At 42.6% G+C, this 72,089-nt stretch overlaps 2 protein-coding genes across 2 annotated transcripts in view; one reads left to right on the top strand and one right to left on the bottom strand.

Moving 5' to 3' along the window:
* The first annotated feature begins 1,025 nt into the window (after positions 1-1,025).
* MTTP (microsomal triglyceride transfer protein) lies at positions 1,026-51,913 on the top strand. Its single transcript, XM_090034783.1, has 18 exons — positions 1,026-1,192; positions 8,523-8,710; positions 9,807-9,950; positions 12,939-13,046; positions 15,438-15,554; positions 19,126-19,265; positions 21,419-21,569; positions 28,537-28,694; positions 29,487-29,655; positions 30,217-30,324; positions 31,743-31,955; positions 32,882-33,093; positions 35,934-36,031; positions 36,121-36,242; positions 37,308-37,535; positions 45,127-45,251; positions 47,278-47,448; positions 50,271-51,913. The coding sequence occupies exons 1-18, from the start codon at positions 1,132-1,134 to the stop codon at positions 50,437-50,439; spliced, it is 2,682 nt and encodes an 893-aa protein (XP_089890909.1). The 5' UTR covers positions 1,026-1,131; the 3' UTR covers positions 50,440-51,913.
* Positions 51,914-67,974: 16,061 nt separating this feature from the next.
* C2H4orf54 (chromosome 2 C4orf54 homolog) overlaps positions 67,975-72,089 on the bottom strand; it is a 19,882-nt gene continuing 15,767 nt past the window's right edge. The window contains exon 2 of the mRNA XM_090031858.1: positions 67,975-72,089. This exon is cut by the window's right edge and continues 3,698 nt beyond it. The gene's annotated coding sequence lies outside the window, so the exon portion shown is untranslated.

Consider the following 72,089-nt stretch of genomic DNA (forward strand, 5'->3'; position numbering starts at 1 on the left):
TTTACACAGACCCTTTAGAAATGTGTCTCATTCCACTGTAGGGATGAAAGTCTTGTAGAAGCTCCTCTAGCTCTGAGACTGGCTTAGTGGCTGAGGAGTGGTCATGCTGCCACTTCATTACCAAGTTGTGGGGTGGGGAGGATTCTGTTCATCACCCCTGAGAAACTCAGACTTGGCACAAGCCTGAGGGAGATTTATCCTCAAGGAAGGAGTGGCAACACTTAGGGCCATACCAGGGCATTTAGTAATAAGATGTGATGGAATGCATCTGAGAACAGGGACAGTTCACATTTGTATAGTGCATACAGTGGGGAACTATTTTTTAGACTGTGGAAGTTTCCCAAAGGTGTTTAAGACATTTAAAGCTAGATTTGATAAAACACTAGAAAATTTAAATCAGAGAACAGTCCTCACTGGCAGGGGAACAGTGTGAACAGCCAAATAGACCTTTCTATCTCCATCTTCTCTCATTCTAATGACAGGCTAATGTCTACCTGAACTGGAAATATAATAGAAACTCCTTGCTTAAATACTCTAATTAGCAATCAACATTTTGTCCAAATCTGTGTGGTAAAATTCCAGTGTTTTTATTCAGAGGCAGATATAATATGTAGAATATATCTGCTTCCAGTGAAGCCCTCAGACTGTCTTGTACTTACTCACACTATCAGTACCTGACTGTCAGCAATCCTCAGGAAGCTGAAGGGGATACTTAGATTACCAGGCAGTGTGAAGAGGGTAGCAGACTCTTTTCCCTTACAAAATGGGCTCAAAACAACTCCCAGTAAAGGCAGTGGGAGAAATTCCCATCGATTCCTTTTGGAACTGGATTGGGCCCCATTCAGGAACCTGACTACATTAGATTAATATTTAAAAAAAAAACAAAAATGAAAGCTGGGCTGAACAATAAAATGGATAAAAGACACCAATTACCCCAGTCCTTAATAATTAACTGTGGGACCTTCAATGAACTTAGTACCTGAGTGTGGAATTTGGAGTCTGACCTTTACTACATCTAGATAAACAGTGTTGCAGATTCAGAGGTGCTCTCTGCCACTTCCGTCCAGTTTAAGGAGTTCTCTCCTGGGCAGCTCTAACATTCCCAGGTTCAGTCACTAAGGAGAGTAGAGCATGATTCTTCTAACTGTGCTTTTCCTCTGCATCATTTCCACATACTCAGCCTCTGTTAAAGGTAGGTCTATTCCATGTGTGATTAATCTTTTGGTGATTATATTGGTGAATGTATGCTTATATCTTTTTACAACAGAAAGGAAGCCCTTATGTCAAGTGTTTCTCCTGCAACATGGTTTCTAATTGCATGCACTAAATAATAATAACTATGCAGCTTAAATAAGTGTAATGATCCTTCTTTTCCTTTCTGTGTCCTTGTGACAAGGTATTTAACAGAATTTGCTGCTTCATTGGAATTTGACAGGGCTGCACCGTAAGCGCTTCTGCTATGGCCTTACATTTATGACTTCTGGGCTATCAACATGTGCCTTGGCGCCCATCCCCTAGTGTAATGATTATTGCAGCAGAATTTGGGGAAGAAGCAAAGTGATCAAGTGCACAGCTCATGGGGCTGGCAGGAATCAGGAAACCTGGGTTCCCTTCTTTGCTCTACCACTGACATACTGCATGACCACTGACATCAAAGAAACTATTTACATGCTTAGAGTTAAACATATGTTGAAGTGCTTTGGTGGATTGGAGCCAGACAACTCTGTACTTTGAGACTCAGTCTCTATGCACTTGATCCAGTTCCCATTAAAGTAATGCAAAAGACCCCCACTTAGCTTACTGGGAGCTGGATGGTGGTGCAGTCACCCACCCTGGCAATCTTCAAAAAGCGTCCTGACGCCCATCTTGCTAGGGTCGTCGGATCCCAGCGGTTTTTCCTGCCCAAGTGCAGGGGGGCTGGACCTGATGATCTGTAAGGTCCCTTCCAGCCCCTAACAACTATGAAACTATGGATCTGCTCTAAAGAGTGAAGTTCTGGACACCCACATTTGCTCTAAATAAAAGGGCTTTGTGTAGGTATTCTGCACAAGGTCAAGGGTACAAAATCCACACATAGGGACTAGATTCTTCAGGGTCATGCTGTCAGGTCATGGAACAGGGGAAACTGTCCTTCCACAAAGGCTGTGTGTGCCTACTTTGCCACTGTTTGTAAAAGATGGGCTAAATTTGTAAGAGTTGTAAGCCAAATCAGTTTGCATTTTGAGTGAAAGGGAACTAAGAGTGTTTTGCAGCACCAGTCAGTGCACTGAACATGCCATTCCTAAAACCCAGACAAACCTTCATTCATACAGTTTAATGAAGGTGTCCTGAATGAGAATGTAAAGGTGTGAGTGTCATCCCTCCAATCTTGGGCTAAACTGTGGGGCAGTCTGTGGGACGGGTTAACAGTTGCTGTCCCTTGAGTAGAAGATCTGATTCACTGGATCTGTTTAAGCACAGACCAGTAGTTTCTCCCCCATCTCACTGCCACCTGAACCCTGTTACTCCTTTTTATACTAGCATAGCTGGAGCTAAAATGGAGCCCAACTCCCTCAGTTTTGGGGGAGCTATGTTCCTTCTGGTCATCTACTGGGCCCACCTTCCCCCACAGGAGTTGCAAAGTGTAGTGGTATACAGCACCTCTGAGTACCTGAATTTAACTGGACTGCCAATAAAGTTCTTATTCTACAGCTACTCATGTCAAAATGTCAAAATTCTTGTATCTGCTCTTTCTGGATTCAATGTAAAATTAATTTAGCAAAATTGTTCCTTGATATAAAAAGACATATAGCATTATACATCTCTAGTGCAGTACATCAACAGTAACTGATTAGCAGATCTTCAAAAGAGCCCTGTTAGGTCTCATTGTCTCGATTGTAGAGATGGGGGAACAAGACTTAGAAATTAAGCAACTTGTCCATGGCCAAACAATGTAGTTAGTGGCAGAGCTGGGATTGGGATATGTTTGTGTCTCAATCCAGCCAAAAAATACTTAAGTAGTATTCTTTACATTTAATCAACCAGCTAATTGCACACATTACATTTCTTGTAGTTGCATCTTAAAATATTTTCAAACAAACATAGGTTTTGGTTTTTAAAGCTATCCAGTGTCACCAGAACTGGCAAATGTAAATTTATGGCCTTAGAGCCAGCTAGTGGTTAGAGACGCACGTTGTGCATGCCAAATGTATTAATAAAAGGCACAGGACTTGACAGCTGTCTCAGCTCATACAGCTTAACCTTCTGTATTATACAGTATCACAATTTAATTATAGAATTGGCATCTTACCCCTAATGACAGACACTTAACATTACTAGTCAAACTATGTGTTATGCACTCCACCTTGAATACTACATAGTTCATGCAGGCATTTCTGACTCTAGGACAGCATGGCAGAATGAAATCTGGGTGTCCCATCTTTCCGCTCATTAAGCCAGGAGGAGTTTTGCCCCTCACAGCAGTGGAAAAAGGATAAGGGGTTAAAAGAATCCCAACTCATTGTGTAGGATACATAGACCAGAGCTCCTAAGGGCAGCATAATACCAGTGTTTAACAAGACACACACACTCTCTCACAAATAATAGAAATATTCCTCCTTAAACAGCTCTGTAATTTTTCTTGTGAAGGAAATGATAAGTGTATTTATTAAAGGTATTTTCAGTAATGGTTCTATTTGTAGCATCAACCTCTCTACAAATATACAGCCTTTAATCCCTTTGGTGGCTTTCTCTTTTCTATTGCAATATGTTTGCTTTTACTTCTTGTGCCTTCAAAACTCTGCTCTGTTCCCTACTTATCCTCCCTAGGCTCTTAACACATCTCCCACCACAACCCCTTTCTCCCTTGATGATATCAGTTTTGTAAGCCAGTTTACCCGTTTCCTCAAAAACAATCTCTCTTCCATGCTACTTCCTACACATGGGATATCTTTTCTGAGGGGCTATACAAAGTTACTAACTTCTTCATATTTATGTCCCTCCTACCCACCTCATTTCCTCCATGATGCTCACAAGAAACTAGGCCCCCAAATAATCCATTTATCTATTTCCTGCATGAGCTAACTGCTTTTACGTGAAGAGGGGAAGAAATATTGAAAGGGAGATACAGGAAGGGTATATTACCTGAGAATTACTATAGAGAAAAATAACCATGGGCTTAATGGTGGAGAAAGAATGGAAAAAGAAGTCAATTTAATTTAACATAAAAAAGAGAATCAATGTAGCCAATAAGACATGTCCATCACCACCTTAATTGTTTTCCATGCACGTGCTCTCCTTGCCCTTTCTGTCTCTTTTTAGGTTTCAAGAATATTGCGGGAAGGGCTGTAGAAAGAATGTGACATGTTACAGTACTGCAATTTCACTTGATACTACATAACTACATAATAAATAATTAAAAACAGAGGTTGTGCTGAAATACAGCATGCTTAAAATGAGAAACAAAACTTCAGCAAGCATTTACTTCAAGGAACTGGGGTCTGTTCTTGAAAGGTGTTGGCACGTTCACAAGAAGGTGATCCTTTCATCTCCCAGTAAGGCCAAATTCAGTTGCCAAGTCAGTAGAGTGGAGAGTGCACTTTATAGGTAGCAGTCACACATTTTCTAGGAGCAGACCCTCTATTTGTTAAAGATTTCAGTGAGTGCTTACCAGCATTATTACCTTAGCAAGGAATGAGATCACAGCTCTAAACTTCAGCTCTATTATGGTACTAGTTCTCTTGACCTGAACAAATGGTCCACTTCCCAGGAATGGCAAGATCCTGAACTGATGCAAATCCATCAAGTTTTACTGAATGTCTATGGAACTAAAACAGTTTACACCAGCTGACTCTTTCTGGTTGCAGTTTCCCACATAGCAGTATGTCTCAGTTGTTTTGATTCCTATCTTAGCATACTACTGGCCTAAAATCTTGTATAAAAATCTCCATGAACAATAAAGTTGATCCAATAAATGATATTTCCAAATAAATCTTGCTCCTTACCCCATTTGAAAACATGTGCCCAAAAACTAGGACAGTGTCTTAAGAGATTTTTATTATTTATGAACACTTCAGTTCTTAAAAAAATCCATGCTATTGTGATGGATCTCAAATGTGTTTTTAATAAAAATAAGATTTTCCATTTTGTTAATACCTGCCAATTGGATAAAGAAATACCTTGCATTTTTCCATGACCCAGTTAACTGAAATATTTATTTAGCAGAATCAGATCAAATGGGAAACAATGGCATGCCAAGAGACAGATTCATCCCTCCTGTCAAAGATAATATTATGTTTTCTGGCTTAACTCTGCTGTACAGTTTTGAATGAAGCTTCTGCAGTAAAGGTTTGATTCTGCACCCATTAATGTCTAGATGGAATAGAATTAGCCCACTATAGTTACAAACAGCATTAATATCACTACAAAACTAAAAACAGATTGTGGGCGGACAAAAATCTCAGTTTTTCCAGTGAAATCCTGTGGATTTGATAGCAATTTGTGTATAGTTAGTTTCACAGCCTCCATTCCTTCCAACTATTTTGTGACCCAGGTAATTCTCTCTGTGGAAAAGTACTTTACAGCCAGCAACAGGAGAGGAGGAAAACCTTGTAAACGCAATAAAGAGCATTTATGTATAAACTAGCCAACTGCCCATCAGGAATGATGGGGGGGCGCGGAGGGGAGAGTGGGGGAGACAGAGCTCTACCACTGCCTCTCAGGAGCAGGGGGCAGGAAGCTTGCCCCACTGTCCCCTCTGCTGCCTTTGGCCAACACCCTGCCCTGCCCCCTCTGTCATGGCGCTGCGCCGCCACCACTGCCTCCTGCCTGGAACACTTTTGGAGCATTCTGATTGGTTGTTTCAGTAACCAATCAGTGCTCCAACAGCGTTATGGACAGGCAGACAGATGGACTAAGCCTTTTATTATATTAGAATTTACAGTGTTCCTTTAGCAACAAACCTCTCTTTTCATACAATTTAAGGGGCAAACATAATATAAAAGTCAATGGTAACACCACACAGAATGAACAACACATCCAGGCCATCGGGGGAAACTCTAGCTTTTCCTGAGGCTGTGAGGAGCCCTGAACAATGGCACTGTGGTATGATGTGTGATCTGTACATAGGGTTGTACCTGAGAATAGAGGAGGAACGGGCATGGAGTAGAGCATAGGTGGAGGGAAATGCCTGGGTTTTTCCCTTTTACTGCTTTCACCTACATTTGCAAAAGAGGGACTTCATTCTTTGCGTCCCATTTTTGTCACTGCAGATGAGAGTGGAGAATTTAATGTAAGTGCCCAAGCTTGAAACATAGATCTATGATACATGGTTTTGTGTCTTTTAAAATGTATTGTATAAATGTAATAACAGTGAGTCAGAATGCCAAGAAAAATTAATTTTATTTGAAGAAAATGGGTTTAATGCTCTGAACTGAAAACAATGTTTTCACCTCTTCATTGCTTTTTTTTGTGACTCCACTTGAAGGAGGTTCTAAGTACAGTGACCAAAGAGAAGATACTGAATGAAGGTGTGGAGAGCTTCCTAATATACTGTATTTTCTTACCTACAACATGCACCTTTGCCCCTCATCCCCCGCAACCAATCAGCCTCCCAAAATTAGGGTGTGTGGATTAAATGGGGAAACTGATTTTTAGTCCAGGACAGAAACACCCTGCTTTGATTCCTGCTCCACAGTGATTCCTGCCCCACGTTATTATCCTGGCATCTCAGGAAGTCAGTTGACTTAATAGCTCATTGTTCTTCACTCTACAGGTGTTAATGACCATGTCTCCTTTTTAACCGACTTGAAATGTTGGCTTGATTATTGGAACATCTTAAAGCTATTTTATGTCTGCTAGCAGTTCCTGGTCTCTTTTTTTCCAATTTCACAGCCCTGGAGATGTTAGCTCTTTTCGCCCAAAGTTATCAATCCACCCATGGACACCAGTCTTTAGTAGTATCTAGGGTTTCAGCTTTAGTTAAGCAGGGAAGGGAGAGTGAGTCAGCTGATCATTAGGCTCTGTCTCTGCTCTATACAGCCACAATTCTGGAAAGATCTTTTTTTCTTCATTTTGCTTTTCAAAAACAAGGTGTGTATTATATCCCCCGGGCTTGGTACTTGGGCCGGTGCTGTTCAACATCTTCATTAGTGACCTGGATGAGGATGTGGAGAGCACCCTGTTCAAGTTCACTGATGACACCAAGCTGTGGGGTAGAGTGAATACACCGGCAGGCAGGGACCACATCCAGGCAGACCTGGCTAGGTTAGAGAAGTGGGCGGATCTGAACAGGATGCAGTTCAACAAGGACAAGTGCAAGGCGCTGCACCTGGGGAGAGGGAACCAGCATTATGGTTATAGGTTAGGGGCTGACCCTCTCGACAGCACACAGGCAGAGAGGGATTTTGGAGTCAGGATTGACTCCAGGATGAATATCAGTCGCCAATGCGACAAAACAATAGGCAGAGCCAACTGCACCCTCATGCTTCAACAGGGGCATCACTAACAGGTAAAGAGAGGTCTTGCTCCCCCCTATGCGGTGCTGGTCAGGCCGCAGCTGGAGTACTGTGTCCAGTTCTGGGCGCTGCACCTCAGGAAGGACGTGGAGGACCTGGAGAGGGTCCAGAGGAGGCCACTCGTATGGTTGGGGGCCTCCATGGCCAGCCCTGTGAGGAGAGGCTGAGGGACCTGAATCTCTTCAGTCTCCGCAAGAGGAGACTGAGGGGGGATCTTGTGGCTGCCTTCAACCTTATCAGGGGCCAGCAGCAGGGACTCAGGGAAAGTCTGTTCACCAGGGCCCCCCTTGGAGTCACCAGGAACAGTGGCCACAAGCTGAGGGAGGATAGGTTTAGGTTAGATATTAGGAAGAACTACTTCACTGTAAGGGTGGCCAGAGCCTGGAACAGGCTTCCCAGAGAGGTGGTGCTCTCACCTTCCCTGGAGATCTTCAAGAGGAGACTGGGTAGGCACCTGGCTGGGGTCTTATAACCTCCCCCCCCCGTGCTCCTTCCTGCCCGTGGCAAGGGGTCGGACTCAATGATCTGTCCAGGTCCCTCCCGACTCAGTGATTCTATGAGTCTCTGATTCCAAGCCATGCTGGATGTGAGGGATATGATACTGCAAGTGCCCCACACTCTCTCCTGTGGGAGAGCAGGGTACTTTGCACCTTTCCATTAGCAGTTTTACAGATTGAGAAATCTTTGGATTCGCAATTCACTCTGCATTATTTTTTTACTACATCCAAAGGGCAAAGTCTGGCCCCAAGTATTTCTTCTATCTCTGGGTACAATCAAAATGGGTTAAGGGCATTCTAGTCCTACAGACTAAGGTCAGATCCTCATTACCTTTCGTACAAAACTAGCTCCATCAAAATCAATGGGTCTGTATGCTTCAAGATCTGGTCTCAAATAGTTCATTAGATAGAAAAGCCCTAGTCATTCTAAACTGAATTTGCATGGCTCTTGGAGAAAAGCACAGATTATTTGTGTCTGTGGTGATTTCTAAAATGATGCCATATACATTCTTGTCTCCCTCTTTCCAAACAGGGCATACTACTGGACCAAGATTAAATAATGACAAGTTATACAAATTCACCTATTCAACTGAAGTGTTTATCAATAGGGTAAAAGCATCACTGCAGGATAGCGCAGGCTACCGTATTTTGTCTAGTGTGGATGTCAACTTAGTATGGAGAAACCCCAACAATGATGATGATCAGCTGATCAAAATTATGGTAAGCATTTTTTAAGCTAAAGCATATAAACAGACAAATTACTTAACGTTTTACACAGCAGTCTGATTCCACGGTGTGACACACATGGTAGAGAGAGCGTTTACCAAAAGTGTGCTATAACAAAACGTTTGAAGCGATGGGGTGGCCAACTTAGAGCATGGGGCTATGAGGGGCATGGGCAGCTTCTGTGTGTGGCATAGGGTAGCTTGGGGATGAGGCAGACTGCACAGTGGCAGATAGAGAGGGAAGAAGAAAGCAAAGTGGCAATCAGGCAAGGAGCATAGGGGAGGGAACAGAAAGTGAAGAGTACATCCATCAGGGGAAGGGGATTGAAGCAGCACTTGGGGAGGGTGTGGGGGCTAATCTTCAGCACACCTGCTAAAAAGACTGGCCTCACTGATTTAAGTAGTCCCTTGCTATTTTTGAATCCATGATATGTCTTCCATTGTGCTTCTGCAGGCATGTCGACACGCGACACTTAAAGCGCAGTAGACCAATTCTACTTCTTTTTCCAAGATCTGTCTTTAAGAAGATCTAGCAGCTTTACTGAACAGTTATTTACATCTGACCAATATTAAAAGTGCCCAGATGACACCAACAAATATATTTTAGCAAGTTCCGTTTAATTCATTGGATAGGCAGATAGAGCTTGAGAAATGTTTCTTGTTGGCATGCGCTTCATTATAGAGAATGAGTTTCACACACCAGTGAGGTCTGCCATTTTACCTGAGTCTCACCAGCTAAAAGTGGTTGCCTCAGTTGAGCTGTGGGTGAGTGACTATAACTTCACCAGGACAGGACTGCAACATCACAGACCAGAATTACAAAAGAACTCAGCAACTAACAGCTCCCATGTAGGCACCCAAATAAATCAGCCAAACTTTTCAAATGTGCTCAGTCTACAAAGGCTCCAATGCGAACAAACTAATCAGTTCTCCCAGTGGTGGGTCCTGGCAGGCCTAAAGCTGTGTCCTGGGTCCTGTCTTTCCCAACCATTCAAATTGGTCCATATAAAAAAAACGAGGTGATTTTGTCCATCCAATGCCAGATTGCTCCCTATGTTATCTGTTCATTTACTTTGCTTTTACTTTTCTAGATCAGAGATGTTAAAGTTGAAAATGTGAATGAACGTCCAGCAGCCAAAGACATTTTTAAAAGAAAAAACACAGAGAATATCATTGGAAAAGACTATCTGGCAGCTTTACAAAGGCCAGTAGTTCTTCAGCTGCTCCGTGGAAAGGTAAGGCCTTGTCTTTAAAGTTCATCCATATTGCTTGAGGAAACCTAAATCAAGTAATTTCTTGTAGGCTTCAAAATTTGATGATTCAATCTGTTTAGAGTTGTCTTATTTTTCCACACAAAATACACTTATTTAGGGCATGACTGATTTGTCCTTACTTGGGGTCCCTGTGGGGAGGATGTATAGAGCCTCCTCAGCCCCTGTTTTCTTGTGTTAAGGGAATGTGCTACAGCTGTATGTAGGTAAACAGTTCATTAGGAAATGTGCCAAAATAATGAATTCCAGACTATGTAACAAAGCACTTAGCACGCTCTGTATTTAGATCGTAGTATGCATTAATGTGATTTGGAAAGTTTTCTGAGAAGTCGCATATTATTGCACACTACAGTCTACATATAGATTGCAATACTACACCAGAGCCTAAAACCAGCACCAGTGTGGTGCAGGGGCTGGGACTGGCTCCCATATCGTGCCAGTGTTGCTTACAGGCCCCCTACTGCACCAGAGGTTTGAACTGGCAAGGGAGCCTGACAAAGCTGTTCGTCTGGCTCTCAGCCTGCTTACTATACTGGAGACTTGAACTGGCAAGGCTCTGGTATAGTTGCAGGGAGCAGGGAAGGGAGCCCAACAAAGCTGTTTGTCAGGCTCCCACTGCCCCAACCCAGCCACACTGGAGCCTTGCTGGTTCAAGTCTTCAGTGTGATAAGGAGGCTGGCAGCACAATATACAGCTTTGCCAGGCTCCCCTGCCCCCACCACAACACTGGAGTCCTCTAATCATATTACCTCCATGGAGCAGTTCAATCATCACATAATAGGTAAGATGATCTGGAAATACTTCTCACTAGAAAAGGCCTAATTTTATTATACTATAATGGCACTTAGCACATGCTTCACTGCTCCAATGCTTGTGTTATGTGTTATAAGTCCAACTAGCATGTGCTAAGTGTCACATGCAACAATACTCAAAGTTCCCAGGTAGGACCAATGAAACATACTTTTTTGCATTGTGCATGGCATCTTCTGTATGACTCTATACCTGTTATTAGAGCCAACCAAACTCTATCTCTTGCTCTCTCAGACAACTACTTTCTTTGATGACTTTACATTAGCACCTACCATCTCCATTGGTTACCAAAAGAGTTAGAAAATGTATCTTGATGTGGGAAAAACTAAAATCTTTTGTTCGGTTTCTATAACCACCAAATTTTACCAGGAATCAGGGGGAAAAAAACCTGAAACCAAGTAATGTGTGAGTTAATATGCCTCACATTTCTCTTCCCCCTTGCCCAGACCTGGATCATCCTTTTACAATCTGTCCTACTTATAGGGTAGCTCCACTGCCACAGGAGCACCCAGAGGACAAAGTACAACCAAGAGAGCATGACTGTACTGTGCACATACGGTACCTGGCAGCACCATACTGAAAACCACCACACCCACTCCTTGCACACCGAGCCCCAAACTGGAAGTTGTGTAAGCCCTATGGTGGCCTTGACCCAATATACTTTGAGCATTAAGCCAGCCACGCTACTTCCGGTCTAGAAGGTACCATGTGTGAGATGTGGTGTATTGAAGTACAGCATTGCTTGGTAGCATAACTGAGTGTTACAGATATTTCCAGAATGCCACTGAGGAGTACTCCTCTTCCACTTCTGTGGAACAACTTGCTTTCCCGTGTGTGCCTATTCAGCTCCCCTGGCCAATGAGCAGGGAGGGCAGAGCCAGGGCTACCATCACTTCCTTCCTCACCATTCTCTCCCCAACCACTTCCTTACTGTAGAAAGTATCAAGTGAGCAGGCCCTTCTCTCCAATCTGCAGCCTTAAGTAGTGCTCATCAGGGGAAAATATGTGGGGAAGCTGTATGCAGCAGTAGGAAAGGAAGAGAAATAGGAGTCACTCCCTTTTACTCTCCAATACAGTTGAGTAAAGGGTGTGACCATCTGTCCCAATAGGATACCTAAAGCTGTAAATAGGGACCAGCCACACACACTGGTTGTCAGTCTGGCACACCCAGTTACAGATGCCTGCTCAAGAAATTTCAAACCGAGCCCTGTCATCAGATTAACTATGCATAAAAAGAAACAGGACAACACTGGCTCTCAGCTGTACACATCCCCAAACTAAGATTAAAGTATCAATATAACACAGTTTAAATACATCTGTGCCCAATATTCTGCCAATGTGTTGGCAGATACTATTGCGATATAGTATTAAAGATGTTTTTTCATACAGTGTGCGGAACTTCTCCATTGCCAACCTGCATGCTGCTTTATTCCCTGTCACAATGATAGTGCCTCCTCACTCATGCCTATTCCAATGCTGCAAGGCTACCACAGAGATAACATACTGATTACACTTACAGTATCTAGGGAAAAGTACAGTTTTACAGCTCCTTAAATCAAGACTGGAGGTGCAAAGTCTTTTGTTCCCAGAAAAAGGCTCCATGGCGGTTCAAAGGTTGCAGCATTCCTGACACGTTATAACAATCTCTCCTACCTGACTTCCCTATGATTAATTCTGCCTTATTGTGACCTGTAGCTAAAGTACAGTATCTAGTGGATGTATAACAGAATGGAGTATGGAGGGAATAATTACTATGACATGTGAAGCCACAAGGCATTTTACTCCTCATCTTCATAAAGAAGAGTTCTTTAATTTGATCCACTTCTGATGATATATTTAGTTTCCTATTTCCCTTCTAGGTTTTCTCTCACTAATGCACAGGAAGGATATTCATTAAAGCAAGGCTTTAGTTAGCTATTGCCAGAGCTCAAGACATCATTATCCTCTTGTGTTATGGACTGGATCATGTAGTCAGTGGCATTTTGCTTATGGGAGGATACAGAATCAGGTCTGATAATAGGCACAAAGCTGTTTTTTTCAGCTGAACTCTGGAAACTAGAAGACAATTTGCAAGGGATATTACACACAGCTTCTCTGAAAACCAGCTACAAGTTTATGATATCTTTGCTTTTTTCTCTACAGGTTAAAAACTTCTACTCATATCAAAATGAACCTCCAGTAATTCAAAATCTCAAGAGAGGTCTGGCTAGCTTGTTTCAGATGCAGCTGCATTCAGGTGCTGTCCGTGAGGTATGGTACTGCCTCCAGCAAAATACTGGTAATCAAATTTATAGGCAGGGACACTGGTGTCCTAGAATGCATGCATGACTACCACTGATTTCAAAAGTAGTGAAGACCATGGCAGAGGCTGGTCCTTTGTTCACATTTGACCTTGTGGCTGAGAGGTTTATCTGGAGAGGTTTTGCTGACACAGTCTTTGTCTATGTTCCAGGTTGCACCAGTTTAACCTTATCTGCAATCTTTGTGTGGAAAATCTTTCCTTGATTTAAAACTCATTTACAAATTTGACTCTTTACTAAGCTAAATTAATGTAAGTGACGTTATACTGATATAATTTAAGTTATTCTGATTCAGCTGATTCTTGACAAAACTATATTAAATTGATAAGATAATTTTAAATAAAATTAAGAGGTTACATACAACATTAGTGGTGGTTTAACTACATCTACTTAAAATAATACGTTTAGCTATACCAATGATTCTCATTAGACTCAAGAAACCCTTCATTTGACTCAAGTCACTCCTTGGACAAAACAGCTCTGAGCTTTCACTTTTTTTTTGATTATGGAAAAATAATATAGCAATTTCTTTTTGTTGCAAAGAATGCAGAAAGACCACAAGTTAGAATGTTTTTGATTCTTTATGGGTTGTCAACTGGGGGCATGGCTACCCCTGGGGGTACTTGGGAAGGCCCTAGGGGGTATGCACAGGCAGGCAGAGACCGAGCACTGCCACCGCCTCCCAGGAACAGGGCTGAGGTTGGGGGCGAGGGCAGCCGCTCCCCTCTGGCTGGACAGTGTGGGGGAGGTTAGGAGAGCTCATAAACAGCAGCCACCACTGCCATCCACCACCCCGCACCGCCACTGCTCTGTGTGTGCCACCTTCCTCCCCACTCCGCTCTGTGTCCGGGTGCCACCCTGTCTCCTCCCCCCCTGCTCCAGGTCTGGCCACCAGGGGTACACTTATTTAAAAAGGGTTGAAAACCCCTGCTTTAGAGTGCAGAAAGAAGTGACAATTTTTGCTTGATCTGGGCCCAGAATGTAGTCTACAGCTGTGACCAAACAAAAGTGCACAGCTGCAGAGGGTTCAGATGAACATGCTGCAGAAAAGAGCACATTCTGTTACTTGTGTCTGTGGAGCTCCCAGGCTGTCACTGTTTTCAAAATGGAAGGGGGAAAGGGAGTGGAGGGAGTTTGGTCTGGGGTTTTTTCAGCTGGTACTTGGGGGTGGGGCGGGTGGATTGGAGACCCCCTGAGGTGGGGGAGCTCCAATCAACTCACCCCACTCTTCAGTGCCAGCTAAGGAACCCCAGGAATGAGGTCCCTCTGCTCCCTTCCCCCCTCCCATTCTGAAAACAGTGTCCTGGCTGGGATGGGGGAGTGGTGTTGCTACAAAGACAAGGCAGCATACTCCCAACAAGCAGCTGGAATCCCCACCTCCCAGATCCATCAGGGAACTTCTGTTGGGTCTGGGGAATCATTGCAACTCGTAGTGCTCTCTGCATAGTGCTGTGAGTTGTAGCAGAAAGCTGGTGTTCTGGATAAGAATCAGTTGAGCTACATTCATGCCATTTTGAACACAGACAGTGCCAGAGTCTTGCCCATATACACACCTGCACAAGCCAGCACAGTGCCATTTGAGTCCATTGGGTGCCTATACATGTGCTTGGAGGGGGAGGGGAGGATTTTAATTGGAGTGGTTCCCAAGGAGCTGCTCTAATGATAATGCTGTAGTATCACATGCATTAAGCCCCTAAACATTTAAAGATGGCTGCCAGACACTTTAACTAAAGATCATTTAATAAGCTTTGGTTAAAGTGCCCCAGCAACCATTTGTAAACCCATGGAAGCTTATACACATGATGCTGTGGCAAAGCTACTGCATTCATATAGAATGTGGAGCAGACTCGATTAATCAAGTCTGCTCTGATGCATTCTAATTAGAACATGATGAAGTATTTGTATAGGTACCCCATTGTTTCTACACTCCTCTTTGTTTTATATTTTCATGTGTGCCTCAGCACAAATAAACCTTGCCCATCCAAGACTCTCAGTTAAAACAATGTGTACAAATAAAGATAAAACCAGCAGCTAGCTGCCTTATCTCCAAAACAGTAAATAATCAACTCCAAATGAAAGTCAAGCAGTTCACCCTTTCACAAAAGCACCAAAAAGAGGGAATACCAATGACCTTTGGAGTTTGCCCTACAAGTTAATAGATTCTTTCAGGTAATTGTCCCTTTAGACGTTTTTCAGTATCCCATATATATATATATGCCATTTCAGAATCCTACAAGTCTGTTAGTAACCTAAGCAAGAGAGAGAAACAAATGTCAAAAACAGTATTAGAGCAAAAGAGAAATGGGTGACATTCAAAATACTTTTTTTTCCATTTTCTAAGGTGGATGTCTCTGGGAAATGCAATGTTACTTACCAGGCTCGACAGGATCAGGTGACTAAGATTAAAGCCGTGGACACCTGTGAAATAGAGAAGACAGGATTTACCAGCTACCACCAGGTATAATATGGCTACTTAAAAAAATACAGGTAGCAGGTTTCAGACAGAGATCTAAAAATTAAGAGTCAGTCATCACTAGTCTTTTATTTGATGTTTGTCTAAATGTTTTGATAGACAGAGGTGAACAATGGAAGGCATTTTAATATACATTATTTTACCTCATCTAAAAGCTGCTCTCATTATACCTTTCCTCAAACAGCATACTTTACAGGAAGACACTGTTACTAGACTGTGTTACCTCACAATACCATATGCATTACTCCAAAAATATAAAACAGGAGGTATATCTCCCAGTTGTGTTACCTATCCTAGCTCAGTGGAAGGCAAAGGCACCATGAGAATTTACTTGAAGACCTGACTCTTAGGCTTGGGACAGAAGTTATACATAAACCAATTTAACTGATCAGAATCTGGTTTAAACCTGTAACAGAACAGAAGCTCAGTGCACATAAAGTGGTTTCAAAATGGCTGAAACTGGTTTAAAATAAACCTGGTTGAATGTAGTATGAGACTTAACTCATTTGGGTCAAACCAGTTTATGAAACTTTTGTTCAAGACCCCTTCCTGATTCAAGTTAAATCACAGTCCCCTGGCACCCCAGAATTTTGCAGCCCTGGATTGGGCTGTGCTGTCTTTTCCAGAGAGCAGGGCTGGCCTTGTCCCTCTGCTTCCTAGCCGGAGCAGTGAGGGCTGGCTGACAAGGGAGTAGGAGGGGACAAGCCCAGTCTGCAAAGGGAGACTGCCCCCCCCAGGCAAACCCTGGCTGGGGGCTGGGGCTAGGAAAGGGAATTAAACACCCTTCCCTTCGCTCAAGCTTACTGCTGGCTGTGACTGTGGACCACAAATCTCAGAGGCACCTGGAAGCAGGAAAAAAGTGATAAGCAACCCTGCAGCGTCCCACTGCTGTGATTGTGGACTACAAATCCCGGAGACCTCAGGGCCAGCAGGAAGAGGAAGTGAACACACAGCCCATACTGGCTATGTGCCAGAGAGCCGTGCTTTAGCACCACCCCCCCGCCCCCGCCAGCTTCTGGCCTGAGCCACTGCAGGCGTGTGGCTGCATTTTCTGAATCAAAGGTAAATGTCTGTTCACTTCTGTTTCAATTTAATGTGTGCAGCTTAGACCAACCTGCAAAGACTGAATCAATTCAATGTCAGGCTTTTTGACTATCTGTACTTAGGCTTAGAGAGTATTTTACTTGCAGAAGACTTGTAGAATGTTGCCCTTTCTTCTTTGTGGTTTCATTTACTTGCTGTTTTTTTCTGTGTTGGTAATGTTTTTATAAATTCTGAGCATTAGTCATAACTGTAAACCCATCTCCAACTATTTAATGGCATTGTTTAGGACAAACTCCAGATGAAAGGCCAAAGCCTGACCCCTGATTTTGACCCTTTTGCTGCATCACTTTGGTGATTTAAATTTAAGACAGGCAAGGATAGCACGTTATAGATCAATAGCAGCCAACCCATGGCATGTGTGTCAAAAGTTGCATTAGGGTGGCACATGGCAGACTGGGGAAGAAGCAGGGAACACAGAGACAGGTACGACAGGGAGCACAAGAGCACAGGACTGGCAGGGGAAGGGGACTGGAGTGGCACTCAGGGAAGGCGTGAGGCTTCCTCTGTGGCATGCCTACCAAAAAGGCTGCCCCCATGCTCCCCTCCCTTATTGGTCATGCAACTAAGGTTCCCCCTGGCATGACATAGGTTTCTTGTAGATGTAGAGAGAAGAGGAGCACTGCTGCACTCCAGTGATCCCTAGCTAACATAACAGCCCTTTTGAGTGATCAAGAGCAGGTTAGAGGTGCGCTGAGGGCACTATAGCTTAACCAGGGAGTGCAACTGATCCTTTCCAAATCCAGATATCAGAGAAATACAAGGGTGCTTCTGGCTCATGGTCAAAGTTCCTAATTTTCAAGTTTAGCACAAAGACTTCAAGTTATCTACAAACAGTTTACTAGAAAAGATCAGTAGTGGACTACGTTTGCCTTTCACCATATGTTCAGGATATGGGAATATGACAATATTAGAACAGGTCCTGAAGCATTTAAAGGAATAAATCTCACTCATAGGTGTTACTCTGTGATTTTCTGGGGAAGCTTCTTTCCTGTTGGCTGACTTTTTTAAGCTACATCTTCACATCACTGGGGGGACTTTTCAGCTTTAATCTTTCCTCTAGCCCCCTTTTCCCAGTACCTCTGTCATCACTAGAAACAGTTAAAGATTATCCAGTTTGCCAACAAGGAATTTTGAAGCAACTGTTTAGTGGTCACAGAGGGAGTTCACACAAGAGAGGAGACTAGGGCTCAATACAGGTAGTCAAAAAAAAAAGCCTGTGGCTAAACCAATTCAGTGTTCACAGGTTAGACAAAGATGCATTGATTGAACGTATAAGCAAGAAAACACACTCATTTTTTATTCTAGAAATGAAGTCACATGACTAGAGTAGCCCAGGTCAGAAGCATTAAAGCATGCCTCCCTGCTCAGCTAGAGCAGCAGACAGACTGGGCCAAGGCTTTCCTGTCCACCATATGAAGGAGGTGCAAAGCATTTTGGGGATGCTGGGGGACTGTGAGTTAACTTGAATCTGGAGGGGATCTAGGACTGAAGTGCAATAAACCAGTTTAACCTAAATCAGTTAAGAGTGCAGACAGAAGTGACAATTTTTGCCTGATCTGGCCAGAGAAAGCAGTTTATAGCTGTGAACAAACACAAGTGTATGGCTGTAGACAGCTTAAAAAATAGCAGATTGGGTGAGAATCTAACCCCTCATTGCATGAGGTATCAAATGAAGATGTTTCAAAATGTAGCATCTTCTGTGACTTGTGTCTGCAGAGCTTCCAGTCCATCACTGTTTTCAGAATGGGAGGTGAGAAAGGGAGTGGAGGGGATTTTGATCTGGGTTTTTTTTCAGCCCCTGCTGGAGGGTGAGGCAGGTGTATTGGGGTCTCCACCCCAAGGTGGTGGGGGGGCTCCAATTCACCCACCCCATCCTTCAGTACCGACTGGGGAGCCCCAAGAATGAGCTCCCTCTGCTGCCTTTTCCCCCTCCCATTCTGAAAACAGCAAGCACTGGCAGACAGCCATGGCCCTTGCTATAGGAACCTGGCTGTAAGCTCCCAGTTGGCATCTAGATTCCCCTCCCCCCTGGAACTAACAATGAACTTTTGTTTGGTTCAGGATAATGTTGTAACTCAGAACGCTTTGCAGAAAGTGTTCTGAGTTACAGCTGGGAACTGCACTTCTGTCTGCACCTTAAGTTTGACACAACATCTGTCCAGGTTTACCTTACACCGGTTTCGGCCATTCTGAAAGCAGTTTATGTGCATTGAACTTCTGTTGCGTTACGGATTTGAATTGCTTTACTATTGCTTATACTGTTTATGTATAATTTCTGTCCCTTGCTTAGAAGCCTGGAGATTCTGGCTCCTGATCCTGGTTTTAGAGTACTATAGCAGGGCATAAGCCCAGCCCCAACATCCATCACCAGGGCTTGTTCCACGTTGAGTTTTGCCCATACAGTGTGTGGATTGCCAGATCTGTCAATCAGAACTTTTCCATTCTTTTCCAGATTTTAGATGTCAGTGCAAAAACCACCTCAGCTACAATCTATGTGATAGAAGACAGTTTTATTAAATCCGTGTGGTCAGAGGAGAATCATGTCTTGTCTCTGAATTTCCGACAAACAACCAATGCCAAAATAGTTTCAAAGTAAGTTGACAAGTTAAATTCAACTACTAATGGGAAAAGGTTAACGTGTCTATTTCATTCAAAACCATGGTTTGGTGCGGAGAAGTCCTCTATAGTACTGTACAAGTCTTGATGATTTAAATCATTCTCCCTCCCTTGTTTTTTTACCCTATTAGTTATTCCACTTTTGTTGTCTCACATTAGGGTTTGTTCCTACAAACCTACATGAACCTTTACTCATGCTAAATGAACCACTACAATGGGGCTGCTGCTGGCTCCAACACATAAGCTCTTCAGGCAAAATCTATGTCTACCTGTACATTTATTAATTATTGCATCTCCTTGTTTCAATGTCTGCACATTTTCTGAGTTCGATGTTTATTTCTTAAATTTAAAAAAGGCACATTCACATGGCTACAACCTCTATTGTGTGTGTAAAAGCTTTGTACTTTTACTAACTTTAGGTAAATTTAGGTTGGAGATTAGGAGGAACTTTCTGATTATGAGGATGGTCAAGCATTGGACAGGCTACGTTTTCAAGAGCAAATTAGACTGACACTTGGGTAGGGATGATCTTGCAGGGATGATCTTGCCTTGAGCAGCAGACTTAACTAGATTATCTTGTGAGATCCCCTCCAGTCCCACTTTCCTATTATCCTACGACTCCTCAGGCCACATTATATATATAAAATTATAAATAAGTATATAAAATATAAATATATACATTTTATTATATACACATGCACATGTACACACACTTTTATATATATAAGATGTGCATGTGCATGTTCATATAATAAAGTTATATATAGGTGGGTTTACACGAGACGCTACTGTGCAGTGGTTACCACACATTTATTTGGTTCAGGCAACCCCCACTTAGCGCTCTTAATTGGTGCTGGAAAAACTGAGCATTAAGTGAAACTCATTTCCCCATTGGATTTAATGTAAATAAAGATAATCGGTTTTGCACCACCTGCTGGCCCAGACCCTGCGCTCCTACAGCCCCACCCTGGGCCCTGCCGGCCTGGGCCCTATGCTTCTGCTGGCATTGGGGGACCCACCTGCCCAGGGATTTATGGTGAGAAGGCAGCAGGGCTCTGGCATGGGGTAAGCAGTGGGGCTGCTCACCCACCCATGCCCCACTTCGCCTAGTGCAAACTCCTTTCAGGATAACCAGCACAGATCACTGCAGGGGGTGGAGGTGCTCTGTGGGTTTGGCTTGCATTGGCCTGGGCCCTGCGCTCCTGCCACCCTGGGCCCCGCACTACTGATGCCCACCCTCCCTGGGCTCTGCACTCCTGCCGCCCACACAACCCTTCTTGCTGCTGCCGCTGCTCCTCCCTGCCCGCTAGCTGCTCCAGCACCACGTGCCAGAGCAGACCCTGTGCTCCTTCCACCTCACCCTGGGTCCCAGCAGCCTGGGCTCCAAGCTCACACTGCCCCCCGCTTCTCTCTGCTACTGCTCCTCCCCACCCGCTCCAGCCCTATGTGCCAAAGTGGACCCTGGGCTCCTGCCACCCGTCCCTGGGCTCCCACCAGCTGCTACTCACCACTTCCCTCGACACTGACGCTGATGCCACTGCTCCTCCCCAAGTCCGTGCTGCGCACTATAACAAAATACACGCAGCGCTAAGTGAAACCAGGTAGGTGTTTTAAATTAGCGCTATAACGAAACCGCCCTAAGTGAAACCACATTAAGGGGGGGTTGCCTGTACTTGTATAATCAAGTACCAGATGAATGCACAGTAATAGTTACTGCACAGCAGCACTGGCTTTTTAGTGATGCTACTGTCTAGTATCCGAATTATACTGTGCGGTAGCATATTAGCACTGCTGATGCTGTGATGCGCTACTGTGCAGTATTATTCAGCCACTGCATAGTTAGTGTCTGATGTAGATGCACCATATATATGTGTTTGTTTTATTTAAACATGTCATATTTGAAGAAACACGGTAGATTTCCTTCAATTCTCTCTAGTGTTAGAACCTCCTTATATTTTAAAATGGATAAAGATTTCCAGTATCCTGTAAATACTCAAATGAGGACGGCATACTCCTCAAGAGTTACATGCTATGGTTCAGGCAAGTGTAATAACATCTTTTGTATGATTCTGGTATTATTTCAAAGTGCTCACAGCCTTAACAGTGATTTTCAATATGCACATGCACAGGCAGAAGCTGGAACTGAAGTCAACAGAAGCTGGCCCTAGAGAGATTGCTGGGAAGCAGGCTGCCAGCGTTATCAAGAAATTGGACTCAAGTTATGTAGCTGTTCCACTAGTAGCAGAGCCCATCAAGGCTGAGTGCAAAAACTGCCCCTCAGTAAGTAAACATACTGTTAATACTCCTTTACCTGCAGTTCAGGAAAGTGTGTAAAGCAAGTTTGAAAAAAAATATTTCTGTGCAATTTCATGCATCTGAGAGATTCCCAACATACCAATATAAAATGCAGCATCTCACAAGAACTTTTGAGCATTACAGTGGTGCTGCAGTGGCCCAACAATTGAGGCAGAGTTAAGATTTGCATTTAACATGAAATCAAACTTTTTTTTACTCTCAAAAAATATAGCACATTCCCTCCAATGTACAGGGCACACTTTTAAAGAGTAGAGAACAACATTTCTGAGAACTTATAGGTAAATCCATAAATGTATGCCTTGTAATTCTATCAATTAAAATGGGGTCTTTCCTATTTTTGATGAGTTTAACTCCTACCCCCCAACAATTTTTTTTTGAGATTGTATTTGTTTATATACTAACATAATTTAATGTAAAAGCTACCCTTTAACTAACTCTCATTCCTAAACATTTATACTGTTGTCATAATGTTTGCCAATGGATATGTTAATCATATATTTACTCAGATCTAAGATGATCCTGAATTTAAGCTGACCCCCTCAATTATTACATTGTAGACATGGAAAATTATTAATTTAATTTTCCATCAGGTCTAGAATCTAGTTATTGGAAGGTCCTTTTAAATTCATCCCTCCCACCACTGCTACAGGGAAAGTAGTGGCAGATGAAGCAGCAGGTAGACTGCCTCATATCCCCCACCTTACCACTTGCCCTCTGTGCCTGCTCCCTGCCTGCCAGCCGTCTTCCTCCAGTACCTTCCCCCACCTACCGATTGTCCCCCTCATCTTTGCAGCTCATGCTGTGTCTGCTGGGGGCATGAAGCATCTAGCTAGCTCAGGCAACAGTGACTGCTTTGGCTTCAGCCTCCAGCACTAGTTGGGGTTGGGGCTCCACATACCCCTTCCCCATGTCCTTTTCCCTGCACTCCTCCTGCACTGCATGCCCCTTCTATGTGCTCTTCTCGCTCCACACTCCACTTCCACCTCATTGTTCCCCACACTCACCCTCCTGCGCGTGTCCCTTCCCTGTGCTCCCCCCAGCACCATGTACCCTTTCCCCATGCATCCTCCCCATGCCTCTTTCCTGCACTCCCCCACAAGCCCTTTGCTTGTGCTCCATGTCCCTTTCCCTGTGCTCCCTCTGCATTCTATAACCCTTCCCCATGTTTCCCCCACACTCCCCTTCCTTTTGCTCTCTTGTTCTAGATGTTGTTTCCCCCACAAACCTTCCCACTGCCCTTTCCCTCTGTGTTCCCACCCCACACAGAGTCCCTTCTCCATGGTTCTACACCACACTCTCTTTCCTCTGTGCTCTCCCCTGAACTGCACTCCTCTCATGCTACATGTCCCTTCCCCTGTGCCATTTCCCCATGTTCCATGTGCCCCTTTCCCCACCTCACCTTGCTCCCTTCCTCCATACCCCCTGCTGCCTTTTCCCCCCATGCTCCCACCATACTGTGCATGCCTTTCCCATGCTCTCCCTACTTTCCACATGAGCCACACTGACCCCATCCAGAGCCACAGCATCTCCCTGCCTTGTCCATACTCATTTGTAAGATGAGAGGTCTTTTCCCCCATGCTGAACCCTCATCTTAAATTCAAGCACCGAATGCAGTTGCTGGTGAATGGATACTTCAGAATTTAAATGTTATGGTTCAAACTTTTTTTTTTTTAACGTGAGAGATGTGGCTCCAATTCAGGGGTTGGCAACTGTTGGTTCACAGTTCAAATCTGGGCTGCAGACCTTGACTCCAGCCCACAAAGGCCTGATCTAGTGGGGATTGGAGATGCACAGAAGCTGTTCTCAAGCCTCCTGCTACCATCCTAACTCCCTCTGTTTTGTGCTGAATGCTGGTTGCTTGTACTTCCTTCATCTTTGCTCACTCTTGCTGCTGAGTTACTTGATCTGTTGGCCACACTTCGGTGCAGTGCTTGGTAAGTGAAGGCTGCAGTGGAGAGACACAGTACACCAGCCCTTGCCACGGTGGGGCACTGTGGAGGTGATAGGCAGCCCATGACAGTGGCTGGGTCATAAGCACCGGCTCGCCATTCCAAAAAGTTGCCAAGCCCTGCTCAATTTAATTAAAGACTTCCAAAGGAAGTACCTGTGCACTGTATTGGAGACTGCATTAGTTATCTGGCAGTAAAAATGCACTGTACTATCATATCTTGCCTGGCATTTATATAATTATAAAAAAGATTTTTTTAAAAGTCAGGAAAGTGAAACAGAAGTGATGTTTTATGCATGCTGAAGTAGTCCTGAGTGGGGAACTTCAGATCAAGCAGATTGGGAATAGATGCCCTCAAAGGGTTATGCCTCTAAAGTGTTTGCACCAAACAATTTGTCACTTCCAATTGTTAGAGCTGAGATCAAATCATTTGGATTCAAATTTGTCATAATAGTTGTGAAGATAATTTGCAAGCCAAAATAAAAACCAAAGGGTGTATTTACAGAGCAATTTGTGTGGAATGAGACATGACATTCTCATTATAAATCCAATGGAACGCTGAGAATGAAGTCCTGCTTCCCTACTGTATTTTACTGTAACTGCTTTGAAAAAAGACTAATCTATAAACAGAACACTGTATCCAAAGCAGCAACATAATATTTGGTACTTATATATCATTGTATACATTAATACCACACTGATATGATATACCACACAGCTTTCCATTTTCAAAATCCTTTACAAACATTAACAAGACCTACTGACACCCATGTAATATAGGAAAAGTAACCATTATTATGCCCATTCAAAGGTTGGAAATCAAGGTACTGAGGTTAAGTCAACAAACTTGGTTGTCTAAAGTTAAGCCTACAAGTCTGTATTTAGGCATCTTAAGAAATTATTTGATTTTCAGCAATTGTAAGCAATCATAATTAGGGTCAGAGAAGAGAGTGACAAAAGCAATGTCATGGTAGGTGTCTGCTGTAGACTACCAGAACAGGAAGATGTTGTGGATGAGGCGTTCTTCAAACAGCTAACAGAAGTTTCCAGATCACAGGTCCTGGTTCTCATTTGAGACTTCAAAATCACCACGATTCATTATCTTTGAAAACTCGTGGCAATCAGGAGAGGTCCCAGACAAGTGGGAAAAGGGCAAATCTAGGGCCCATTTTTAAGAAAGGAAAGAAGAAGGACCTGGGGAACTACAAACCAGTTAGTTTCACCTCAATCCTTGGAAAAATCATGGAGCAGGTCCTCAAGGAATCCATTTCTAAGCACTTGGAGGGCAAGAAGGTGATTATTAATCACTGTTTAGGAACAGTTAACATGGATTCACCAAGGGCAAGTCATGCCTGACCAACCTGATTGCCTTCTATGATGAACTGACTGGTTCTGTGGATGCAGGAAGAGCAGTGGATGTGGTGTACCTTGACTTTAGTAAAACTTTTGATATGGTCTTCCATAACATTCTCACAAGCAAGCTAAGGAAGTATGGCTTGGATGAATGGACTGTAAAGTGAATAGAAACTAGCTGGATCAGTGGACTCAAAGGGTAGTAATCAACGGCTCCTTGTCTAGTTGGCAGTCAGTATCAAGTGGAGTACTCCAGGGGTTGGTCCTGGGGCTGTTTTGTTTCAATGTCTTCATCAACGATTTGGAAAATGGGATGGAGGGCACCCCCACCAAGTTTGCAGATGAAACCAGCCTGGGTGGAGTAGTGGATATGCTGGAGGGTAGGACTAGGATTCAGACAGGCCTAGAAAAATAGGAAGATTGGATGAAAAGACATCTCACGAAGTTCAATAAGGGTAAGTGCAAAGTCCTGCACTTAGGATGGAACAATCCCACGCACTGGTACACTGTGGGGACTGACTTGCTAAGTAGCAGCTCTGCAGAAAAGGACTTGGGCATTACAGTGGATAATAAACTGACTGTAATACAAAAGTTTGCCCTTGTTGTGAAGGAAGTAAGTGGCATACTGGGCTGCATTAGCAAGAGTATTGCCAGCAGATTGAGGGAAGTGGTTATTGCCCGCCATTTAGCATTGGTGAGTCTACATCTGGAGTACTGTGTCCAGTTTTGGGTCCCCCACTACAGAAGGGATGTGGACAAATTGGATAGAGTTTAGTGGAGGGCAACAAAAATAGTTAAAGGGCTAGGGAGCATAACTTATAAGGAGAGGCTGAGGGAACTGTGCTTATTTAGGCTGGAGAAGAGAAGACTGAGGGGAGACTTAATAGCAGCCTTCAACTACCTGAAGGGGGTTTACAAAGATGAGGAGCTAGACTGTTCTCAAGGATGGCAGATTACAGAACAAGAAGCAATGGTCCCAAGTTGCAGCAAGGGCATTTTTAGATTAGATATGAGGGAAAAACCCCTCACTAGGATGGTAGTAATGTGCTGGAACAGGCTGCCCAGAAAGACAATGGAGTTTCCATCCTTAGATGTTTTAAGCCCTAGACAGACAAAGCCTTGGCTAGGATGATATAGTTGGGGGATGGTCCCTCTTTGAGCAGTGGGGTTGGACTAGATGACCTCCTGAGGTCCCTTCCAACTGTAATTTTCTATGATTCTATGATAATTTCTCCTAGCTTGCAGTCCTTCTGCATATCCAACAGTTGATGTTGGTGATTAACTCAAGTCATCTGCAGCTGGTCTGGATTGGGCCCACAGACTGGCCCTGTGAATGGGATCCAGTGCACAGGGCTGGTCCAAGGCACATGCAGAATGTGGGGCTGTCTGGAGTGCACTCTGCATGTAGCAACCATGTCAGACCAGCCCCACACAGTGCCTCTGGTGCACAGAGACAGTCTATGGGCCTGATCTGGCCTATGGACTGGCCTCACACCCCTCATCCAGCTCACATAGCTGAGTGAGTTTGATACCCCTGATCTAAGATGATGCATATTACAATGATTATCTAGAATATGCCAACTGAAGCTGCATCACTTGTTACTTCAAATCTGTGTCTTTGCCTCCTATATTTATACAGTTCAGCTTAATATAGCAACACTGACCTTGGTGCTGAGCATTAATGACCAGCTGAGATTAGATGACCCCCATCTGTGCATTAGGCCATCAACTGTTCCCAGATGGTCACTCATTCCCAGAAAATGTCTTGTGTCTCAATCACTGTTGCCTAATTATTGGTTTTTTTCAGCTCATGGAAACTTCCCTCTGTACCCAAAATTATATTTACAAGCAGGTTCAAGTGTTACTGCTCAATTCAAACCCCATGAAGATACAATACTTTAAGAAAGTTTGATCTGGTATTGATGCGAGTTAAAAGGTCAGAATATTGCACAAATTTCTTATGGTCTGAAAGAACATAGTCCTCTGAGCTTTTCTATTTCCTAGTGCAGAATATGTATTTGTAAAATACAACAGAGAGAGAAGTTTGGAGATGTACAAAACTGATATCTCCAAGCAGTTAGTTGAGATGAAAACAACCAACATAACAAGAATAACCCCTTTGCACCCCTCACAAGACATAGGAAAAGTAGCACAATGGAACAAAGGTGCCCCAGGCACTGCCTCTATGGGGGGGTATGCAAAAACAGCTGCGACTATAGTGGAGGCTGATTGTACCACTGCAATCAGCACTGTGGCACTATTGCAGAGTTACCCAGGGCACAGAGCTGCCCAGCTACACCTCTGCACTGGAAGACACACAAATTCTCATGATTCAGGATATAGAGCAATCTCTAACCAAAGGGAGATAGACTAAAGCTTTCCCTTTAGACCAGTGGTGTTCAACTTTTTTATTTATTTATGTTTTTTACAAGCAGGCCAAGCCTTAAAATCAGAAATGGCTCAAGGGCCACAAAGAAAAGCATTGCTAAAACTCAGCCTATACAGTGAGCTCTTTGAGCTTAATGGTGGTCAGCCTGGGCTGTGGCTGGAGCCACCACCTTTGCACAACAACTCCAGAGGTCAGGGAGTGAATGCAGCCACCACTTGTCCCCTCTTTTCCATTGCTCCTGAATTAAAAGAGCCCAGAGAGTTAACCATGTATAAGGAGATCTAGCAGGAGCCATACTGACATGCTAGTAAGGTCAGACTAGCATGTGGTATTGGGTGGTGGCCTATTCACATCAGTTTCAAGATCACATTCAGTCCATAGGCCATAGGTTGAGCACCATTGTTTTAGACAATTTATGTGATACCAGGGATCCTGGTTTTCTCCGACTTAAAAAAAATCCCTAATTTCCAGATTTAAAAAAGTAACCCCAAATACACATTTTTCCGTGATTAAAATGAAACACCACTACATATATAGCTATATATTAGTGGCATTTCATTTTAATCATGGAAGAATGTGGATTTGTGCCATGGGAATTGTCATAAGTATGCTTGGAAAATGAAAGGTAACTTGTGCTTGTTTATATAAATGAAAAATAGGTCCACATTCCCTTCAATAAGAGAGGGGTAAGATTCTGTGGGTTAGCTTTGACTGGCTGGGGGTAAGGGCATACACAAAGGCAGTTACTGTGGAGTAGCTGATGTGCAGTTAAGTTCTTGTCTTTGTATACCCAACTGTATTCATATAACCATGCCCTGTGGCAATTCCTACGTTCCTCTAATGCTAGCAAAAGTATATGTTTCCACAGAAACTAGTTAGTTATGATTTGGTCTAAAATTTATCACATTTCAGATAAAGGGTATATTTGAGTGATACTAGAGACTTTAAAGAGTCTTGACATGTTCTGGTTTCTCAGCAGTAAATAATTGCTGAAACATCAAAAAGGCTGTGTTGAGATACTGTGGACAACTTAAATAATTTCTATAGATGGGATCTCTGGTATATGAGATTTCAACTAGTAGGAATAATTCCTACTAATTGAAGCGTAGTTATTACATTAAAACTAATTATTCCTGGCATATTTACACACATACCAACAATAGCTCTATCCAGTGGGATTGATTTCTGAGAACCGAAACCAGTATATAAAAGATTTAATATAAATTTATTCAATTCTTTAGCTTTCAGAGCACTGGCTGAGTATCAGGAAAAAAATGGAACCTGAAAACCTTTCCAAAGCTGAAGCAACAAGAAGCTTTTTGTCCTTTATTCAGAATATCAGGAAAGCTACAAAAGAGGAGATACTTCAGATTCTTAGAAGTGAAAGTGATGCCATACTGTAAGTTGCCATGAACAACTTTTTATGCACTAAAGGGTTTAAAGAGAACTAAAATGAAGGGGGGAATCATACGCATAAACAAATAGTCACAATGGTTACGAGCTAGGTCTGTAATAGTAAATCTTTACTTCTAGCCGAAGGATTGGAGAAGTTTTTGGAAGGTACTGTTTGCTTTATGTAGTTGCAGTGCTTTCTTCACCCGTTAGATGTCTCTGTGGGCTGAAGAGGTTTCCAGACAGGCTGATGTGCCTGGTAAAGAGCAGGAACAAAGCTGGAACCAAAGCTTTATGGAAATTATTTATCTCAGGGGTTTCAATAGTGTTTTTTTAGAAAGAACAAATGCAGAACTGGGTGCCTGATCTCCCTGGGTGGCAGTTGAGGATGAGGTGGCATCAGCGGCTGTGCTGCCAGTGGTCCAGGGGTAGCCAGACTGGTTGCAGAGCTGCTACTATTTTTGTACCTCTCTGCTCCTTTGTTACACTGTTGAAAAAGAATGCCCCTTTCCTTTTTCATATCTATTTCTCTAGACAGGAAAACACTCAGGACACTTCTATACTTTTTATTATGCTCTTTCTCTGTATGGACAAAAATTAAAATATCATCTATTTCTAGTCCTTCAACCATTTTATCTTGGAAGATTTCATGGACACTGAAAGCAGTAGCATATAAATTAATTCTATCTGCCATTTACCTGCAGTAATCAGACCTGTCATTAGACCAACTTGTTTATGTCTGTAAATAACACTTTGTCTAGCTCACAGCAGTAACTTATTAATTCCCACTCCATTGCAGTCCTCAGCTGGTAGATGCTATAACCTCTGCTCAAACCCCAGCCTCGCTGGAGGCCATGCTGGAGTTTCTGGACTTTAAAAATGAAAGCAGCTCTCTCCTGCAGGAGCGGTTCCTGTATGCATGTGGATTTGCTTCCCATCCCAATGAGATGTTACTTAAAGCTTTAATTGTAAGTCAAAATACAAAAAGTTCCACTCTTATGACTCTTAAGAGCTCTAACCATGCGGGGAGGGAAGAGACACTGTCTACCTTCCTCCAAGTGCCTTTGAGGCATATGACTGGAGTACAACCAGAACATCCTGCTGCATAAAGCATATGATTTCAACTGTAGAATGGATATTCACTTGTAAACCATCACCAATGTTTGCACTTATAATAAGTATGTCTCCTGTTTTCCTAAATACTATCAGAAAAAAAATAGAAAGTGTTAATGTCAGTAAAGCAATTTAAAGATAAATCCCTTTAGGTGCTAAGTATTTCATTATCATTTTATACCAGCTTTACAATAAACTGCAAGGATAGGTATTTTGACTGTAGCTTCAAGAAGAAAGTTACTTTTGATTAATTACACATGATGGTAGAACAGTTCTCAGCTAAGTCTGAGCCCAACCCGTAAGGTGAAGACTGCCCTCACTGAAGGTAACAAGAAACAGAAGGTACTCAGCATATTGCAGGGTTTGGCTCATTATATTTAGACATGGAGGTTAACAGTATTCCTTTTAACTAACAGAATAGGTTCCAGGACAAGATTGGAAAAAATGAAATCAGAGAAACTGTTGTCATCATCATGGGTGCTCTCATCAGAAAACTGTGTGACAGGGGAGGCTGCAAACTCCCAGTAAGTATTTATTTGCCTAGTGGCCAAATTTTACCATCAGCCATACAAGCACCATCCACTGAAATTATTAGGAGAGTTTTGTAAGCATCTATGGGGCTCCATTTGCCCTCAGTTTTTAAGCTTAGCTCACAGGCACCTACGTTTAACACAATGGAGGGGCTTTCTTAATAGCAGGTTGGTTTTTTTCAAATGAACCCAGGACCTGATTCTGATCTTACTTTCAGTTTACCCCCACATGGCTTCATCTTTCTGGTAGTATAACTAAACTTAAACCTCTCTCTAACTCTAAGAGGCATTTAAACATGCATTCTGGGAGTTGTGTGGGGGAAATGGCTTTAATTAGAGAGGCTCTGAGAGCCATTCTAATTAAAGTGCCCGGAGCATCTCATGTATCAGTGACCCCATGCTTCAAAATGGTGGCAGGGCACTTTATCTTTATTGAATGAGATTTAGATTAAGCACTCCCGTTGCCATCTTGAAGTGTGGGGACACTGATACATGAGATACTGGAGGAGGCTGTTGAAACATGGTATGCTGGAGGCTGCTGGAGCATGGTAATTACCACATTCCAGCAGATTCAGTTAATAGAATCTTCTCCAACATGCTGTAATTACAGTGCATTGGGTCAGCCTTGCCCTAGGCACCCCAATGCCTCTGTGTGCTGACAGTAATAACAGTACTTCTGTCTGATTTTGGAAATATTCAGATAGCTCCTGAAAACTTTGTGTAATTGGGATCTCCCTAAACAACTTAGACTACCTCAGTTCTATGGAAAGGGGGCATTCAAATGCTGGACTATGTCCAAGACATGTTCCAGACAGCTTAGGAGGGCAGGTATTTAGTTGATCTTTGCTAAGCTGGGTCCTGGGTAAAAGTAGCTCAGTATTAGGGAAGTCAATTCTTCAGCCAGCCAGGTCTGCGGGATTCAGGGAATCCAAGAGCCTGCCCTTCATTTTGCTGTTATGTGCTGTGCATTTCTATAGCAATATTATTTAAGCACCAAGGAACATTTCTTTAGCCATATTTTTGTTAAAACATCTTTGAGTATTTAAACAGTCTAAGTTGGCCTTACCAGCTGAGCTGCAAGTCCCTTGAACCAACAAGTGCAAAGTTAGTGAGTGGCATGTTTATGAACAGGCCCCAGTGCATGACCTATTGAAGAATGACTTGCATTGGAAAACTTGTCTAACTTTATCTCAATTACATAGTTAGTCCAATAACAGCCATCACCCTATGACATCCTTGCCCCTCTATTGATTCAAGGAAATTTTACAAGTCACATGCTGGTCACATCCAAACAGTTGTTTCAAACTGAACCAAGGGAGGAGAACCCAGCTAAAGCTCATGCTCACATGGGACCTGAGGGTGCTTAACCTCTTTAATGTTCACATATTAAACATGGCATCAACTTTCTCTAGGCTGTTGTAGAAGCTAAGAAGCTGATCCTAGGAGGATTAGGCAAGGCAGAAAAGGATGATGATGTGAAAATGTACCTGCTGGCACTCAGGAATGCCCTTCTGCCAGAAGCTATTCCATTGCTACTAAAACATGCTGAGTCAGGAGAAGGACCCATAAGTAATGCTGCTGCCACAGCTCTGCAAAGATATGACATCTCTTTCATCACCAGTAAGGTAAGAAGATTTACTGCAAGAAAAAAAAGAGGACATGAGAAATTATAAAAATTTCACATGTTCACAAAGCCTACCTCTTAAGACCCGCCCCATTCAAGGATGCACATTTTTCCTCCAGTACATAATAATTTATACCATTCAGAGGTTGGCAGAAAACTGCTCAAAGCAGTGAAATAGCAGAGATGGACAAATTAACCACAGAGTAAGATCCTGGAATGACTGTACTGTATTGTGTGTTTTTGCTTCTGCCTTGCACTATCTGCTGATGAACTTGACCAGCCATATTGCAGCTTCACAATCCAAACATCTTACTCAGCTGGGACACCACTATACCATGACCATTGTGTGGTTCCTAGGACTCCATTTGTTCCAAAGCAGACCTGCAGCTCTTCAAAATAAAGCATGGTGATAATAGGCAATACTCAGGGAGAAGTATAAGCAAACTTTTTAAAAACATACTCAGACTTAACATTTAAGGAAATCTCTTTGGTCATTGCCCATATATTTTTATCTTGCTGTCAGTGCTATTGTAGTAAGGCTGTGCTTAAGATCCTGCTGAAAACAGAATGGCTGCTCCATAATTCACCCACACAATCATGGAACTGCATGAGTTTAACATGCTCCATTATAAATTGTTTTAGGATGCACTGAATATGAAAAACACTAGATGAAGACTATTATCTATTCAGTGGTATAACTAGAAGTTTTGGTCCCCTGGGCAGAGAAACCTCTAGAACAGGGGGGAAGGTGTTGGGGTAGTGGAAGATAGAGTGCTGCCCCACTCCTAGTTATACTGCTGAATCTATTCTATTTGCTATAACCCGAGGGCAGGAAGGCACTGCTGATGCTTTATTTTGTATTTCCAAGATGTAGCTTTCTTGAGCATATGTAAGATTCATTGAGTAAACAGTTTATTTCCTATTTAGGTGAAGAAAGTAATGAACAGGATATACCACCAGAATCATAAAATTTATGAAAAGACTGTGCGAACTACTGCAGCTGCTATCATCTTAAGTAGTTACCCATCCTACATGGAAGTAAAAAACCTTTTGCTTTCTATTGGAGAGCTGCCACAGGAAATGAACAAGTACATGCTCTCAGTGGTCCAAGATATACTCCATTTTGAACTGCCTGCAAGGTACATTTTATTTATTACCAGACTGGATACAGGCATGCACATACACATGCTTGTACACAAATATACATACCTGCATTTTATTATTCTCTATACTAATACAACATAGGTTAAAGCCAACAAGCATATAATTTCTAGCCAATTAATATATGTAGCTGTTTGGAATGTTGTTGGGGAACAAATGCTTCTTACTCCATTTTGTGGTAGTAGGAGTGGAGTGTTTTGTAGCGATGATAATCCAGAAAGCATGAAAGAGGCAATGTTTTTTTGGTGATATATTTTGGACCAGTTATATAGTTGAGAGAGACGTTAGACAAACTCTCATGATCTGAAGAAGGGCACTTTGTGGCTGGAAGCTTGTCTAACAACTCTCCCAACTACACACTTGGTCCAATAACAGATATATTACCAGAAAAAAAAACTTAGTCATTACTTCATTTTGTATATTTTTAATGAATCATTACATTTCAACATCATATAATCCAGACCTCGCAGGAGATTTTCAAGGGTAAAGATGGTAGGTTGGCATATCACCCCCATGATTTTTAACAAAAGTTAGGTGTTTGTGTACTGCTGGTCTTTGTTCTCTGTATTTATTGGAGTCTTAATTTTATATTTACAATATAAAATATACAATATAAAATTATATTATATACAATATAAAATTAAGACTCCAATAAATACAGAGAACAAAGACCGGTAGTAGACAAGCGCCTAAATTTCATCAAAAATCATGGGAGTGATGTGCCAACCTACCATTTGGGGCAGCTTGGGTTAGTAAGTTTGTTCCCCGAAGTGCCAGCCTACCAACCATGAGACCCATTGAAGGTTAAGAAAGAAAAAAAAAATCACTGAAAGACTTTTGATTCTAAACAATGCTAGTTTTCAAATAAATCCTTTTTAGTGGCTCAAGTTTTCTAGCACCAGATTGAGAAGTATTGCCAGGACCTTATAAAAGCATCTATCTCAACAATGTAGATCAAAAATGTTGTGGTAGTAATCTTTTAAGTTAAGTTTCTGTTTGTAATAGGGGACCAAAGTTTCCTGTTACTGTAAGGAGACAGTGGCAGACCAAGCTTGTTGTGTGGGATCAGCAGCTGGGAAGAGAGCCAGTTGCTAGAAACTAAACATGCCAGGTACAGCAAGGGTAAGAACTACCACTGGAGGGATGACTATCCTGGAGCTAGCTGCACAGCAGTTAGCAGCCCAGTGGCAGACCTCCAGGCAAGTATAAAGATAACAACTGCAAGCAGCTGGACTAAGCTGCAGCAGAGGAGGGCAGGTTGGTCCTCAGGCCAAAAACAGAAACCCTTATGTGTAGCTGGGGAGCCACATGACAGGAAGGGGTGGGGCTTTGGGACATAAAAGCTCAGTACCTGATTGCAAGCAGTCACTTTGGCCTATAGACAGCAGGTAGAGGAGCTCGTGAAAGAGATGGTTGCAGGTAACAGACTAAGTGACCCAAGCTTCCCCAAATAACTGCGAGAAAAATGCTAAGGGGGTCTTATAGCTCACATGTAAGTAAGGACACAGTGTGGGGAGGATTTTTGTTGTACAGCTGTTATGCTTGCATTTAAGTTCTGATTAGACTAATTGGAGGACTGGGCTATGGCTATGGGGGACGTGTGGAGGCAACAGAGGGGTGCCTGGTAAGGGCACTCAGTAGCAAACCTAGGGTGGCATCAGGGGCCCCAAGGGCTAAGGCTGGTGTGATACATTAGGCCAAGGCTGGGAGAACTAAGGCCAGAGTCAGGCAGTTTAACCTGGGGTGAGGCACCCAGAGGGCTACGGTCTGGTACAGGCTGAGACCAGAGCAGGCTTAAGCCAAGAGGGCCAAAGCCTGGAGAAGGAATAGGGCCAGGGAAAACAAAAAGCCTTACCAGGGCCAGAGGCCCAATGGCCAACTTAAAGTAACATCCATGAGGCATAGGCATGGCTTCAGGAGCAGAAGAAGGTCACAAATAGCCCATAAGTCAACAGGTACCCTGAGGCACTAGTAAGGCCAGCAGGGCCACAGCATAGTGTGTGGGGGCAAGGTGGAGCTAGACTGGGTTCAGTCTGAGGACCTGGAGACAGCCTTCTGAAACCTCATAAATTACATCAAGGCATGGCAGGAGAGGTAGAAACGGAGGGTATTGAGAGGAACCAGAGTGCGGGCAGAAGTCAAGTGGCAACCAAGGGGGCATCATGGCCACCTCTGGGCCCTGATTCTTTCACACTGATATAAAGGCATAATGAACTTATATAGATAGACTGGAAATCCAAACTCAATTAACATTACAGTTATAAAGACAGGCACTAAAAAAATAAAATCAGACAGTACCTGCCCTATAGGTAGGGATTTTACTCCCCACAGGTTTCTTCATCCAGGACCATTCACAAAGAATGTTTGTCTCAAAATTCTTTCAAGACAAAAACAATCAGTTTTGGTGAGATTCTCAAGAGTACTTAAGTAATTTAGCAGCAGAAGCCCCAGTGAGATTCTATAGATCTTGATGTTTCTTAGCCCAATGAGGAGAAATTCACTGACTTCCATAGACTTTGGATATGGCTCAGAGAATATGCCCAAACCTGAATCTCCTCTCTCCTAACAGCCTGACATTAAGTGAACTGGGTGAAAAATGAAAATTCTCTCCCAGGAAAGAATTCTGCATTATTGAAAACAATTTTTTCTGAATTGGGATGAAAAAGGGAAAGTCAATGTTTCTAGAATAGTTCTGGAGGAGAAGAACCAACACAGAATTTCTTCAAGTGGAAGATTCCTAGCTAGCTTAAACCATTAGTGCCCTCACGAGAGAGAACACATTTGTGACCACTCTTTCTTTCTTGCTTTTTTCCTAAAGCAAAATGATTCGCCAGGTTCTGAAGGACATGTCTGTTCATAACTATGACCGCTTCTCTAAGATGGGATCTTCCTCTGCCTATTCTGGCTATGTAACACGTATGTAAACAAAAAAGTAGCCTGTTAACCCCATTTATAACCCCAATCATGTGACTTAATCACATGTATGTGTTTTTTTGTTAATGAAGGTGATCCTGATGCATCTGCTACGTACAGCCTTGACATACTCTACTCAGGCTCTGGCATCTTAAGGAAAAGTAACATGAATATCCTTATTTTCAATAAAAAGTCTCGACTTCATGCCAACCAGGTAACTGCCATATGCGTCATAAAAACTGAGCCAGAATATGGGCTTCCTTATGTAGCCTTTGAGCATATGTAGCTCCCATTGAAAGCCATGGGAGTTTGGGGCATCAGGATCAGACAGAGAATATATCAATTATCAGGGAGGGAGGGGAATAACACACTGAAAATGAGAAAACATGTTTAAAAAAGAAAAGGTACTTATACAACAAATCCAAAGTTCCAGCTGTATAGAAAAACTACATCGTCTTCCTGTTATATCCAGTGAAAACTTCAGAGACCTCTAAAATAAGATTCCAAGAGTCTGGGATCTAATCAAAAATGGAAAATTAGGGACAGGCTCTGGTTTGAAAAATTTATAGGAGTTAAAATTAGAAGTTTTTCTTTTGGCCTTTTGTTAAAAACAATATTATGGAAAATCCATTAGATATAAAAATACTGCTGAATTCTCTCAGGAAAAGAACTGTCTGATAAGAACGTCACTGTTTTTTTCCTCGCTCACATCCACACCATTTCTGTACCGTACCCTGAAGCACTACTAGGAATCATGCCTCACCCTCTCACTTCACCCTGTGTACCATTTCCTGAAAATAAGGCAACGCAGTTGTCTCAGATCAACACTGGACACATAGAGCCTAAGAGCAGTCTGGGTTTCTCTCAGATATTTACTGGCACACATTCAGCACCATGTGAAGACAGTTTCATTGCCTCATTTCCAAAATTTGGCACACGGAGGGAGAATGAATTGGCATACTTCACAGTGGCACAAAATGTGGAATGATAGTAAGCGGTCTTCAGAGCTTAGGGCTCACCTGAGGTATAGGCCTTCAGCTGTTCTTTTGAACAGAAGAAAACCTCACCTGAAGCTTATTAAATGTGAAAGGCTCCTCTGAGATTACTTTGTTATTGTTATGCTATTTATTTGTCTTCTAACTCTTTACTCTTGATTGCATGCAGTTAGGTTTGTTACAATAAATGTACATCAGATTCACATACTAGGAATGCTGGCAGTGTTTAAAAGTCCACAGTGGACAGACTTCGTCCTGAATGCTGTGTCACTGTTACCTTTTAGGTTGTTCTTGAAGCTCAGGGCCTGGAAACTATAATAGCTGCGTCTGCTGATGAAGGCGAGGAAAACCTGGAGTCCTTTGCTGGCATGTCAGCAATCCTGTTTGATGTTCAGCTCAGGCCTGTGACATTTTTCCAAGGGTACGCTGATTTAATGTCTAAAATGTTTTCGGCAACTGGAGAGCCCATTAACGTGGTGAAAGGACTTGTCCTCCTGACAGATTACTCACAGGTACTAATAACACACTGTACGCTTCTGTTTCTGTCTCTCAAGCACACACACGCTCCCCTATTCCTAATCCAGTTTCTTCTACCCCCTTACAATGGTGTTTTGCTTTACTTATTTAATAATCTAGCAGATCTGCTTACTATTCCGTCACAAGAGAAGTCATGTATTATATAAAAACAAAATGACAGGAAATCAGCTCAGAAAGCGGAAAGAAAAAACTATGATAAAGGCTACCAATACCTATCATACTAAAAGACATACTAATGCTACAAGGACAAATCTGTTTCCTATGGAAAAAAAACAAGTTGATTCCCACCATATTGCTCTCAGCCAGTTACTTTTTATTGGATAGTTCTCAACTGCTTAGTGCTGCCAACAGCAGGCCTATATGTTTGCTTATTACAAATCTGTCTAATGACCCACTGAGGCTGGGTACTCCCTGTCAAATGCTGAACTGAGTTACCAAGGTTTGCATGCATGATGCAGTCTTTCTTACAGTTTTCAAGGGTTCATAATTCCATACCAGTTAAGTGAGCATTCATTGATTATTTAAAAGAACCTTCACGGTAAAAATTATACCCACAACCAATCTGGTGTCACAAAAGATTCAAGCAAAATGTGTGTAATGGTTGCAGGTTTTCCTGTGTGAGGTCACCTTCCTCTACTCCAAAACTACTGAATCATTACTCAAATTTTATCCCATAATTAATTTTCAGGCAGAAACAGTGATTTAAAATGGAGACTATTATATAGCTTTTGATATGGTGGTCATTACTATGTCATACATAGTCATACAATGTCTACACAGGATGCTGACTGCACCGTAGCTCGTTACTATTGCACAGTGGCAGCATGTGACACAAAGTGTGCACTACTCTGCAGCAGCAATGAGCTACTGTGCATTCAGCATCACCGAAAAGCTATTCGGGTACACTACTGTGCAGTAACGCTAGTTACTGCGCAGTCATTTAGTACTTGTGTATGCAAGTACTAAATGACTGCTCAGTAACAACTATACAGTCAGAATCTCATGTAGACACAACCACAGAGTGTTTCAGACTATCTGTTAAGCATTCAAGCTTCAGTGTAGTCTCAGAGATAGAGGTGATTGATCAGAGAGGATACATTTGCACAGTACGCATTTAGGTACCTTTCCTGAAGCAAAGCCAATGTGTGGTTTCATTTCCATCCTCTCCCTCTCCCCTTTGCCCCAATAACTAAACATAATTTAGTGTAGAATTGGGAAGATCTAATAGTAGAAATCAACCAATGAAAGGTTGATTGGCAGTCTCCAGTTATAACCCACCTGCTAACGTAGTACTGGGTTTCCAGGCAGTTGTGGGGCAAACTTCACTCAACGTAGGAATTTACAGAGGCTCCCATAGCAGAACTTCTTAGCTCATAGATTCTCCTTTATCTTTCCACTTTCTGGTGGAGGAAAATGTCAAAACTGTTCAAAGACAGAATGTAATTTACCCAAAGTTGTACCTTTGACAGTATCTGCCAGATGTGATCCTGTGTAAGCAGGGCTGAATCAATCTCAGCCGCTCTGAAATGGTCCTGCCAACTAAGAGAGTTTCACATACAGGGAACAAACTGTGGAAATTAAGTTCATTAAGAAAACATTCTGGGTTCTTAGAAGGCAAAGGCAGGTAAGAATTGCAGCATGACAGTGACCTATTTAACAAACCAAAAGGGAGGTGGGAAAGAGAAGGGAGCATCTAGGTTCTCCAGGCCAGAGCACTAAAGCACTGTGTTTCCAGAACTAACTCCTTCCAACTGCTGTGCATGCACCAAGCTCCATAAATATTCTGGCAGCACAGCCTGGCAAGACACTGCAGGGACTCTACCATCCAGTGGACTCTGGATTCCTTTTCTTCAGAGAACCTAATAAGCGTATGGGCCACACCAGGGTTGGAACTACAAGCCTCAACTTACACCAGCATTTTAGATCAAGTGCTGAAATATAGGAAGCCTTGGCAACGGAAGCTCTGTGACAGCACAGAGAACAGATGGGAACACTTGCTGCTTTTTTTTTCTTGTGTCACTAATAGCACAGTTGCTGCATAAGTGGAGATTCAAGCAGCAGACACTTTAATGGACCCTGCAATGCTTCCCTTTAAGTACTGTCCAGTTAAAGCCATGAAATGATAAAAAACAGTTGAAACAAATTCAGGCTAACCAGTTTTTTAACAGGATGCAGATGGCTAGTGTGTATGGCAGCTGATAAAGACTATATTTTAGCAATAACGTTCTAAAGCAGGGGTGCCAACCTGTAGCATAAGTGCCCTAGGAATCACAGCATATTGAGGAGGGGGTAGGCAGCACATCAGCAGATAGGACAGGGAGCAGAAAACAGAGTAGGCAGAAGAAGAGGATTGGAGGGTGCAGGGCTTCATGTCTGGCACATCTGCCAAAAAATTGCCCCTCTCTGTTCTAAACTATAAACTGTTTTAGCAGAATTCAACCACCTTTAAACAAGCCAGTAAAACTGTGATAAAAATATTTTTATCTGAAATTGCCTTCCAGTTGTGACTTGATATGCACCAGGAAACATAGCTTAAATGTAAGTGTAGATGGGGCCCTAAATAGTAATACTGCCACTTAAGAAACCATTTCTGAGAGAAGAATCATCTCTAGATAGATATGGTCCTTAAATGCTGGATCATCAAGAGCCATGATTAGCCAAGTTTCTTGCCAGCTGGCTACTCATTTGTTTTCCCTAGTCAGCATAGACAAAGGTCATCCAGGTCATCATCCTCTTAACAAACCAACTGGCATACAACCCTGGTAAACTATTCTGGCCAATTATATGGCTTTAGAAAAGAATTTATAACACTGTTCATTTCTGTCTCCGGCACCCATGCTCAATTCTCTGCTAGAAAGATCTGCAATAAGCATGGCTCATGGAAACATGGGTCCAGCACAGAAAGGAACAAACACATGAAGGATATAGATGGCAGAGTTGCTATCCTATTTATAGGAGGATGGCTGGAAGGGCTGAGAGTAGGGATCTAAAACTGGCTGATCCAATATTCAGCATATCCAGATTTTTTAAAATCCCTTGGAAATGTTATACAGGATTTTATGCTCCCCTCTTCCTGCATATACAATATAAGGGATCATTTCACATAGTCAGTGGCTCTCTTGCTAATTGGTTAAAGAAAAGAAAAGGTGTAATTGTTCAATGATATACAAAGTCCTGTGAAATATAAAAAGTAAAATAACCAGGATAAATAGTTTTCTTTCACTAGCTTTGCAGCTCTAGTGATCAGGAGTATAGTCAGGCACAGCATCTTCAGATAAGAATGCAGCTCCCACATTGGTGACATCCTTTTAATTATCTGCCTGCTATTCTTGATGTTTGCTTTGGAGCACCATCTCTCATGAAATCCCAAACAAAAATCATAAGAGTGCACTCTGCAGGCCTTGCCACTTTTCACAACTTGGACCATGGATTAAGAATGACACTGCACAAATTATAAGTCCCTTCATAAAAGCATCCACTCTTATAAAACTGTTTTTGAGCCTATGAAGATGCCTGTATTAACATTCAGGAGTGTAAAAAACAGTATTTCTATTAGACATCAGACCTGTCAGAAGAGTAGAGAAACCAAATGATTTATTGGTAGGTCAAAGCAAAGAACCAGACTCCAGTAGAGGACAGCTAATTTCTTTAAAAGTGTTTTTTTTTCCTCTGGCATGCTGCTCCATTTCATTTTAGTCAGGTGCAGGTCTAGGAGGGCAGTGGCATGGTCACAGACCCCTTTGGCTGTCCTGACATGAGTTCCTGGCTCAGGGTCTGGCTAGAGCCCTTGCTTTCACATGTAGCTCCAGAGCTGATGGGTTGAACACTGCCACTGCATGCCTCTTTTTCCCTGCTGCTGAATTCAATGTGGAGGAAGGCAGAGGGGAAGGGCAAACTGAGCTACAGCAGAGCTCACTGCACACGTGCAGCACATCCAAAAATGGGGCTGCACCCCCCTTGCCTTATTTCTGGATCTGCTGCTGATTACAGTAGCATTACCAGTACTGTACATAGTAGATTTTTTTGTTGATGTGGATCATATTCCAGCATTTTGAAGCAGTGCCAAGACATTGATCCCAACTTTCCATACCCTGTCTTCTATTATAAGTGACACTGCAAAGCCTTAAATAGAAAGGCAAAGGGGAAAAAGCACTTCTAAAGGGCCAGATCTCACCAGTGACTATAGATACAAACCTTCTCTTGATTTGAATGAGATTTGCACTTGTGTCCCTAAGAATTCAGGATTTGAATCAAAACAAGGAAATGAAGGAGTGGGTCAAGCAAAAGACAAAAAGCATACATGAAATTTTGCTTGCCTTTTAAAGGCAGGTTTGACCTAACTCTGTTGTAGGCTTCTAAGCTCTAGTCACATGCACAGTAACTCTCACAGTTAATCACAGAGTCTTAGCAAACTGATCCTCCTCTCAAATACCTAAGTCCAATTTGACAGTGCACAGTAACAAAATCTCTCTCCTGCTTATGCAGGATTGTTTTTTTTCCAGAATATATCCTATTGTATATTGCCTTGCCTACCCTTTATAAATCAATATCACTGTAATTAAAAAGGGGTGCTGCATCTCCAGATTAAAATAAGTAAATCAGGCCTTTTAAATTAACTACAGCAGGTGTAATCATGGCCCCAGAGAAATCAAAAGGCAAAACTTCCTTTGATTTCAATGGAGCCAGGATTAGATGAAAAAAATCACAGGAAAACAGAACAACATATGATCCAGCTAGCCAGGGGCGTCCTTGCTTATAAGCCATCTTCAGCCTACTGCATTCTTACTTAAACTCTCCAGCCTACTCCAGCAACAACTGACTGACAAGTGAGAAGCCTTCTGAACTCTGCCACACAAAATGTTGGGACCTTAAAAGGTGAAGTCACCATATACAGTCACTACATTTCTGAAGGCCCTGTATGCCACAAAAGGAATAAAAGTTAAGACCCCAAAGCAACTTCACCAGCTACCAAGCTGCGCTAATAGGGGGAGCCTAATCTTTTATCATGACAGCTTTAGCAAGACTGCAGGACAACTAGAAGGAAAAGATCAGAGAGATCCCTTCATGCAAATAGGAGAGGGCAGATCAACCATTCCCACATCCTGCAAATACTTGAAGAAGAACAGGAACAATGGGGGAAAAAAAAAGAACTACCAGGAGGGGGTGGGAACTAGATGATAAAGAAAGAGGACAAAAGTCATCACACCAGAGAGCTATGGACATACATGAAAAGGTGACAGAAAGGAGCAGACTCTCAACAACAGCAGGAGTCAGCCACATGGGTGGACTTCCCCAAAGATCAGATCCAGACCTGGCTAAGTCCTCTCTCACTTTGCTAACTCTGATCAACGTGAGGAATTCCTCTCTTAGAACAACTGAGGTGAAAGAGAGACTGGCCAGACACAAGCTACTGTACCAAAGCAAGGAAAGGATTTGGCAATTTAGCCACAAGATTTACTGATCTGGGGGACTCCTAGCAAAATATTGCTTTTCCAAATTGACAACCAAAGCATGATGGCATGGAGGGGGAATGAGGCATTAGTTTCCATTGTATGGAAAATGGTGGCTCCCTTCTTCATTTCCCCTATAGCTGCTGTTTGGCAGGACACAAATTGTTCCCTCCTCCCTCTGCTGCAAACATTTTTCCTTCACAAGAAATTCAGGCCCAGACTTTTGTGAAAGGGCATTTGTGTCCTGTATGGACTAACACCACAGCTTTCACTGTATAGACCAGTGGCTGGCACCCTTTTCAAGCTGTGGCCTGGAACAACTCAGCTCTGGTTCAGTGTGGGCCAGGTTGCTTCTGCAGTATCCATGACAGGGGTTTTTCCTTGGACCAGGAAGCTGGGAGCTGCACCCATGCCATTGCTGCTTCTCCCAGCCTCCTGATCTCCAGCTGGGATGTAGGTGCAGCTTCAGTGCCAGGGCTGGGCAGCTGGAAGATGTGTCCGCACTACTGCTGCTTCTGTGCCACAGTTGGGGGGGCAGGAGGAAGAGGAAGGGAGAAGTGGCAGCAGTATGGACACAGCCTCCAGCTGCCCAGCCCCAGTGCAGCTTTCCACTGGCTGGAAGCTGTACCCACACCCTGGCTGTGGGGAGGCTAAGGGGTGAGATGAAGAAGTAGCTGCAGCAAGGACACAGCTGTAAGTTGCCTGGCCTTGGCACAGCTCTTCTCTGCTTAGCACCAGTGCAGACATGATCATGAGCGTAAGAATAGAAAGCCCTTGGACTCTGCAGGCTGGATTCAGTAGTTCTGCAGGCTGGATCTGGCCTGAGGTCTGTACAGTATGTTGCCATCTCTAGTATAGATCATGAATATGGAAAGACCACGGTCTAGTTCACAGCATGCTAGAGCTGACTGACAACTTTTTAATCTTCAGTGGGCTTAGGACAGTGGCAGGCAGTTATCTCAGGCAGAGGGCTGCTTACTGAGGTTTGGCAAGCCATCAAGGGCAGATAAAAATTTGGAAAATTAGTATTTTAGAGGCCCCATGGGCTGGATAGAATGGCCTGGCGGGCCACATCCGGCCCATGCGCCGCATTTTGCCCGCCCCTGGCTTAGGATCAGGGTCTGACTGACTTGCCCAAGTCACAGGAGTCAACCTCCAACGCAAGTTTTGGAGTGGGTGTTTCCTGGTGCCCAGTCCACTGTGCTGTACTTCCTTCCTCTCCCAGAATTCCATGATCCTCAGCCATCAGGTTGACTATACTGAGGCCCACCAGGCAGTTACATTATGTAGTGAGGAGCATTTTTAGCATCTAAATCAACATTTTCAAACAGTAATATTCTTTCTGGAAAAAAAAAATTAGTTTTTCTTGTTTTTAAGATGACATAGGCAGCTATATAAAGCAGGTCAGATTGCCAAGCTGTGTGAACTTTAAAATCCTGGCTGACTGACAAAATTCAAATGTAATGAGCTGTTGTGACCCTGAGCTATTATCACTTCCGAAACTGACTCCATGAAATGCACTTCCAGTCCAGCTGTAAAGTTTTCAAGAAACCACAAGCAGGCCCAATGTAGGCAGGAATTATACTGAATACATAGGCAACTAATTTATATTTGCCAATAGATTCGCTGTAGATGAACTTTTTCTGGGACAGCAATTCCAGATTATTCATGAGGTCTCTGCTGTGCTGTAATGAGCAAAGCACTTTGTATTTACTACCAATATGGAACAAGGGTTTGCAGTGATAAGCCTCAGGTGCAGCGAAGAAGTGGAGGGCTGCATTATGCCATGAGCTCCCAAGAAAGAAAGCTGAGTAAGTCAGAATTCCACCTGGATTTTCATGAGAGTTGCATGCTTGTGCAGTAGCTCTGTCATGCTTTAAGAGGAAGAACAGAAATGTCCGTGTATTCTGTGTTGGTGTGTCATGTGTGTAGAGGAAGGGAGGACAAGTCTTCACTATACTCCAATGATATTCCTTCTTGTCCCAACAAATATGCAATGGAAAGTAGGTGAACTCCAGCAAGTGAGAACTGACCCTAAAAGAAGCAAGAAAATGAAGAGTGTTTAACTTTCCAATGGGCAAAGCGAGTTGTTATCCTGGTTCTTTTATGTTTATAGGTCATTCAGTTACAGTCTGGGCTGAAGGCCAATACAGAGTTCCAAAGTGGTCTGGCCATTGACATTTCAGGTGGAATGGAGTTCAGTCTTTGGTACAGAGAATCCAAAACCAGTGTCAAGAATCGGTGAGATACCTTCAGTATATGCTGTAACTTTATATGATGAAAGATGTAAAATGAGACAGTCTATTTTGAGGATTTTAAAAATCAAGGGACTTTGAAGTCTAATTAAAATTAAAGGATAGTTATGTTTAAAATTAGATTATCATTTCAGGAGAAAAATCAAGTGGCAATAAGATCTCCCCTTCCCTGTAAAAACAATAACAATAACATCTTATAAAAATGAATTTCCTTCAGTATGGTTAATGATTTCAGTTCATTTGATACTCAGGTGATTCAGAGGACTAATTCTACTGGGTTGTAGACTTGTATAGCTCTACTGGGTTCAGTGAAATTGCAAAAAGGGAAGTGAGAACTGAATTTCAACATGATTTAAAACTATAGGATAATTTTAATTCAAAATCATCTAAGATTTAGAAGCCTCAGACGCCTAATGGTCTGAACTGATTTTCAGAATGAACTTGGGCACTTTTGAAAATGTTAACCATTAATTAATTAGTTAATCCTCACCTTTGAAGGTATAACCACACCTTTAAAGAGGAACCAAGTGAGGTAGGGAGGTCCAGTATATTTCCTTATGATACAGAGTAAGCCAGTACTAGAATTAGGATTTAAATTCAGACATTCTTCAATTCCAGGTCCATGTCTGATCTCAGGTCTATCAGACATATGACCTGTGGGATAGATCTGGCCCTCAGTCATATACTTTAGCCATTGGGCCCCGAGAAAGGCTGGAAATTTGAAGGCAGGCAAGCAGTGGTAGAGCCTACCACGAATTTCCAGGTATCGGAATGTGTGCCAACTGTAGCATGAACTGAACTAATGTAGCAGTCCACATCCAGATGTAGCTAGTGAGCATCTTCTCTGGCATATTAGCAGATATTAGTACCTTGGACTCCCTTTGACTTTGATGAGAGTTGAGGACGTACAAGAAAAGTGGCACAAGACCCCCTGAAAGTGAGGGGCTAGATATGGGAAAATAGGCAAGGTTTTAATTGTGGAATTATGATTTCCTGAATAGTCTAAACTGCTTGTTTTAGTATTCTGTATTTACAGAGAGATGCATTAAACTCCGGGAGAGAATTTAAGCTCTCCCCCATGACTTCTACCTGTCTGAAGAGAGAAGGACCCTCTCCTAGCTGGCTGTGTGAGGCTTACCCATCTCTACAGAACAGTTCTTGACAGCCAGCTAGTAAAGGAATTGCAAAAAAGAAGCCAGTAATAACTTAGAACAGAGCAAACATGTATCTGTACCAAATTAAATCCAAGTGGTCCACTGGTTCCAAATGCACTAAGTCTAAGTTTCGTGCCCTGCCAGCCTCATTTTGTACATTGTGAAGGCACTACAAAGGTTGGTCAGAAATGCAAGTGAGAAAAGACATTGGGCGTAATTTGCCATTCCCCTGCAAAACCACTGGAAAGTGAAAGAAAACAAAATAGCAGCCTTGCACATCCTTTTTGTACTGGTGTCAGAGGATCTTTGAGTTATCACCCTTGGAAGTCAGAGCAGTGTGCACCACTATGCTAATACAGGAGGCTGCAATTGTAAAGGATATATGTTTTCCAACATGTATAATTAAACTGAAAAGTAAAGGCCCTGTTCTCTTCTACATGTGCATGATACCTATGCCCTGTGGCACTGAATTTTATACAGTGTCTGGAGAACAGGCTTCCTAGAAAGGAATTTATACTGCTTAGGTCAGAGGCCAGCAACCTATGGTCTATGGGCTGGATTTGGCCGACTGAGAGATTGTGTTCTGCCTGTGAAACTGGCACATGAGCAGCAATATGACAACAGGTCAGTGGCAGTGCTGTGGCAGAGGTGCAAGAGGCCGGGGTGGATGGGAGGCGGGCACAGTGCAGCTAAGTCAGAAGCAATGTCCGGCCTTTGGACCTATCTCCATCAATTTGGCCCACTGCTCCTAAAAGGTTGTTGACCCTTGGTGCTTAGATGTTAGAACTGTTTGCAATTTAATCCCCTGCTTGTTTCTGAAATCTGCTAATGTCCAATTCTTTTATGTGACTTTTACAGGGGAGCCATGCTGGTGGCTGGCAATATCCTAGTGGATTCCTTGTTTGTGCAGGCTGGTATGGAAACAAGTATTGAAGTAGAGGCCACACTAGACTTCATATCTACAGTACAGTTCTCACAGTATCCATTTTTAGTTTGCATGCAGATAGACAAGATCGAATCTCCATTCAGGTAAGGAGTATAAATATATAGAACAAGAAGGTCTTTTAGTTACCTGGAACCTCTGGAACTTTCAGGTGGACATGTCTACACATGTGCTTTAATGTACATTAGCCTATTTTAATGCACATTAAGCATCACTTAAAAACTGGGGCATTTTTACATATGGTCCTGACATGGTGCTAGATGTTTTTAATTAGCAAGCTGTGCTAATTAAAAGCACCCATGCATCACATGTATCAGCAGTGCAGCACATCCCCACACTCAGAAAATGGCAGTGAGGTGCTTTGAACTAAAGCACATCAAACATGTATTATTTCAATGTGCACCGCTGCCATTCTCTCAGAAGGGAGACATGCTGTGTTGTTGAGACATGTGATGCATGAGGCTGCCAGAGCATGTCAATTTACGATGGACTTCCAGCACGTCAGAGCAGGCTTCCCACATGTGTGTAAGTGCCCCTGGCTCTTTAGTTAATGTACATTAAGACAGGCTAACATGCATTTTCCTAGTACCTCACAATGGAGGTATTAGATTTAACGAGCATTAACTAAAGTGTGTTAAAGCATGTGTAGACATGCCCAGAGGCAGAGAGAATAGATTTAGGCATAGTAAAAACAGGTACTATGAAAGATCATTCTCACACACATGTATCTGCTAAGGCAAATCATCCAAGACCTATTACTTGAGAGATTTGGATAAATGCTTACGCAGTCCCAGACATGCTTTGAATCTTCATTTTGCCAGATTTTCTCTACAGGCCTTAGAAGGCAAAGAAAATGAAAAGATAACCATTTTCAGTTAATCTAAAGTGTCATAGTTACAGACAGTAAAAGGACCTGAGAAGTGAACAAGAAGCATGGGCTATTTAGTTGGCTACTGCAGGTATAAATCATTAACCATACAAGACCTGAGCAGACAAGATTCCCCTCTTGACCAACCAGTTTCTGATGCCTGTAATATTAGCCACTCTGTTTAGTGCTTGGCTTATGTATGCTGGCCTACAAGAGAAATTGTACTTTATGTCAACACCCACACAGTCAAATGAGTCGCCAACTGGCTGGAAGGCCACACCCAGAGAGTGGTGGTGGATGTGTCATTTTCAACCTGGAGGGATGTGGGCAGTGGGGTTCCACAGGGTTTGGGGTTTGGTCATCCGGCCCGCACTGTTCAACATCTTCATCAGTGACTTGGACGAGGGGGTAAATAGCACCCTGTTCAAATTTGCTGATGACACTAAGATGTGGGAGGATGTGGGCACGCTAGAAGGGAGGAATTGGACCTAGGCAGGTTACAGGGGTGGGCGGATGAGAATAGGATGGGATTCAACACCGACAAGTGCAAGGTGATGCACCTGGGGAGGAACAACCGGCACCATACCTACAGGCTGGGGAACTCCCTTCTCATCAGTACAGAGGCAGAAAAGGATCTTGGAGTCATTACTGATGCCAAGATAAGCATGGGCCGGCAGTGTGGGGATGCAGTCAGGAAGGCCAACTGCACCTTGTCATGAATCTACAGATGCATCTCAAGCAGGTCCAAAGAGGCGATCCTCCCCCTCTACGCGGCACCGGTCAGGCCGCAGCTGGAGTACTGCGTCCAGTTCTGGGCACCGCACTTCAAGAGGGACGTGGACAACATGGAGAGGGTCTAGAGGAGGGCCACTCGCATGATCAGGGGGCAGCAGGGCAGGCCCTACGAGGAGAGGCTACGGGACCTGAACCTGTTCAGCCTCCAGAAGAGAAGGCTGAGGGGGGATCTAGTGGCCTGTTGCAAACTAGTCAGAGGGGACCAGCAGGCGCTGGGGAAGTCCCTGTTCCCCCGTGCACTACCAGGAGTGACCAGGAATAATGGTCACAAGCTGGCAGAAGGTAGATTTAGGTTAGATATCAGGAGGTGCTACTTCATGGTCAGGGTGGCTAGGATCTGGAACCAACTTCCAAGAGAAGTGGTGCTGGCTCCTACCCTGGGGGTCTTTAAGAGGAGGCTAGATATACACCTTACTGGGGTCGTTTGACCCCAGTAATCTTTCCTGCCATGGCAGGGGGTCGGACTCGATGATCTGCTCAGGTCCCTTCTGACCCTAGAAACTATGAAATTATGTACTTTAAAAACATTTTGTTCTAACTATGGTCAATTTTCCCTCTGAAATATAATTATAACAGAATAAAAGAAAAGATATCTTACTAAGGGGTAGCCCTGTATTGCCATCTGACAGGCCTTGATTTGTTTTTCCATCCTGATCATGATCTGCTAAGACTTGGGAAAGCATTATCAGTCCCTGTGAGAGAGATTTCTGTTCTGTCTTTCTGTCTAGAAGTATAAAGTACCAATTGATAGGCTGAACAGAAAAGCAAATGTAAGAATTTGGAGCTTTCCAAGAATTTCAGTTTCTCTGAAAAAACATTAATTAGACTGATAGATATATCATTATCTATGCTGGCTTTCTCTGGAAGTCACACTGGGTGCATCTACACAAGATGCTAACTGTGCAGTACCCTAACAACACTGCGCAGTAGAGTGCTGGACAAAACCCATGCTAATACGCTATTGTGCAGTAGTATTAGTCTACTGTGCAGTTACCATCTGTAAAAACCCACGTGCTGGTGCTACTGCGCAGTAGCGCCAGTTACTGCGCATTGATTTAGTACTTGATTATGCAAGTACTAAACTTAATGCACAGTAACTATGGATCATTAATGAATGTGTACACATACCCACTGAAACCAAGCAGTCTGGTATGTGAGACTAGATAAGGAAATTTTACACACATGTAGGCCACAAAGTTGATATCCTTTTGCTTATAACCTAGTAACAATATTGTGTCTTTGCAGGCAATATGTTTCTAAATATGAAAGCCTACCATCTGGCAAGCGGTACACTTCCCGGAAAGGAAAAGTACAATTTCTGGCAGGTTCTGAACTCCCTCTGCATCGAGAGAACTCCAACATGTGCAGGAAAGTTTTCAGCACTGAGTCTGACTCTTCCAGCAGCTGGTTTTAAAGCAGGCACTTTTGATCTTTCATTTGACTAAATCCACGAGTGACTAAATCCCTGAGTGACTTAGGCTTGTATGTACTGTACTAGCTTAGGGCTTGATCCTGCACCATTGAAGTCAATGGCAAATGTTCCACTGACTGCAACAGGACAGGATCAAAATCTTTGTGTTTACATATTTACCTGTATTTAAGACTTTTGTAAAAAGTGAAGAACAAAGAACAATTTGGTGGTATTTTGTGCACTCCCTTGGGGGTGGTGTTGTATCTTGTCCTTTTACACTCATTTTCCTCAACATGGGAATATAGAAGCCCATGCTTTTGATTATCAGCAAAAACAATTATGCTGTAAACAGAATGATTATCTGTATTTATTCGCATACCACGTGCCCCCAAATAATACACACACCCCTTGTTTTGGGAAGGAAAAATGAAGGGAAAAAAAAGACAATTTTTTCAGAACCTTAACTAGCACAGTCTGGGCTCAACATGGTTGATGCTGGCCCCAGGCAGGAGGGGTGCATGCCACTCCTCAGCATCACTCAGGCTCTTGCCAGTGTTTCAGAACTATGATTCTACTATTCAGAACTGTGACTCTGAAGGGTCTACTCCGCCCTTTCTTCCTAGGACAATTACATGGCAGTGAATATATGTATCAATCCCAGAGAGGAAAAATGAACTTTCCCACTTAAGATGTGCATCCCAGTGTTTGGGGAAAGGATGTGTGTTGTAAGCAAGTAAATACAGTATTTATAATTACATTGAGAGGCATTCTGGGTTTTTTTGGGGTTTTTTAACTGATAACCAGTTTTTATTGAAATACACAATAGTATCTTTCTAAGTAGGACCATGAATTCTTAGTTGCTTGGTGCTGCCTAGTCACCTAATCAGAAGCAGGCAGGATTTTTACAAAAAAAAATTTTCACAGTAATAATTTTTATTTATTTTTTATTAAGCATGATGGTTGGATGTGTTTGATTGGGAACCAAGGGTGACATTTCCTAAAGTGCACAGCACTGGCCCAGCTAGGTAACCCAATGGTAGAATGCTCATTGGTTTCAATGGGAGCAGAGTCATGCCAATGCTCAGGCCTAGTCCTGAAAATGTATCATCCAAATAGGTGCATTTCCAGAAATAAGCACACAGACTAGCAACTGTCTGAACTACAATTAGAATTAAGGTCTTGGGAAAAAAAAGTTTTGAATGTAGCATCTAGCAAGACCAGTAAGGAGAATAGTGTAGCATTTCCCTCTAGATAAATTAGACTGAGCATGTCTATACATGTGCTTTAATGTGCATTAGCTTATTTTAATGCACATTAAAGTGTCATTTTAAAACATGCTATTTAGTTAATGCACGTTAAAACAAGCTAATGTGCATTTTCCGGGTACCTCACCGTGGTGTTTCAGGACTGGAAGGGGGAGGGTGCTTTAATTAAAGTGGCTCTTGGAGCATGGTAATTACCACACTCCAGCAGACTCCACCATCACATGTATCAGCGTTCCTATGCTGAAAAATGGCAGTGGGGGCACCATAACTGAAGCTCATTAAATGACCTTTAGTTGAAGTGCCCCCAGTGCCGTTTTTCAGTGCAGGGATACTAATATATGTGATGGTGGAGTCTGCTGGAGTGTGGTAATTACCATGCTCCAGCAGGCTTGATTAATCAAATCTACTCTGATGCACTGAAATCAGTGTGCCCATTCATTTGTCCAATTAAATAAGTACTCACTATTTACACAGTAAGTCCAGCTGAAGGCAATAGTACTACTAAGGAAAGTAATAAGAAGTACTGGCTTTGTTAAACATTTTGTAGATATTACAGCATTGTAACCCCCTCCCCCCCCCCCCCCAAAAAAAAAAAAAAAGGTATGTCCCTTCCCAATTTGTTGACCTCCTAAATGACTATTATTTGTCCTTTTCTAGACCAAGGTGTCTAGTGTAAGGGCTGGCTACACAAGTCCAGGAAAAGACATATTTTGGAAACTGAAATCAGAAACATCTCCCCTCCCTTCAGTCCACACCTGTCTTATTGTAAACATATAAAACTGCAATGAACAACCTGCTTATTTGTTCATTTTAGAACTATCAGCAGGGACTGCTGGGCTGCTTGCTGCATTTCCAAAATACATCATTTGAAGCTATAAAATACTTTAATTTGGAACATAACAATAAAATGGGACAAAACACAATATGTAAAAGTTTTGCTTCAACCTTTATTGTTTTGTGGGGTGAGGTTGTTTCTCTCTCTCCCTCTCTCTCTCTCTTTAAGGGGCGAATGATGCACTTTTATCCATATCTCCATATCTGAGTGTCCTTGCAAACTGAATGGCAAGGACAGGAAAGACGCATATAAAATGTTTAAGCCTTGAGCCAAATGTGATTATGAAACAGGTCATCAGTCAAAATCCTCCTTCACTCCCACAAGAACACAGAAACTATTTGGGCTACAAAACACACTGGGTGCATCTACAGGTGTGGTTAATGCACCTTAAGGTTACTGTGCCTTAAAATAAAGTGCAGTATACTGCACCAAGGAACACATCTATACATATGCCCATGTGGGAAGCAAATTTGCTCCCAACAGGAGCAGTTGAATCCACTGCTGCTTCTGCCCTCCTCTACCCACCCTGCAGCAGCCAGGGATAGCTCCAGACTTTCCTAGTGCCAGCCCTGGGCTGGCAGGGGGCACAAGGGTCAGGTCTGGGCTCCAGGATGTGGGAGAGAGCTGTCCTGGAGCAGGGGACAGCTCCCAGCCACATGCAATTTGGGATTGCAGTCTGGCTTGGTGGTGCTGGCTTGGGGCAACGCCTCATGGCCAAACAGCACCAACATCCTGAGCTCTCCCATAGCTTTGCTTGCTGAAGGGATGGGGGAGCTCTCTGTCCCCACAGCACCAGGCCAGGGACAGAGAGCTTCGTCATCCCCTCAGCCCTGCTGCTCCCCATGCAGCACATGCCCCAGTTGGCTCCCACTCCCTGCCCATAACTGGGGGGATCCAGGAGTTAAGTAATGCTGGGACTGGAGGGTTAAGCAGTACTAGGACCAGGGGGAGATGTGGGACAAGTGGGGAGTAAGGCATGGGTAGGGAGCAGCAGTTGACTAGGGCATGTGGTGCACAAGCAGTGGCAGGGCTAAGGGGATGGAGGAGTTCTCTGTTCCTGCCCCAGCGCTGTGGGGACAGACAGCAACCCTGTTCTGTCAGTGAGGAGAGCACTCAGAGCATTGCTGCTGCTTGGCCACAGGGTATTGCCTCAAACCAGCGCTGCTAAGCCTGTCTGCGATCCTGAGTTCTGCATGGGAGCCGCAGACAGCCTTCACCCCCAAATCCCTCGTTGCCTAGACTGACCAGGAGAAAATTGCAGGTACTAGATTAACCATGCAAATTGTTCCCAGTCAGCATCTACACAGATGCTACTGTGCAGTAGCTAATGCATGGTTAATCTAGTACCTGTATTTCTTGGTACTAGCAAAACATGCATTAGCCAAATTTACTGCTCACTAAGTCCTGTGCATGTGTGGATGGTGATGCTTTACAGCGCATTAGTCTTCTGTAGATGTGCCCACTATGTTCTATAAAACCTACTTCATCCCATTCTGAGGAGGGAGAATCATCCTGTGTCAGCGGATACACAATCTTGAAAACCTATCTTTGCCTCCTAAGCAATCATGTTATACAGCCCAAGAATAAGAGCAGGGCAATTTTCCTAGCAATAGCCTGATTCTATAAACTTAGAGGTATGACTTCCCTTCAGTATTTAAACAGAAAGTTATGCTAGTTCTCAAATGAGAACAATCTTCAACAGCACCAGCAGATGTGCTGAAAAATACTAGCGAAGTTGATTTTGTTTGTTGTAAATGTTCTTTTCCAGTGTGCTAATGTCACACTAGGCTTGACACATGCTGACTTTAGTCTGAACTGGTGAAAAATCACATTCCTGTGACATGTACTGAATATTTCACAGCTTTCTAAAAAGCTATATTCTAATATTATAAAAGTCTTAATCTATCTGTAACATTTTATTCACACTCTGATTGGCTGACAAAGAAGCGTTCAGGCAGGTGGCAACACGCTGCCATGATGGTGTGGACACAGGGGATGGAGTGAGGGGGCAAGGTCAGCACAGCTCTAGAGGAGACAGCAATGAAGCGGCCAGAACGGGGTGAGGGGCCAGGCCAGCTGGCCTCACCCCCCCACACCCTGCTCTGGAGTGGAGGGGGGGCGACACCAGCTCCGGTGGCTTCACCCCCTGCTCCCACTCCTTGGAGGTGACAGCAGTGGTGGTGTCGGGGAGGGGAGCGGGATGCCGTTGGGGGGAGTTCTGGGGGGACGTCAGCCTGCCCCTCCTCCCTTCTGTTGCCACCTGCAGGGCCAACCCAGTGGCAGTGGGGGGGAGGAGTGGGCCCAACATGGGGGGGGTACACAGGAGGAGTGGGCCCAGGCCCGATGTGAGGCAGAGGGGGAACTGGCCCGCTGCAGTGGGGGGGGAGCGGGCTTGGCCTGATGCGCCCCGATGCAGCAGCAGCTGGGGGAAGAGGAGAGGCCTTCTCCCCCAGCTTGGCCCAGGCTCACTCCTTCCCAACTCCCACCCCCCATCGGTCTCTTGGCCTGGCTTCTCCCCACCCTCAGAGCCAGTCCTCCCCTGCATTGGGCCTGGGCCCACTCCTCGCCTTCCCCCATCACTGCAGTAGAGATGGGGGGTGGGGTATGGGCCTGGACCCCAAGCAGCAGGAGGGAAGGGGAGCGGGCCCAGATGGGGGGGGGGGGGGGATGAGGCTCCATTCCTGCCCACTCTCCCTCCCCCTTCATTCTTGATGGGCAATTGGCTAGTATATAAAGGGCTTAGTCCATCTGTCTTTGTGTCTGCCTGTTTGTAATGCTCTTTAAATGCAAATAGCTTGAAAACTGGAAGAGAGAGAACATTTGTGTCTTCAGAGAAATTTCTTCGCTAAACCTTAGCATTTGTTTAGTGACCACATCATGATGTTCCCAACTTCCAGAATTGTGAAAAAAGTCAGGGGCCAGGGTTGTTTCTACTGAGCTTCTCGCCGGAGGGTGCTGGGAGCCTGGTGCAGCAGGTGGGGGGAGGGAGGGGCCAGCTGTAGAAAAGTAGGAGCCAGGCAGAGGCACAAGGCAGTGGGCAAGCAGCAGCGGCTCCATCCCGAGCCCTTAGCAAGGAAGGAGGCACCTGGGGTGAGCCCAGCACAGCAGGGAGGGACCAGCTAAGGAAAAGTGGGAGCCGGGCAGAGGTGTGTGGCAGTAAGCGAGCAGCAGAGACCCCATCCTGAGCAGAGAAGGAGGCACCCAGGGTGGTGCAGAGGAAGCCCCAGGGTCTGGGCAGCTGTTGTGAGGTGTGGAGCTCTCTTGCCCTTGTCCTTGCCCAGAAAAGAGGCGCGCAGGTGGCAGCCGAGTGTGCCTTCAGCCTGCTGGACAAGAACAAGTGCAGGAAGGGATTGGTATCTTCAAATGTTCCACCTATTTTATTTAAGTTTTATAAATAATTAATTTAATAAATATAAAAAGTAAAATCCATCTGTTTGTTTTTGTTATTTGAAATTCATCCATTATTCTTGACAGGCCATTTGCTAGTTATAATAGAAGTCATATTAGGAAGAAACAACCTCACAGATACTATGCAAAATCTAATGGCTCCTTAATTGGGATTGCAGCCAGCCTCCATTATGCAGCTCTATTTTAGTCCCAATAACACTGTTTTGACCCAGTTACTTTGAAGCCCAAGAAGCATTTGCAAAATGTGTCAAACTTGCCTTACGCTCCAAGTTTGTGTCAGAATTTAGAACAGCACCCTTATCTTTATGGGGATGGACCAGACCTGCCCTTCACACTGCTTTTACCAGCTGCCTACTTAGGCATACTCACCCCTGCAAAACAATTTGAGATGTCCATATGCAACTGCATTATGTATAAGCAAAGTATTATTACCTACATTTTCAAATGTGGTTATTAACACACAAAGTGACTGTGGCCAATAGAGTATCTTTACCAAAAAAGTTAGGGGACTCTGACCTATAACTCTGACATGCCGCAGGACCTTTGCCCAGTAAAGCAAGTTCTTGCTCTCATTCCTGTGCCACCTTCCCAGTAAAACTTTAAACACCTCCCCCTCCAAATATTCTACCACACCTGTCTCAGATCTTCTCCCTTTCTCTGAACCATCCTCCCCAAACACAACCCATCCCTCTGCATGCAACCTCCCACAAGGCTATATTTTTCCATTATTTTTTCTCTACGAGGCTCTCTGCCTTTCTCTAACTGCAAAATCTCACCACCTATCTCAGTCTTTCCCTTCACATCTCCTTTGTGTTTTTGTCTCACCAAAGCTCTCCTCCCCATGGTCCCCTTCAACTGACTCCCCTCCTGAAGACAACTCTAGACACCCTATCCTCTCTACAGCTTCTCAATACCAAAAAGTTCCCATTACATAAGAGCTAGTTATAATTATTACATATAATGCATTGTCTGCACCCCCTTGCACACAATGCTCCCTTCCTCCTTCGGTTCCAGCTCAATCATCATACCAGAGCTTCCTTCGTGCGGCTACTGCCTGGGAAGTCTCCTCTGGCACTGATAGTTTCAGAACAGTCAACAAGATGTGGTTTCCTCCTTGCTCAGAAGATTGGGTGAGAAGCTGGCATGAGAATTTTGAAGTGCAGAAGCAGTAGTTTCTGATTGCTGCTTCTCTGCTGATTCCCTCTCACCATTACAAGCACAGCTGAAAACTGGAAATAAGAGATACTGTTGTTTCTTCCATGAACTGAAAGTTGAGGTGAAAGTGCCTTCTGTCACTACAATAAAATGACGCTCTGACCCTGACTTAACCTAACCTATGCAGGGGTTTATATTGCTAGATGGGAGGGAGATCCCAGCTGGAAAGGAAGGACATTCAGGGAAATCTCAGTGTGCAAAGTGTAACCTTAATAAGGAAAAGGTTGAGGATCCAACGATTAGGCATTTGCTGTGGCAACAAGTACACTAGTTCAGGTCTTAGGTCTAAAACTTCATTTGTGAAGCATTAAAACTTTAACTTCAACATGACCAGGGCTCTGAGGCCTTGCTGAGGTACGAATAAAAAATAAAGAAAACAAAATGTGAAAAATCTTTTAAAAATCCAAGAAAAAAAATTCAGCTTCATGAATTGAGATTATACATGATAACAGCATAATGATAACTCTCACCATTTACAGAACCCAGGCACTTAATAGCTAGAGGAAATAAAAGTAAGCGTACACACTGATGACACAACTCAGCTGCAAATCCACACATACAAAATTAATGCTACAGGTTTGTGATAAGTGTATTTCCTTTGATATTTCACTTCCCTGTTGTTCTTTTCAAAAACCATTAGAAAGATTGATAGTCAAAAATGTTCTGTCAGCTGATAAATACAACTAATACAGCTGCCTAGTTCACATAATCTTCAGATACCAAGACGAAAACAATACATTAAAAACCCAATGATCTAATGTTTGGAATTAAGGTTGTTGTGTCATTGTGAAAAATGCATTCATTTTATAAGAATAATGTATTTATTATAGAAGTAGTGTAAGTTTTGGGATGTCCCTGATTATGCGTTTCTTTACTTTTAAACAGGCTGGTTTAGTAAATGATGTGACAGATAACTACACTGCTGTATTTCAATCTTAATTATGTTAGACAATGTTTTTTACTTTTTTCTTTTATTTTATATCATTTGTATTTTGTAGAGCATGGGCATTGAAAATAAAAGACTACAGCACAAGTCATTTCCTACCCTGAAGCTGTTACGATTTAAATCAGTGGCTTACAATCTTTTTATACTCAAGGTACCCCTTCTTAGACTAATGCACCCCTTGGAAAAATTCGAGCTTTTATTTTTCACTTGGCTTTTGACTAGAGAAAAACAACAGAGCAATTCTGTTGCAAACTGCTCAAAAAGATTGCAATACATCAGAATGTTTTTAACACTATGAATTTTTTTTTGAAATCTCTGAGTTTATTTTATGAGCCATGTTTGCACCCGTAACAGGACTAACATTGTGTGGCATCCCACATCACCCTTGAAAGAATCTCAGAGCATCTGTGCACTGTGGCACCCTGGTTGAGAATCACTGATCTAAATAGACAGGACAAAGAGTGGCAGCAAGGAGGATTATTATCTACCTTTTACTGTTGGAGAACTGAGACATTAGATTATAATCTCCGTCCTCCATTATAACCAGGGTGGCTAGACTCCAGAATCCACACAGAGCCCCACTGACTTCACGATGCAAGATCAGGGCCTAAGGACTCACAGTCATACAGGAAGTTTGTGGCAGACCTGCTACTCCATACTGATGCCTTACCTTTGAGACCAATCTCCCTTTCACATCTATAATATAGAGCCTCTCTCTTGGAGGATGAATGCTTGGAGGATTGTACATAAACTAGTATAACATGCTTTCTTAAAAAGTAGTAACAATAATATATTTTATGATTGTACAGTATCATTTATTACTATATAACTGGGAAGCTATGTATCCCAAAGGACAGTAAGGCTGTTTTCTTATTCCTCATTATGAAATTGCACAAGTTTGCACATGTATAAGTGTGTGGTATTTTTAACTATATATCTATCATTAGTACTGGCTCTTTTTTAAAATAATGCAGATGCACAGATTTTCCCAAAGTACTTCAATACAACCATCCTGCTAGGTCAAGTTTTAGTCTTCAGCAACTTTGCTAGTGTTCCTTGAAAATAAATCAAATGGAACTGTCATCAAATGAAAGTCTCTGTGGCCACTGTTATTCCTTCAGAAATGAAAAAATGTCCTCATGGACACAACATGGTTTCATAGCAGTACACTTGTTTCTGAAGATATCTGACCCTAACAGCTGGACATAATGGGAATTCCTAAGGGGTTTTAGCCAACAGCTGGGTAATAGAAGGTAATGGTTTACTTACACTGACTCCATAGTAACAGAAACAACAAAACTAACCATCTTCTAAAAATAAGGTGAAAGTAATACACTGCCTAAGCCTGTAGTTGATATAAAAATGCATTGAAAGTTACAACCAAAGCAATCATTAGCCTCTTTAGCAAATAATACGAGGCTAATAGTGTACTTGCATATACTTTTATTAAGTCTCCAAAGCAATTTCTAATAATCCTTTTAAAATGAAAAAATATGGAAGTTGAACAAAACTTCACATGAAATTCTGCAAGAGAAAGCACATATATATCCTTGCTAAGGAGAGTCCATAGAAAGATCGCTATACAGGATGATTGCTGAGGGAGCAATTAGTGACAGACGGGGGGACAAGGCTAAGCTATTCAATGAGTTTTTTGCCTCAGCATTCCTGAACAGGGCTCAAGTTAAGTTTCCTGACGGGTTTTTAGGTGAACATCAGAGGGACACCAGCCCACCAACTGTCAACGCTGACCTGGTGCTAAGTCACTTATATGGACTGCATGTGTTCAAGTCATCAGAACTGGATGAACTGCATCTGAGGGTACTGAAGGCATTGGCCAGCGTCATAGCAGAACCACTGGCATGGCTGTTTCAGTGCTCATGGTGCTCAGATCAGGTCCAAGAGGCCTGGAAAAGGGCCAGTGTGGTCCCTATTTTCAAGAAGGGGAGGAAGGAGGATCCAATCAGTCTTACCTCCATCCTTGGAAAGGTCTTTGAAAAGATTATGAAGGATCATATTTGTGGGAGTCCAGCAGGAAAAATAATGCAGCAGGGAAACCAGCATGGATTCGCAGCAGGTAGATCATGCCTGACCAACCTGGTTTCATTTTATGACAGGGTCACAAAATGCTTAGACGCAGGATTAGAGGTGGATGTTGTTTGCTTGGACTTTAGCAAGGCCTTTGATACAGTATCTCATCCCATTCTCATAAATAAATTAAGAGGCTGTGACATAAATGTTTACACTGTCCAGTGGGTGGCAGATTGGCTTAGCAGTCATACCCAGAGAGTGGTAGTAGACGGGTTGGTATCAACCTGGAAGGATGTGGGTAGTGGGGTTCGGTCCTTGGACCTGTACTCTTCAATATCTTCATCAGTGACTTGGATGTGATGTGTACTCTGTCCAAGTTTGCAGATGATACTAAATTGTGGTGTGAAGTACACACTCCAGAGGATAGGGAATGATTGCAGGCAGAACTGGACAGGTTAGAAAAGTGGATAGTACACAATAGCATGCAGTTCATCAAGGACAAGTGCAGAGTGCTGCACCTAGGGTGCAAAAATATCCAGCACACCTACTGGCTGGGTAATGACCCTCTCAGCAGCGCAGAAGCAGAAAGGGATCTCAGTCATAGTGGATTCCAAGATGCACATGAGTCGTCAGTGTGATGAAATCATCAGCAAAGCTAACCACACTTTATCCTGCATCAGCAGATGCGTGATAAATAGATCAAGGAGGTGATACTTCCCCTCTATGCGGCATTGGTCAGATTGCAGTTGGAGTACCACGTCCAGTTTTGGGTGCCGTACTTCAAGAAGGATTTTGATAGAGTTGAGAGGGTCCAGAGGAGGGCCACTCATATGGTCAGGGGCTTACAGGACAAACCCTATGAGGAGAGACTGAGGGACGTAAACCACTTCAGCCTCCACAAGAGAAGGCTAAGAGGTGATCTTGTGGCTGCCTACAAATTCATTAGGGGGACCCAGGAAGGGATTGGAGATGCTCTGTTCACCAGGGCACTTCTTGGGGTAACAAGGAACAATAGTCGCAAACTGACAGAGAGCAGATTTAGGTTAGATATCAGGAAAAGCTTCTTGGCGGTAAGGGTGACCAAAATGTGGAATGGATTTCCAAGGGAGGTGGTACTGTCCGCTACCTTGGGGGTCTTTAAGAGAAGGCTGGATAGGCACTTGGCTGGGGTCATCTGACCCCAGCACTCTTTCCTGCCCAGGGCAGCGGTTCGGACTTGATGATCTGTTGAGGTCCCTTCTGATCCTAGCATCCACAAATCTATGATTATATTAAAAAAGACTAAAGGAAAAAAGCCTGGCCATTTCCAAGTAATATACTTTAAAAAGTCCTTTTCCATTTTGTGCTGATTCTTCTCTCATATAGAAACACCATAATAAGCTAGTTTCTAGGCCAGTCCTCATGTTGCTTTTATGTAATAGTACACAAATACAAAGAAACATTTTTGTTTGGCAAACTGTTTCTCTAAGAGGGAAACTCTATTTCTTCATTGCTGTAAGTGAACACATGAAATACTCAAAATTATGTGATGACTACAATGTTCTGTGTATACCACATTGTAAACTCACTAGGGGGGACCAGAAGGGTTTGGGAGAGAACTTGTTTCCCCTAGCGCCCCCTGGCATAACAAGGAATAACAGTCATAAGTTGTTGGAGAGTAGGTTTAGATCAGACATCCGTAAGAACTTCTTAACAGTTAGGGCAGCTAGGATCTGGAACCAACTTCCAAGGGAAGTGGTGCTGGCTCCTACCCTGGGGGCCTTTAAGAAGAGGCTTGATGCCTACCTGGCTGGAGTCATCTGAGCCCAGTTTTTCTCCTGCCCAGGCAGGGGGTCGGACTTGAAGAAGTACAAGGTCCCTTCCGACCCTACTTCTATGATTCTATGAAAGGCAATGTCCGTTTCCACAATAAGCATTAGAGTTGTTCCCTTGATGCCTATAGGGTCTGTGTGGGTACAGGGATTTACCCACATGTGACATGTTGTGGGATCAAGGCCTCCCTTGGTAATTAGATGACAATGCATTAGGAATACTACAGCTAGCTGGATCAGACAGATATGGATTAGGTCTTGTCAGGTAAATGATGTGCTCATTTGCAATAATTCAGTGTTTTGGCAGCTACACAATATATTTCTTGCAAAAACTTACAGTAATGATTTTAAACCTGGATAGCTTGATGGGAACAGACATCTAGCCTTTACCCAACTGTAGTGTCATTACTTCCTCCCTACTGATGGAGAGATACTGGACCTCTATCCTTTCTGTTATTCAGTACCTCTTCCACCAATGATTTACTACCAGATTTCCATAATCCCAGTATTTCCTCCACTAGTCCTTTAAAGATATTATAGATAATTTCAACCAAGCCAACAGATTTTTATCAACTGTTGTCAGAAATGTGCTTTCATTTCACCAAATGAGATAGGTGTAAGGTTTGTTTCTATGTGATCACTGTTGCTTTAAGAACAGAATTGGCTGGAAGTCTGCATTTGTCAGGAATGACTGGAAGATTAGTTGTAAGCATAAACTATCCTTTTGGCCTCTCATGAGTAGATACTTCAGTTTAAGAAATTTATATATTTTGAGAGGCTAACAGACAATTGACTGTAGATCACCATAGAAGTGTAGAGTTTCCACTGAAATAGCTGTAAGGCAGTGATTCTCAACCACAATGCAATGATACTATGGGGTTCCATGAGATCTTTTTAAGGCAGCGCATGATATTAGCATTGTAAGGTGTGGAAACAACTATATGTGATTCACAAGATAAACCCAGAAATTTCCAAAGAAGAATCCATGCATCAAAAACATTCTGATCTATTTTGGTCATTCCAAATTTTTTGCAACAGAAGAATTGCTCTATTGTTAGTCAAAATGAGTGACAGCTAAGAGCTGGCATTTTCTGAGGGGGTTGGGAGGAGAGAAGGATAATGAATCTAATGAGGGGTGCCTTGTGTCTAAAACAGGTTGACAACCACTGCTGTAGGGTCTCTGGTAACTTTCTTCTGGAAGAATCTAATGTTTTGTCTATTCCAAATATCCTTATTTAGTTGGTAGGTCTGTTCTCTTTTTGTTCTTTTCTTCTAGCCCTCAGTCTCCTCTGGTTTCCCATGAGAACCCCTTAAGGACTTATCCCTAGTCCTCTCCTCTTTTTCATCTGTATGTAACACCTGGATGAACTAGTCTGTTTGTAGACTGGCTTCAACGGTTACTTCTGCATCCAAAATTTGCAAAACTCCCTCTCTACCTGACCTTTCCCTGTTCATCCAGATTTATCCAAAAAAAAATGTCAGTTTTCTTCCTGCTCTTTCCCTTCTATATTACTGTTCTAGTCTATTAAAGTGTTTATGAAAGATCCAATGAAAATGCAAATCATACAACCTAAAATTCCAAAGAACCTACCTGTAAAAGGCAGCTACTATTATAATCACCAAGTCATCTGAACTGCAAGGCTAGGGACAGACATTCATAGATTTCATAGACAATAGGGCTGGAAAGGACCTCGCAAAATCATCGGGAACAGCCCCTTGCCCAAGGGGCAGGAAGTCTGCTGGGGTCAAATAATCCCAGCAAGATAAGCATCCAAGTGGGTCTTAAACATGCCCAGAATAGGTGCTTGCACCACTTCTGGGGGGAGTCTATTCCAGACTCTGGGGACTTGGACAGTAAAGAAGTTGGGATTCTGTCACCAAGTCCCCCCCGAGCCTTCACTTCTCTCAGCCTCTCTGTATAAGGCTTCTTCTCTCTTTTTGAAATTCAAAAAGCCTGAGCCTGAATTGATTCAATCTTTGCAAGTTAGTTTAACCTGCAAAGCTTGAGCTGATTTGGACGTGGATAGATGTTCCCCCTTTTCATTCCAGAAATGCAGGCACAAACCTGCAATGGCACAGGCTAGAAGCTGGGGGGTGCTAGAGCAGCCCTCCCTTCCCTTCCCTTCCTTTCCACAGAGTTGAGCTGTGGGGGGCATGGCCAGGCCCCAGCAGGACACTCTGATTAGAGGGGTGTAAACCCCCCACCCTGCCTACACTCTCTCAGGCTTTTCATTGCTGGCTGCTCAAGAGGTGAGAGTTGCCAGACCCCAGCCCTGGGCTAGCACTCTGAGGCAAAGAGGAGGTTGTACAGTGTATACACCTGTTGGTGATACTGAGCTTTTCAATCTCCCTCTCCATGTCTGCAAACCAGCCAGAGGGCTGATAAAACCAGTGTTATCAGCACATCAGCAAAACAAAAGTCTCTCATTAGTTCAAGCTCTTCTTAAACAGTTGTTTTTCCAAGAAAGGACCAGAAGAACGTTACCAGCTGATCTGTTGATTAGCTCCAAAAAGCCCTAAGCTGACACTGTTCTATCTGCCTGTTCCAGTGAAATTAGAAATGCCTCTCAGCATTAGATAGGAGATGGGAAAGGCGGGGGGGAATCCCTGTTTGACCAGTGAGCAGCGAGGGAAGCCAGGCAGACCCTGTTATGCCTGCAGTATCCCCCCGAGATCTGGCTAGGGAGGAGAGAGGTGGGGCAGCCTATTTTCTGGAGCAGACAGCCCAGCCCAGCCTAGCCAAGGATCTGGGATGCTGGAAGACTCTGGTTCAACTCAGACCAGGAAGGGGTCTGGGACAGACATTGCATAAATCGGTTTGACCCAAATCAGTTAAGTCTGATACTACATTCAAGCAGGTTTTTCTTAAGCCAGTTTCACCCATTTCAAAACTAGTTTATGTACATGGAATTTATGTTCTGCTACAAGTTTAAACCAGTTTCTGGTCACTTAAACAGGTTTGTGTGTAATATCTGTCCCTAGCCCTAGTCAACCATTAAATAGCACTTGCTACTGTAGAAGGGGGGAAAAAACAGTGTTGCCAACTCTTACAACTTTATTGCAAGTCTTGTAACATTTGATGTTCTACTCAAACTATTAACTCCTGCAGACAACTGATTAGAGGAGTACAAGCTAGACAGCTTTAAAATTTGCTTAGAAGATTTAAAATATGACTCATGTCATTCTTAAAAACTCAAAAATCAGAAGCCAAATAACATGACTTAAATATTATTTTTTAAAAGTCTCAAACGTGTTGGTGCCTATTACAATAGTTTTAACATTTGGAGTTCCATAGGAATATGTTTAAAGTGCCCAGTCATAATACAAGTAACACCACTATCTGCCAGCTAACTGATATGATTTGTTATTACATCAATTTTAGGAAATTATAACAATGGCTAGAAGAGAATTATGAAGCTCACTAATCAGTTTGTTCATAGGGGTTAAACCAAATGTGTTAATTTACATATCTTTTGCAGTATCCAGAAGTCACAGGTCAAAGTCAAATTTTATCAGGAACAAGAAATAAGGATTTTTTATTTTTTTTTTTGCAGGGGGTTGCAGGGCAAAAGGGTGCATTAAAAAAATATGTGCTTTCAACTACATCACAATATGAGAAAAACCTGCTCATTACTAATTAATCTGGAATAACCTTCATAAACAACCTTACAAAACTCCATTACTGACTTTCTATTAATAAACTTTTAAATATACCACATGCCAGTGGATAAGAAGCATAAGACCTGCCTGTGATCATCTTGCTCTTAACTCAGAAAACCTCTTCCTCTGCTTATTTAGAGAAAACTTAAGGATTTAATAGCTTGCTTTAGAAAATGCCTTGTTTCTCCTAATAGAAACAGGTGAAATGATTGTCCCGTATCACTCACCATTCTCAATCACACAATCATCTTCTCACTTAGACACAATTTACATGATTCAGGTTAAACAGAGCAAGTAGAGGTACAGAAGGACAAGTTTAGAATGTTTAGAAATACTGGGCCAATTCTCTTCTCATGATCTAGCAGATCAGGATTAACTTCACAGATGCCAGATAAATTACACCAGCATACACTGGTGTAAGATGACATCCAGGTAGGCAGTTTTAGAAAAATTAAAGAGTATTTATGCCTAAATATCCCCTAATAAAAAGATAAATGACTAATGAGAAGCAATACAGGTGCTTGACAAAAAATGATGAAAACATGTTTTGTAAAAGCAGATAGATAATCCCCATTTCCACTGTACCCAGAGCCCAGAACACATTAAAATCAATGTTTACCTTATAGGACAGGGGATACAGTGCTCTCTCTCTCTCTGGAGAGAGAGAGAGAGAGAGATAGCATATGTTCAGAAACTGTTAAAGGTACACTTTGGTCACCTGGAGCTGAGGAAGGAAGTTAACAGTAAAATACACACTGGTTTCACTGGGAAGCTGAATTCAGCTCCTGATAACATACAGGGCAGAGACAGAAAGGACCTTCCTGCTATAACTGAGAGCACTTTGCAGGAAGCATTCTGAGTTATAATGGTCCCCCAGATCAAACAGAAGCTCACTGTTGGTTCCAAGGAGGGAAATCTAGCTTCTGGCTGGGAGCCTGCAGTTGGTTTTCCCTCGCAGTGGCCCCTCCTCCCTCCCAGCCTGTCCTTGTGTTCAGAATAGGAGGGGGGAAAGGGAGCAGAGGGACCTTGTTTTAGGGGTTCCCCAGCTGTCACTGGAGGGTTGGGTGGGTGAATTGGAGCCCCACTTCACCGTCCAGCAGGGGCTGAAAACCCCCCAGACCAAATTCCTTCTGCTCCCTTTCCCCCCTCCCATTCTGAAAACAGTTCAGATGCTGGCAGGCAGGCAGGCAGACACAAGTGACAGAAGGCAGAAATGTCATCTGAACCCTTATGCAATAAGGGTTACATTTTTTTTGCAGGATCTGCGCTTTGCAGCCATGCACTTCTGTTCGGTCACAGCTGTAGAGTGTTTCAGGGACCAGATCAGGCAAACATTGTCACTTCTGTCTGCACCTATAGTATTCCTACAGCAGCCTCATCAAAACAGAATTTTCACACTGCTCATTTAGGTTTAGTATCCTCTGGAATGAGTGACAAAGTTCCCATTGACATCTGTGGTAAAGTATCAGGGTCTTATCAGCTTGATTTTGTAGTAACTTCAGCAGAGTTTTGGTAGTATTTTTAGTCAGAGCTTTTCATACACTATTATAATGAGTACAAATCATTACTTTGGAACCTGATCACACAGGACTGAAGTTAATGGGAGAGTTTTGAAATTGAGTTCAATGGGAAGTAGAGATCTGCACTATGATGTTCTCCAGATGTAAAATAAAAGACCAGGATTTCCTTTTGATTTACAACATATCTCAAATGGCTCTTTCTTAATTTTTAACAAAGAAAATAAAGTTTAGCCTACCTTACCCTTATCCTGAAGTCAACAGAGTACATAAAGAATGGACCTGGGCAGAAGCTGGCCCAAAATACCACTGTTCATCCTAAATATCCTGTCTGTTACAAAAAAATAGTCCAGAAAGCACTTTGGCCTTCTACTGCAGGAAAAGGGCACTTTGCAGTAGGGAATCCTCTGGAGAGCCAGTAGGTGCTCAGCATTTTACAGGGCTTTTGTGAGCCCACAGAAAATTTGGAGACTTCTCTATAGAGCAGATTTTCTCCCAAATACGAAAGAAGAATGATCCTTTCATAGACCCGATTGCTCCTAACACTTCAATGCTTTCTCAGGGTTTGATTATGTTGACAAGAAAAATAGACCAGTAGTGGTCCATGAACCATGTTATGAGAAACATTGCTACAAGGTCTAACCTTAAGTCAAATCACATGGTGGATATGCTCAGTCCTATATAGGATGCATAGGTTGCAATATTCTGTAAGTTTTGTGGATATAAACTGAAATGGATTTGTCTGAGGCAGGTGTTGAATATGTTCCAGTTTGCTATATGGTGTGACATCCTCCTTTCTATGGACAGAAACATTTAATTTCACAAATATAAACATCAAAGAATGAACTGGATGCTTGTTTGCAATGTCTTTTACTGAAAAATACATTTTATTTGTCATAACATTCAAAAAACTTGATACAAATGCTTGTCCAACCAGCTACAAACTTTGGTATTCAAAAGTTTCACACAGTCAATACTCACATGATCCTCATCTAATCAAAATTTCACTGATGTGCAACACACTTAGTGCAATTCTCAGAGCTATTTTGCTGTCCTTATGCTCCAAACTCACAGCATTCTGTAATGTGATCACTTCAGACTTCAGCTAGGAACTTGCCACAACGTCATCTATGTTGAAAGCAGCTCAAAGAGTCAAATTCTCTTTTTTTTTTTATGTCTTCTCTTTCCATAGACAATATCCCATTATCATCACAAAACCTTCACCACACTCTGCTTTCACCATTTGCCATATAACCCACAGCTCTTTAATCAAACATACCACCCACATTCTCTTTTTTAGCAATTATTGCGCTTACTTCACATTTGTGCTGTTAAATAACATTGATTTTCCCTCAGCCTCCCACTGCCCCGAAAGGAATATAATAATCTTAAACAGCAATCATTTTTAAAGTACTGTACGTGTTCTCAGGTAGCCACAAGTTTACAGTAATTAAAAAGAAAAAGGAATGACACTTTGGCCATCAACACTAGATAGTAAAGGCATCTTCAAATGCAGACAGGAATAAACACGCACCCATAAAATATTTTTAAGCCATTCACCAAATTAAATATTATTAAAGCTAAAAAAAAATAATTTAACCCCAATGCAAAAGACTAACACAAAGTGCATGCATGACTCAGGTCCCATTAAAGCAGGGGCGGGCAATTATTTTAGGCAGAGGGCCGCTTACTGAGTTTTGGCAAGCCATTGAGGGCCGCATGACAGGCAACCAGGGGCAGATAAATATTAATTTTCTAAATTTTTTAGGGACCCCACACACCAGATAGAATGGCCTGGCTGGCTGCATCTGGCCCTCAGGCCACATTTCGCCCACACCTGCATTAAAGCCTTCAAACAGGATCTGATCCAAAAGTCAGCAAAGTTAACCAAGTTTTATATGGCCTGCAGCAGGGTTTGGATCATGTCTAAAGGTTCAGGAGGAACTTGAGCAGTACACAGGACTTGTGCTGGCCTAAGGCACAGGGGTGAATTTCACCCCAAAACGTACTAGGGCTGCAATATGAAACATATAATACTAGCAGCTTGTGAACCCTGACATAGAAGGACTGACTCTAATTCAAGATATGTGGTTAAACGTCACCTGATTAGCTTGAAAAATTCACTACAGACAGGGCATGCATGTCAAAGCACCATGTTACTGGATTTTTCTGGTTACTCCCTGTGGCAATGTCTGCAGGCATATTTCATGTTAGACTCAAGCCCAAAATACTACTTGTATATACATAACGTTAAACATGTGGGACTCAATCCTGCAAGATGTCAAGTACACTGGACCAAATTCAGCAAAAAGCTGAAGCACCTGCTTAATTTTATGCAGGTAAGTATTTCCAATGAAGTCAACAAAACTATTCAAGTTTTCAAAAAGTTAAGCACCTGCAAAAGAGCTTTGCTGAACTAGCACCAGCAGGCTTCTCACCTCACAAAATTAACCCTTTTATGCAAACATGAACTGTGTTTCGCATCAGACAAAATTAAGCAAGCATTTTTTGACAACAGGATTGACACATTCTACTGAAAAGACCTCCCCTGAGAAAATAAATAATCGTTGCTCTTGTCTCATGTTATTGCTTTCATTTTTACAGGCTGTTAGACAAAAGATATTATTATAAAATTTTTCTCCAACAATATATATTGAAATACAGGGCACCTGCGGTTTTTTTTGTTTTGTTTTTTCTCTTTCAAGTACACCGGGCAAACCTGTAAACCCTGAGATTTTGCATGTGCAAACCTATCCCTTGTAAACTGTAATGAAAAACTTGTCTCTGAGCACCAATAAAAGAAAAGGTATGTCACTATATTTTTAAACACAGATGTTAGTATTAAAATGTATGTACTATATATAAGGTTATGTGACTATGGTCAATCTACTTTGATACCTGTACTGTCCTGCAGTCCGAAGTACTATCTGTTTCATATAACACAGAAATTGTATTTTAACATATATAGAGTTTTATCATTATCATTTATGAAAACAGGAAAGATGCATTCATTTTCTTTAAGAGGCATTTGAAAAGACAAGCAAAATACTGGTACACATATTCAAAGCTTGTAATGTCTAATTGGGCACTTTGGAAAAAAAACTTGTAATTTTTTCATCTGATTTTCAGAATAATGCAGATAAATGAAAATAACATAGTTTAAATCACTCACTATATGTATACTTGTAGTGCATTTCACCCTGAGGGTAGTTTCAATTTATGCGTGTAAACAAATGAATTCTGATAAAATAAAATCTCACATATGCACTTAACAATGCACTTAGCTAGCTGAATTTCTGTATTTAATACCTTATTAGTGAAAAACTGGACAATGCTAAATTTGATCCTAGGATTCTCCTTATTTTTGACAAACATACAAAATACTGCTTAAGTACATTTCTATATTTAAAAGTGGACAATTTTTCCCCCTTGAACTTTGTGGGAGTCTGAGCCTACTTCTAATATGAAAACGTTAAGGTTTTAGAGACATTTTTAGAAACATGACCTATGTGGATTGTATTTTTCTCCCTTTTAAAATTATCTGAGGGAAAGTCTACCTCAACTTTAAACTGTGGAAAACTGCTAGTTTTTTCCCCCCCAGAAGTAATCAATTTAAAATATTTTAAATGTTTAAAATTGTTTAAAACTAATGTTTTTAACATTCTCTTCTTGCTGGAGATAAGCAAAGAAGAGAAAGACATACGGGACCAGATCCTCAACTAATATAATTAAGTATATTATTAGAAGTATAATTCTACCGACTTAACCGAAACTGAGAATCTGGACCATTATGTGCATTTTAAGTTGTTGTCTAAGGGCCTAACACAATGGCAAAATCCTGGAAAAGAGATAAAAGTTACAGCAAATAGATGCAGAAAAAAGTTATATCTAGACTTCCTTTCCAAATATAGGCAGTTGCTATAGAAACAGATTTTCCATTGCCCTTAACAGGTTTTTTTTCAAATTAAAATCTGCAGAACTGGATCCAATTCCATGTGATATGAAGAAATATTAACTTCAACTAGTAACTTTACATTTAAAGTGCTTGCAATGCTTTCTATGAAGCCTTAATAATATTTCCATTAAACAGTTTCATTCAAACCAAATTTAGCGGGAAGGTATAGTGGAGGAAGATGCTGGTATTCCATATATTCCTGACAAAAATGCAAACTCCCATTGTATATTTTACACAGAAATGAAAAAAGGGCATTATGTCAAACACGTACTGGGGCTTTAGAACTGAGTGCATAATGGGAAAAATGGGTGATACCTTGAACCTACAGAAAGGATCCCAATTCCTTCTGAATGCAGATTCATGCCTGTGTATTTTACTAATCTGAACAGTAAGACAGTAGACAAATCCACATCCAATGACCAGAGCCTATGAAAAGAATTTGAAAGTTTGGTACATTCTGGTAGGGGGACTACCCGGCTTCCTTTTGGAAACAGGAAAAAAAATATTGAGAGCAATTCAATTTTGGGGCCCTCCCTGAGCTTGGGGGCATAGTAAAACTGCACCTCCATGCCCCTATCTCAAAGATCCTGCTTATGACCTACAAATACAATGTGTGGAAAACAATGTATGCTAATCAGAAAAAAAAATAAGAAACTTACAAATATTTTGAAAAGTTACTTCAGATTGTGACTGTGTAGTTTACTAGACAGAATCTTTCTAACTTTTTGGCTCCTACCTGGCTCCTATTAATGGATCTATACTTCCTATTTAAATTGGTGATAGTTCTGAGTGTACTACCAGGCCCAAATGATATATATCAATACGGAAACAACAATTTGAAAGCTGCTAAAAGCATTTGCTACTTTAGAACTCTAGAGTAGTGTTCATATACAAAATACTCATCAAAATTGTTTAGAGCTCTGCATAAAGTTAATAAGAAGATATCTAATAAAGCCCAAATCAATTGTGAACAATTCTGAAAGAAATGACAAATTAAAGGGCCCATTTTGTAA

Source organism: Crocodylus siamensis, chromosome 2, assembly GCF_052110815.1.
Source record: "Crocodylus siamensis isolate JL-2025a chromosome 2, ASM5211081v1, whole genome shotgun sequence".
Lineage (NCBI taxonomy): Eukaryota > Metazoa > Chordata > Crocodylia > Crocodylidae > Crocodylus > Crocodylus siamensis.

What these genes read in the sequence shown, in the direction of transcription:
- MTTP (XM_090034783.1), top strand. Translation starts at nt 1,132, where the DNA reads ATGATTCTTCTAACTGTGCTTTTCCTCTGCATCATTTCCACATACTCA. An exon ending in AGTGCAAAAACTGCCCCTCA is followed by an intron (nt 21,570 to 28,536) that starts GTAAGTAAACAT and finishes TCAATTCTTTAG; the next exon opens with CTTTCAGAGCACTGGCTGAG. An exon ending in GGGGAGGCTGCAAACTCCCA is followed by an intron (nt 30,325 to 31,742) that starts GTAAGTATTTAT and finishes AACTTTCTCTAG; the next exon opens with GCTGTTGTAGAAGCTAAGAA.